The sequence below is a fragment of the Aquarana catesbeiana genome, linkage group LG04, assembly GCF_042186555.1.
Source record: "Aquarana catesbeiana isolate 2022-GZ linkage group LG04, ASM4218655v1, whole genome shotgun sequence".
Lineage (NCBI taxonomy): Eukaryota > Metazoa > Chordata > Amphibia > Anura > Ranidae > Aquarana > Aquarana catesbeiana.
In genome coordinates, this window is record NC_133327.1 from 615,793,988 (window position 1) to 615,866,076 (window position 72,089).

General features: G+C 43.7%; 1 protein-coding gene across 2 annotated transcripts; it reads right to left on the reverse strand.

Moving 5' to 3' along the window:
- Positions 1-1,842: 1,842 nt before the first annotated feature.
- ANKEF1 (ankyrin repeat and EF-hand domain containing 1) lies at positions 1,843-55,974 on the reverse strand. Of its 2 annotated transcripts, none has more exons than XM_073628280.1 (10): positions 55,835-55,974; positions 48,314-48,696; positions 44,154-44,353; positions 27,872-28,021; positions 18,031-18,154; positions 15,878-16,700; positions 12,248-12,474; positions 11,379-11,581; positions 9,326-9,445; positions 1,843-4,595 (listed from the first exon to the last, which is right to left on the reverse strand). In XM_073628280.1, the coding sequence occupies exons 2-10, from the start codon at positions 48,669-48,671 to the stop codon at positions 4,446-4,448; spliced, it is 2,355 nt and encodes a 784-aa protein (XP_073484381.1). In that variant the 5' UTR covers positions 48,672-48,696; positions 55,835-55,974; the 3' UTR covers positions 1,843-4,445. The 2 variants fall into 2 exon arrangements, with proteins under 2 accessions (XP_073484381.1, XP_073484380.1); XM_073628279.1 differs by having other exon boundaries at positions 48,314-48,700.
- Positions 55,975-72,089: the final 16,115 nt, after the last annotated feature.

A 72,089-nucleotide genomic window follows, 5' to 3' on the forward strand; every position in this document is an offset into this window, starting at 1 on the left:
CACTCCTGAGATCTTCACTATACAGCCCTGCCCTCCACCACAAGCAAAACGTACTGTCTACCTCCATGCGCCCCCCATTTATTTTTATGGATGGTCCATTTTCATAGCAGCCTTCAGCCATCTAGTGGACTATGAATTATCCACTGGACTTGATGGGGCTGTTGCATGCTAGGAAGAGGACTCAGCCTGGATATTTTGCTTGCACTGTATGGTTGAACAGTGAAGAACCTGGTGGGGGGGTGACATTAAGTATCTCACAATGTGGAGTTCACTAAGAGATCATGTAAACTTGCACGGGTGCTCAACCTGTGGCCCTCCAGCTGTTGCAGAACCTCAAGACCCATCATGCCTCTGCCTTTGGTAGCCATGCTTTTAACTGTCAGCGACTTGCAATGCCTAATGAGACTTGTAGTTCCGCAAAACAGCTGGAGGGCCACAGGCTGAGCATCCAAGTTAAATATGATGAATTATAGAGCAAAAAAGTCACAAAAACCAATCATCAATTTTATGTTTCATCTGCTCAAACAATGTAGCTCATTAATTGGTATGGGTTACTGCAATTTGTACATTGCTTTCTGCAGTAGTAAATAACTATCACTGTGTATTTAATGTAAACAACAAAATATCTGGATTTGAAATATATTCTGTTTTTAAAGGAAATCAGATCAAAATTCAAACACAATTACTGAAGACAAAAGATAAGATCATATCACTAATATACATTTAAATTATACTTCTGTTTTAAGATAACGTATCTCATATAAGAAATGTACTTTTGACATTTAAGTTTGAGGCATTGATACGATAAAAAAAGACGTTGTATACCTGTAGTGGATTTGTCATATTTACTATGATATAAAAAAATTCCACATTTGTTAAAAAAAACAAAAAAACAATTCATTTAATTAAAAAGTATATATATTTGTTATCAAGACATTTTATATTTATAATTTACTTTACCATTCCACTTCAACCATTATGAGTTTCATAAATGCATGTTCTTTCTTTGTAACTGTGCCAACAGTTTGCACATTCTGTACACATTTAGGGGGTCTATGTATAAAATGTTCATTTGTCACATCCGCCATAAAATGAAAATCAATGTATTTTCTCTAATAGATGTAGTGCCTGCATTGTCATTGCCACCTAGTGACCATAATGCATTTTTTTTCTTCCTGATTGAGTTATTTATTTAAAATTATGCATTATGGTCACTAGAAGGTGCTGACACTATAGGGACTATATATATTAGAGAAAGTATGGCAGTTTTTGTTTTAAATGTGAAGATGTTTGTCACATCCGCACAACAAACGTTTTATATGTAGTTTGTGTCTAAAGACCCATAGGGTGGATTTACTAAAACCGGAGCACTCAGAATCTAGTGCAGCTGTGCATAGTAACCAATCACCTTCTAGGTTTTATTGTCAAAATTTAATTGAACAAGCTGAAGTTAAGCTGGCCATACATTATACAATTTTCTTATTCAATTTCCTTTAGATTTACCTTCAACTATGTAGTGCAGACAAATTGAAGATGTTTAAGCTTGACCTCATAATATATTTTAATAAATTTGATGTCTTTGTGACGAATCACCTATTGCTAACATTGACATCTATAAGATACTATGCATTGCATAAAAGAGAAGTCCCCCCATAGTTTCTGTTCAGAGGCAGGAGAGCTGAGTGTTAATCTGACTCACAAGTAGTACCATCTGCCCAATCTATGTTTCTTAAGGTGACTTGGCGGCTAAAAACAAAATCTGAAAAAAAGCTGTCCCTGCAGAGGAGATCTTACAAGAGTTATCCATCTTTCCCATTGCTGTGTCACCAGTCTCTGCTGTAGTGATGTTAGATTTTCCTCTACATGAGTCCAAAGGCAGAAGAAAGGTAAAAGGGGCCTTTGTAAACACCAAACTCTTCTTCTTTCATCACTTGAAAGTCTTGCATGGGAAACTGTACTACAGGAAACATGGAGGCCACCATTGCTGACCTCTCCATCTACAATTCCTTGACTTCCAACGCCGTAGGGGAGATTTACTAAAGCTGGGGCATCCAAAATCTGGTGGAGCTCTGCAGAGAAACCAATCAGCTTTTAGGTTGTATTGTCAAAGCTTAATTCAACAAGCTGACATTAGAAGCTGATTGGCTACCATGCACCAGATTCTGAGTATTCCAGTTTTAGTAAATCTCCTCCTGTGTGTCACTGACCCAGAGAAAGTATGCAAATCAGGAATTATGACTTAGCTCTGATTTCACTTGCTGCATGCTTGTTCTGGGCCAATTACATATAAATCTGTGAAGTCAGACACCACAGTGTAGCTAACATTTTTAGAAGGAGGTTATGTTTCTCTTTATTTAGGTGTACTCTAACCTTACACTCTTGGAATTAATACTGATTTTAAAAATACATCAGTCATGTTTATAGTCACACATCATTCTGGTATTTTAAACTCTCAAAAAAGTTATTTGAAACTAAATATTAAAACTGAAATCTGGGCGTATATAGGGGTACAACATTTAGTCCAGTAATTGTTTAAGGAGAAATACATCTACTTTAAATACAGCCGGCATACATACCTAAATTAATATAGTTATTAGTTTCATGTAATCCCCTGCACAGCAGCACTTCGATAGGTAGAAGGAGAGCAGCATTGTAAGCCAATCAGGCTCTACTGCACAGGTGTCAAACTGGCGGCTCTCCTGCAATTGCGGAACTACAAATCCCATGAGGCATTGCAAGGCTGACAGTTACAAGCATGACTCCCACAGACAGGGGCATGATGGGACTTATAGTCTCACAACAGCTGGAGGGGCGCCAGTTTGACACCCCTGCTCTACTACAATGCAAAAAGTTGTCCATCCAACCCTGGCTGCATTCTGATAGGGGGAGAGCAGTGACCAGTGTGCTATTGCTTCTTCATTCTCAGCCACATTGTGGGGTAAATGCTAGACCAGGCCATATTGCTTTACTGCAGTGTAGTCTTCAGACAAATCTTAGAGAACACAGGACCTGACTGTGATGTCTAGCAGCAATGTCTGAACCACAGAACTGGCTGAACAGAATCCTAAAATCACTCATCGAAACCTACTTACTCTGTGACTTCAATGGAACCAGTTGTTAAAATGACCCCATCAGTACCTTAATGGCATTAAATAAGAAGTCTCATTTTGATTTTTATTAACATATTCTGTTCCCCAGTGGACATAGTACATGTAGTACTTTGTCCTACCTTCCTATGTGCTACCTAAGACAGTACTCCTTCCCCCCCACTGCTGTTGGAACATGAAGGTAGCAAGGCGATACTGCTTTGAGGGGAGGCACTTTTCTTCATCTCTAAGCACTTTCTTGCTTGCTTAGAACATTTCAGCGCCCTCTATCACCCCATGGCGGTAATCCCGAGTGTGGCTCGGGGTTAAATTTCAGTACCATTAGTGGTAACCCCGAGCCACACTTGGGATTGCATCGCAGGATCCTGGTCCAGTATACTTACCTTGTCACCAGGATCCTGCGATGTCCCCCCACTGTTTTCCCCGCCGAATCCTAGCAAATTCAAAAAGTACACAATACATAACACATACAGTACACTGTAATCTTACAGATTACATTAGTGTATGAAATCATTTCACCTCCCTTTTGTCCCTAGTGCTTTGTCCAGTGCCCTGCATGCAGTTTTATATTATATATACTGTTCTTTCTGCCTGGAAACTTGAGATTGTCCATGGCAACCAAAAAGTGTCCCTTTACGTCAAAAGTGGTTTTAGACCAGCTAGAAAACAGCGATAATAAATTAGAACACTTGCATAACTGAGCAATAGTGAATCGGGAGGAAATTCATTTTATTATTATTATATTATAATTTTTTATAATTATTTATAGTTATTTATTATATTATAATTTATGATGTCGTGTTTCAAACTTTATCATAACTGAGATGTCTACTAGACTCTTGTTTGGACAGATTTAAGTGTGTTATTACTAAGAATTACAGGCCTACAATATAAAAACGCCAAATTTCTATTCAAAACAATGTACCACTTTGTGACGCAAAAATCTGACATAATCATACCGCCAGGGTGGCTATACAGGTTTCAGAATTTCAGTACACATACTTTGAATGCTTTCTTTAGCACTAGTTGCACAAAATGCCAGGGTGCTAAAGAAGGCAAAAGGCCAAAAGAAATGCACCAGGCATGAGAAGCTGGCCAATGTCTATACAATCAGGATCGCTTGTTAAATCATCCCAGGATTTGAGGCAGCCGAGTTGGTGACCACAGTGTGCAAAGGTATGTGCAGAACTGCACTGAAGTCCCTGGAACCTGTTCAGTACCAGATAATGACGTGAGTACTTCCTAAGTGTAACCGATGAAAAGAAATGTATTTATTAAGACACAGTTTGGCGACTTGATGTTTTTGCCAATGCTTCTTGCTTTACTGAAGTCACAAAGCTAAGTAGATACCAATGCCAAGGATTTCTCCACTAGATTCTTACTAAATGGCATCTTGAAGTTTTCAAAATCGACTTCATACGTGAAGCGTTCGCGTAGGCGTTCTCTTTTTCTTATGAGGTCCGCTGTGCTGGACTCTGAGACCCAAACCTTGGAGAAAAAAAAAGAAAAGAAACTGTTTAGAATGAGCGTTTGAAGGATCAGTACAACAAAAATGACAGTCTTAGTCATCAAGGGGATTTGATTGATCTACAACAAGATCTCTGAACATCATTGAGCTCTGTCCACCTTCACAAGGGATTTTCAATTTATTTTCATGATATATTCTTATGCCGCGTACACATGACCAGACTTTACGGCATACTTTGCACGGCGGACTTGTCAACGGACTTTACGACAGACTTTGCGAATGATCTTACTTGCCTACACACGATCAACCAAAGTCTGTCGAATTCGTACGTGATGACGTACGACCGGACTAAAACAAGGAAGTTCATAGCCAGTAGCCAATAGCTGCCCTAGCGTGGGTATTTGTCCGTCGGACTAGCATACAGACGAGCAGACTTTTCGACCGGACTCGAGTCCGTCGGATAGATTTGAAACATGTTTCAAATCTAAGTCCGTCAAACTTTTGAGAAAACAAAGTCCGCTGGAGCCCACACGCGATCGAATAGTCCGACGAAATCTGGTACGCCGGACCAAGTATGCCGTAAAGTCCGATCGTGTGTACGCGGCATTAGGGAGTAAGAAAAGGTTTTTGTTTGGTATCATAATAGTTATGGTTGGGAGTAACTCACTGCCGAAGTTCCTAATCTCATATAGATATAGGAAACCAGCAGGTGATTTGGCCAAACCCATCTATTAAAAATTGACTTACTAAATTTAGATAGACTTGAAGTGAAACAAAATTCAAGATTTGCTATTCTATAGGAAATACAATGGGTATATAAAAGAATCATCCCCTTAAAATAATCACATTTTGTTGCTTTGCAGCCTGAGATGAAGACAGTCGCAGTTTTTGTTTTATCCAGCTGTATTTACTAGTGCAACTTATAACATCCAAGTGAAAGATGTCAGAAAAAAAAAAAAATCAAAAATTCAAAAACAGAATCACTGAGTTGGAAAAGGGATCACCCCCTCGCGTCAGTATTTGTTAAACCCGCTTCGCTTTAATTACAGCCTTTAGTCTTTTGGGATGTCTCTACTAACTTGGCACTAACTCTAGACTTTTCAATATTTGCCCATTCTTCTTTGCAGAACTGCTCAAGTTCAGTTACATTTGATTGTGACTGTTTGTGGACTACAGTCTTTAAGTCATTCCACTGATTTTTATTGGGGTTTTAGTCTGGGCTTTGACTAGGCCGTGCAAGAACATTCACCTTTTTCTCCTCCAACCACTGTGTAGTCATTTTTACGGTAAACCTTCTTCCCATTGACAACTTTCTGGCAGAGGGCAGCAGATTTTCCTCAAGAATTTGATGGTATTTTGCCCCATCCATTATTCCTTCTATTCTGACAAATGCTTCAGTCCCTGCTGCAGAGAAACACCCCCATAACAGTATATTACCACCTCCATGCTTGACTGTAGGAATAGTGTTATTTGGATGGTGAGCTGTATTGGATTTCCACCAGACATATCGTTTGGTGTTGACGACAAATGGCTCAATTTTAGTCTCATCTGACCATAACATCTTTTTCTACATGGCCTCAGAATCTTCAAGGTGCATTTTGGCAAAGCTCAGTTGTGACTGCATGTGGCCTTTCTTGATAAGTGGCTTTTTTCTTGCAACCCTCCCATACAAGCCACATTTGTGGAGAATTTGTGATTATGTTGTCGCATGCACACAATGACCGCTCTTTGTCATAAATTCCTGCAAGTGCTTCAGAGTTGCTGTGGCCTCTTGGTAGCCTCTCTGACCAGTTTCCTCCTGGCTATTTTATCCAATTTGGAGCAACATCCTGATCCAGGGAGGGTCTGTATTGTACCAAATACCTTCAACTTCCTAATAATAGACTTTACTGTGTTTCCAGGCATTGATAAAGCCTTTGAAATGTTTTTGTATCCATCGCCTGACTTGTGCCTGTCCACAACTTTATCCTGAATATATTCTGACAGTGACTTGCCACCCATAGTTGATTGTTTGTTTCAGTTGCACTACCGGGACTGAAATGCTCCAGGAAAGCTCTTTTCATGCTGAGCTAATCAAAATGACCACAGCCAAAGTCTAATGTCAAATGGCTTTGTGTGCCATTGAGAAGATGATTAGCTACACCTGATTGAGTCTACAAGTCATTTTTAGGAGGGGTGATCCTTTTTCCAATTCAGTGGTTCCGATTTTGATTTTGATTTTGATTTTTTTTCTGACATGTTGGTGTTATATCTTTCACTTGGATGTTATAAGTTTCACAAGTAAATGCAGCTGGATTCAGGCTGCAAAGCAACAAAATTTGATTATTTTAAAGGGGGTGATTCTTTTCTATACCCACCGTACATAAAAGGTTAATTTTGCCACAGCAGTACCCTGAAAAATGTATATTTTGTCTTGACTGCCTCTAGAATAAATAGCATTACACTTAGTGACATGTGACTGTGCATAGGTAAATAAAATAAGAAGAAAACCGTGCTTTAGAGCCAGATATTATATAAGACTACAGCTGCACCAGAAAAACACCAACATCTGTGTACAAAACTTCAAATATATATAAAAAGAAGTGCGCTTGTAATAAAAAAATTCAAATGAAATAAATGCAAATGAATACTGTGTAAAATTGAATAAACTATTATGAAATGAATCCACTGATAAATGCAAAAAATTAAAATTGAAAACATACATAAATCCAGTGCTTCATAAATAATCATATAAGTGAAGCAACAGAAAATAAAAGTGAATACAAAATCGTTATGTGAATGAAGTTCGTGTCCATAAAGAAAAAAATGTTCACAAAACTATATCAGGTCCATCAAACTGAGGGTGTCAATCCGCCATTCGTCCAACCGTGACCTACATAAGTGAAGGGAAAAGGGAATATGAACATATGTCTCCTAAAGCAGTCAATCCAAGAAACAATAAAGGTGGACCCCTACCCGAAGTGGTGGACCTCCCTTATTGCGAGGTCTTTGATGCGTGCAGATATGGCCCTCTCGAGGGACAGTAAGGTGGCAGCGTCCAACACAGCTGATGAATCGAGCGTTTCCAACCTGGCGTAGTCCAAATCGTCTGCCTGGAGGGGGTGGGGGGGGACGCCCCCTTGGACCGAAGATTATAATTGGAAAGAAGCAAAAGAGGGCTCCATAGTGTAGTAAATTATAATTGTATTTATTAATAAAACCGGAGAAAGCAAACTCCGTTTAAACGGTATAAAACTAGTTAAAAAGCCGGCATATAAAAGATAACGAACACCCGTGCATAGCAGAGGGCGAATTGCGTGATGGCATACAATGCATAGCCACGCCCTACATGTTTCGTCATAAATAAAGGCCCCTTTGAAGACGTCATTTATGACGAAACATGTAGGGCGTGGCCACGCCCTACATGTTTCGTCTGCTATGCACGGGTGTTCGTTATCTTTTATATGCCGGCTTTTTAACTAGTTTTATACTGTTTAAACGGAGTTTGCTTTCTCCGGTTTTATTAATAAATACAACTTTAATTTACTACATTATGGAGCCCTCTTTCGCTTCTTTCCAATTATAATCTTCGGTCCAAGGGGGCGTCCCCCCCTCCAGGCAGACGATTTGGACTACGCCAGGTTGGAAACGCTCGATTCATCAGCTGTGTTGGACGCCGCCACCTTACTGTCCCTGCAGAGGGCCATATCTGCATGCATACAAGACTTCGCCATTAGGGAGGTCCACCACTTCGGTTAAGGGTCCACCTTTATTGTTTCTTGGATTGACTGCTTTAGGAGACTTATGTCCATATTCTCTTTTCCCTTCACTTATGTGGGTCACGGTTGGACGAATGGCGGATTGACACCCTCACTTTGATGGACCTGATATAGTTTTGTGAACATTTTTTTCTTTATGGACACGAACTTCATTCACATAACGATTTTGTATTCACTTTTATTTTCTGTTGTTTCACTTATATGATTATTTATGAAGCACTGGATTTATGTATGTTTTCAATTTTAATTTTTTGCATTTATCAGTGGATTCATTTCATAATAGTTTATTCAATTTTACACAGTATTCATTTGCATTTATTTCATTTGAATTTTTTGATTACAAGCGCACTTGTTTTTATATATATTTGGAGACTGTGCATAGGTACCGATTTACTGTAGCTTCATAACTGTATATCTGCAGTGTGAGATCATCTAAGGCGCTATTGCCTCTGACTGCTAGTCTCACCAAATCTGGAGTGAGAACTGGTGATGTCATTACTATGCTGATCACTGTTCTCCTTGCTGGAGAAAAAGCTGTACATGAGGACCTGCAGTACAAGGATCTCCCTGCTTTTGTTTTATTCATTTTGTGGATGTGTACTTTCTCTGCATTTCCTGCTGCTTTTTGATGATTACCCCACCAGTCATCAAGGGGCAGCTCTGATATGAGGCTGCAAAGTCCTGCTCCTCTGTCAAGATGCTCACCTCCACACAGTGCAGAACAAAGCATAGTAAGTCTGTACTGAGGAAACATCAGCTGCCTGGAGCCTACAGGCATTACCCTAAGCCCTGCAGAAGTTTTTTTTTTCTTCCTACACTGACTAAACTCTACAGGGTCCTCTCTGTACAGAGCAGGGAAGAATGGCAGCCACTGAAATCCAGTATTAAGACTGTAGCATATTTGGGTGTAGGCAGATTTCCAGTCTTTGTAGAGATTGATCAATGATTATTAGTCCCTGAATGATGGAATAATGCCCTTAGATATCTCTTACCGTTTTAGGCACAAATGTGATGTCAACCTTCTTTGTTTCTCCCATTGATATTTGTTGGTTCAATTGGGCAATTGTACTCTTCTCCCTTTCAGATTGAGACATTTCTATGGGCTTTGATATCTGGAAAACATAAAAAGTAAAAACATATTAAGGAACTGTATGGTGCTTTTAGTTTTTACTTCATCTTTAAATTTTTTCTGTAAAGGTCAACTAACCCTTTAATGTTTGCTTCATGCCATCTAAGTTACTGCCAGTATTCTGTGGAAATGGCAGTTGCTTTTTTACTTGAACTCCCTTGGTTACAACCCTTAAAGTGTTAGTTCACCTTTACAGAATACAGTGAGGGAAAAAAGTATTTGATCCCCTGCTGATTTTGTACGTTTGCCCACTGACAAAGAAATGTTCAGCCTATAAATTTAATGGTAGGTTTATTTTAACAGTGAGGGACACAATAACAACAATAATATCCAGAAAAACGCATTTCAATAAAGTTATAAATTGATTTGCATTTTAATGAGTGAAATAAGTATTGACCCCTTCGCAAAACAGGACTTAGTACTTGGTGGCAAAACCCTTGTTGGCAATCACAGAGGTCAGATGTTTCTTGTAGTTGGCCACCAGGTTTGCACACAACTGGGATTTTGTCCCACTCCTCTTTGCAGATCCTCTCCAAGTCATTACGGTTTCGAGGCTGACGTTTGGTAACTTGAACCTTCAACTCCCTCCACATATTTTCTATTGGATTAAGGTCTGGAGACTGGCTAGGCCACTCCAGGACCTTAATGTACTTCTTCTTGAGCCACTCATTTGTTGCCTTGGCCGCGTGGGTCATTGTCATGCTGGAATACCCATCCACGACCCATTTTTAATGCCCTGGCTGAGGGAAGGAGGTTCTCACCCAAGATTTGACGGTACATGGCCTCGTCCATCGTCCCTTTGATGCAGTGAAGTTGTCCTGTCCCCTTAGCAGAAAAACATTCCAAATGTTTCTACCTCCATGTTTGATGGAGGGGATGATGTTCTTGTGGTCATAGGCAGCATTCCTCCTCCTCCAAACATGGCAGGTTGAGTTGATGCCAGAGAGCTCGATTTTGGTCTCATTTTTTACCACAACACTTTCACCCAGTTCTCCTTTGAATCACTCAGATGTTCATTAGCAAACTTCAGACGGGCCTGTACATGTGCTTTGTTGAGTAGAGGGACCTTCACAGCCTCGTGTAGGTCTACAATCTTGTCCCTGACATCCTTGGATAGCTCTTTGGTCTTGGCCATGGTGGAGAGATTGGAATCTGATTGATTGATTGCTTTTGTGGACAGGTGTCTTTTATACAGGTAACAAGCTGAGATTAGGAGCACTCCCTCTATACAGTTACCTGTATAGAAGACACCTGGGAGCCAGAAATCTTGCTGATTGATAGGGAATCAATTACTTATTTCGCTCATTAAAATGCAAACCAATTTATAACTTTTTTTAAATGCGTTTTTCCGGATATTATAGTTGTTATTCTGTTTCTCACTGTTAAAATAAACCTACCATTAAAATTATAGACTGATCATTTCTTTGTCAGTGGGCAAACATACAAAATCAGCAGGGGATCAAATACTTTTTTTCCTCACTGTAAATGTAAAGGTGAACGAACACTGGACAGCGCTGACCAACCAGAAACCATCTGGTCCGTTCTGGAAGTGCTGATGGAGAAGAGAGAGAAGAGTGGGGATTTCACATCCCCAAACCACTGGATGCTGACAGCTCAGCAATCCGGAGGTAAGTATGGTGGGGACTGGGAAAGATGCCTGGGGGTTAGTTCGCCTTTAAATTTATTCTGTAAAGGTGAACTAATCCATTATTTTTCATGGGTAAGCTGCAATGTGGATTCTGTAGTGAAGTTCAGAGACTTATTGGCGGGCGCTACACCCACTGAAATTGACAGGAGGTATAATGCCTTTCGCAGCCTCGGCCGCTGCCTCTGCAACAAGCCGCAAATATTTTTTTTTACATTTAAAGTTGCCAACAATTGTGCAAAAACTTTTACAACAAAAATAGTTATCATACCTCTTGCTTAACAGGTGGAGGAACTAAAATTGCAGGGGTCTGCGGTTGCGGTTTGGACACCGCTTTTGATTTTCCTTCCATTTTGCCTTTCCCTTTGCTGCTCTTTTTCTCTTTTGGTTTTGGCATACTGTCCAGTTTGGCTTGAATCAAGTCAATCAATCTGTAGTCAGCATAGGCTTTTGCAACATCAAGAACATTCTGTCCTATGAAAGAGATGGGAGAATATTAATGTATTATCACTTTAAAATGCACTCAATGTACATTAATGAACAAATACTTTCTAGGTTATGGACCCACTCCAGATTTACTGCAATGCCTGTTCCCTACTTTGTCCAAAATCTAAAACAAATCCTTGGTTGGAGTTGGGCCTAACATAGTATTAAACCCTCCAAATAAATACAATCTATGTATATATGTTTGCACACAGACGTTCCAAATATCATCAGCAGGCACCACTAACTCCTCTGTACCTGTGCTTCCCTATCACTTCTAGCTGGGTATGTGGACACAGTTATTTTCCTATGTCCAACACCAGAACTACATTGCACATGGTGCATGGTTCACAGTATTCAAATATGCATGCACAAGTAGCAATCAAAGCATTTCTATTGGTCTATTCTCCCCTAATACATAGCTCAGTAGTAGAAGTAGGAGGGTGCGCATGCTCTGGTGGCTCCATAGCGAGCTGGATAGTATAAGGAGCCACCACAAAAACTGATGTGAACATGAGGAAGAACAATAAATATTTCTACACAAAAAGGAAGAAAGCAGCAGAAAAACAGAGCTTTGGTTTATTATATTTCACTTGCAAAAATCACTATTAATTCACCTACAAGTTGTTGCACAGATAGGATATGTGAAATGGTTACCTTTCTTGTTCACTATTTGCACTTTTGCTCCAGATGTAATTAGAAACTGAGCACAGTCTAAGCTGCCGCTTTCTACAGCTCTCATCAGTGGTGTGGATCCATTGAGGGCCACTGCATCTATCTTCGCTCCGTGTTTAATCAGCAGTTCTGCTATGTCTTGCTGGCCTGCATGACACGCATGATGTAATGGAGTCCACATGAAATTATCACTTGCATTGACATCAGCACTGGAAAATAAAAAACGTTATAGGGTCCAAGTAAAAGCCTCATTATCATAAGAAAAATAAGATTGGAAAACATTTATTTCTAAACCTGTTGCTGGTAACTTAGTATAATATATACTGTATGTGGGCAACCAGAGGGAGGAGGCTTAGGTTTCCTAAATCTGTTGCTGGGTTATTTCAGGGCTCATTCACACATTAGTGTTCCGCTGTCCTGCGGTAATGCAGGAACACTAAAACAAACCTTTTGCTGCATGTTGCATTGTGCATCTACCTAACACTAAACATACCCTAAAGCGTATTTAAACCCAAAAATAATTATTTTAACATATCACAGCTTATCAATAAATGTTATGGCTGCAATAACGGTCTATTTTCCATTATATTCACCTGGTGATCCAGCCACTCTCTGGAAAAGCAACCCCTTGGACAGCAGCATTTTTAATCTGGGGAAATGGAAGTGTTTGTCGCACTAGAAAATTTAGATGGACTTGACTAACAAATTAAAGTAGAACTCCAGCTAACACTTTTAAGCAGTTACAACAACAGTTTTTGTTTTCCTTTTGGGGTTAAGGTGTTATACAAATGAAAAAAAACTGCATGCACAGCTGAGTGTACATTTAATTGGAGGTTGCGAACAGGCAGGTAAGTTTGTTTTATTGCAGAAGAGAAATACAGCTCAATCTCTGTATTTGCGGACGATACTAAGCTAAGCAGGGCAATAACTTCTCTGCAGGATGTGGAAACCTTGCAAAAAGATCCAAACAAATTAATGGGGTGGGCAACTACATGGCAAATGAGGTTCAATGTAGAAAAATGTAAAATAATGCAATTGGGTGGCAAAAATATGAAAGAAATCTATACACTGTTGGGAGAACCTCTGGGGGAATCTAGGATGGAAAAGGACCTGGGGGTCCTAGTAGATGATAGGCTCAGCAATGGCATGCAATGCCAAGCTGCTGCTAACAAAGCAAACAGAATATTGGCATGCATTAAAAAGGGGATTAATTCCAGAGATAAAACGATAATTCTCCCGCTCTACAAGACTCTGGTCCGGCCGCACCTGGGGTATGCTGTCCAGTTCTGGGCACCAGTCCTCAGGAAGGATGTACTGGAAATGGAGCGAGTACAAAGAAGGGCAACAAAGCTAATAAAGGGTCTGGAGGATATTAGTTATGAGGAAGGTTGCGAGCACTGAACTTATTCTCTCTGGAGAAGAGACGCTTGAGAGGGGATATGATTTCCATTTACAAATACCGTACTGGTGACCCCACAATAAAACTTTTTTGTGGAAGGGAGTTTAACAAGACACGTGGCCACTCATTAAAATTAGAAGAAAAGAGGTTTAACCTTAAACTACGTAGAGGGTTCTTTACTGTAAGGGCTCTTTCACACGGAGGATCCGTATGTCCGTTTTTCATCCTTCCGTTTTCGGATGAAAAACGGACATACATGTATCCCTATGGAATAGCGGATGTCAGCGGATAAACGTCCGCTGACATCCGACCCGCTCCGATCCGAAAAGTGTAACGGAGGAAAACCCTACTTTTCCATTCGTTTTTGGATCGGATCGGGTGACGACGGACTCTACGGTCCGTCATCATCCGATCCCCCACAGGGGAGAGCGGCGCTCTGACAGGTCTGTCGCTGCACAGTGTGCAGCGACGGACCTGTCATTTTCCTGCTCAGCAGGGATCGGCGGAGCGATCCCCGCTGAGCAAGCGGGTGTTCACGGGTGTGAAAGAGCCCTAAGAGTGGCAAGGATGTGGAATTCCCCTCCACAGGTGATAGTCTCAGAATGGGGCATCGATAGTTTCAAGAAACTATTAGATAAGCACCTGAACGACCGCAACATACAGGGATATACAATGTAATACTGACATATAATCACACACATAGGTTGGACTTGATGGAATTTTTTCGACCTCATCTACTATGTAACTATGTAACATAAACATGCATGCTCTCAATTTTTTTAAATGTAGGTATAGTTCCCCTTTAAGGATTGGTAAACTGCAATATATTAAATTAGGGATGCACCAATGCTTTTTCTCAAGTACTCGCAGATACCAATTGCCGATACCTATTTTTTTGGTGCGGTGTGGTGCGATTTGAGGCCGTACAAAATGAATGGGCTCAAATCGCATTACAAAGAATCACATGTGATTTGAACAGGGATGCTGTGTAATTCCTGTCTGAATCACATGCAATTTCCCACACCCTTCCTGTGTGAACCCAGGCTGAAGTCAAAAGATCTAACAAGCAGAGCCCTCGGATTCCTCTTGTATTGAATTGTATTGTAACTGTACTGTCTGGCCTCATGTTGTAAAGTGCTGCACAAACTGTTGGCACTATATAAATCCTGTATGATGATAATAATAATAATAATAATAATAATGATAATAATAATAATAATATGACAAGCCTGGGTTCACACAGGAGCAGTGTGAAAACCGCCTGAGATTTGGACAGGAATCGCACCACATTCCTGTTCAAATCACATGCGAATGTTTTCAGTGCGATTTGAGCCCATTCATTTTGTATGGGCTCAAATCGCACAGCACCACATGAAAAAGGTATCAATTTTAGGTATCAGAGCATTTGCAAGTACTCTTGCTAATGCTTAGTATTGGCACTGATACCGGTATCGGTGTAATGCTTTTTTAAATGTTTGCTTTTTGGTTTAGAAATGCTTAAATATAAAGAATTTTCGTTTTTAAAGCTACAGTCTCTAATATGGAAGTTTTAAAATAAAAGAAAGATCCATCTCTTATTTTAATCTCACCTTAAAGCCAAGCAACAGTACAATCCAAGGTCCGCATATACTGCCCAGGCCCTCACCTACTAACACCCACTGTTAGTAGGTGTAAAAGTTACCTTACCTCCATCTTCAGAGATTCCTGGGGAATGCAGAGCAGGAGAAATTGCAAGAAAACACTCCAATCCATTACAGCTGCTCTGTATTCTCCGGGATCTTGACAGAAGAAGTATGACTTCATCACCATCTAGGAGTCACAGTCAGAAGATGGGGGGGGGGTAAGTTAAGTAAAAAAATCTAAAGATGGGGGTAACTGAAAGTGATTTTAGCCAGGGTAAGCCTGGACAGTATATAAGCAGACCTTACATTTTACTGCAAGGTCTAAAGGCATACTGTATTAAAAATATAACAATACTGCTATATTATATACTACTATATTAATACTATTAATTCCACTACTGCTGACTGCTATTACTACTCTTACTACTACATGTACTAATACTACTACATCTTTGCTCACACTACCACTGTGAATATCTGACTACTACTAACTAGTATTAGTTCTACTACTATTTCTGAATGTACTATAAGTATTGGTATTGCTACAGCTACTATTGATACGAAAATGAAAAAAATAATGATAAAGTATACCCTTTTTCTAGGAGGAATTTGACAATGTTCATGTTTCCATAAGCACACGCAGAAATCAAGGGTGTTTTAAAAAATACGTCTTTAACATTCACAGGTACGCCTTCTTCAAAAGCCTTTTTCAAAGACTCCAGGTCTCCAGCCCTGATGGCAAAGTTTATATTTGTGTATACCTTTTCTAGCTCATCCACATACCACCCAGTGTCATCTGTCAGGGGGTTTTGGGGTGTGTGGTCACAATCAAATCTATTAAGGTCAGTTATATTATGAAATGTTTCAATCATAAAGTTGGGAGGTCCACCATCTTCCCGACGTGAAATGAGATGACTTGGCATTGTACATATTGGCACAAGAACTGTTTTCTTCCCTTTCTTCCCCCTCTTCCCTTTCTTTCCTTTCTTCTTTTTAGGTCCATAAGAGGAGAGAAGAAAGGCTTTCTGTAGATACTTTGACCCTTTTAAAAACTCCTCAGCATTGATATCTCCTCCACGTCCTTTCTCATGGAGATGAATAACATTGTCCAGTTCTTCTGTGGTCACTGGGGCTCCCTTCTCTAAGAGGACTGCAGCAAATTCCTCCCTGGAAATAATCCCATCCCCCTTATCCAACGCAGCAAAAGATTCTCGAAGGACTGCTTGGTGCTCAAAGGACCAGTCATGTAGTTTTAAGGCCCAAGGTGGGTTGGGATTTTTCACGCCTGGCTTGGAATATTTTTTGAAGAGACGCATTGCTTTGCTCAGTTCCTTCATGGCAGCCTTGAATCCACCTTCTTTGGCCACAGCTTTGGGAGTCAGAGCTTTTATATTTTTCCAGTTGGGATCACAACCTGCCATGTAAAATAAATTGGATAAACTGATTGACCCTTAGTACAAAAACCCAGATCATTGCTATCATAGATGAAAAAGCAGCACCTGATTACAAAAAATGTATTTGATTTTTTTAAATTGTATTATACATCTGTGCTTAAATTATGTGATGATTTTTTTTTTCAATTTTCTGATTACAAAAGATGTTCATACTGTATACCTTTGTATATGGAAATTGGTACAATTGGGAATGGTTCACATAAACTTACATAACTGTGGTAGAAAAAAAATATGAAAATGTAAAGTAGAACTTATACATCAGGGGTCCCCAAACCCCAGGTTGTGGACCGGTGCCGGCCTGTGATATGTTGGGGGCTGGGCTGCGTGGCAGGGGGTAGGTGGCAGGCGAGCAAGGCCACTTGTATTGTCGCCTGGGCTCCGCCTCTTGTTTGGTCAGTGGTGGGGGCCAGCAAGTGAAGCTCCTCCCCTGTCAATCAGTGACTCTCCTCCTTCAGATGCCCCGGGGCACAACAAACACATACAGGAATTGAGAAAACCGACCTTCTAACAGGTGCAAGACGAGGAGAGATGAATGGATGCAGGAGCCTGGTGATCTGAGGTGGAGCTCTGTGCAGTGATCCACTCACTGATAGGGTTTTAACAAGAATCTCTGTAAAGTCAAACCTCTCTGCTAATGATCTGTATTTACAGATCATTAGCAGAGAGGTTTGACTGCAGAGAGACTGCTATGAAAACCCTATCAGTGAGTGGCAACCATATCACCCACCCCCTGGTCCCTGGAAAAATTGGCTGCCACAAAATCGGTCCCTGGCACCAAAAAGGCTGGTGACCGCTGATATACATAACTGCCACCTTAGGGGGCTATTTATAAAACATTTGCAATTTAGTTGTGTTCAAATTTGGAAAAAACAAATGTTCTTTAGGCTATTTACTCTTCTGAACGAATATTGCTTTATTATGGGCAGTAGTAAAATACCATAAAGTACCATGACCATTGTAAAGAGCTGAGAGCATAAAAGATACATAGGTTTTTGTAAGGACAGATACAAATAAACAATTCTAGAGATTATAGGGGGAGTTAGCAAATACACAATTACAATGAATAGCCTAAAGGATATCACTTTTTGCTCAATTTGCACAGAACAAATATACATGTCTAGTCGCTGGACAAATGGCTATGCAACTTTTTTTTTTACCAAAAAGACCCTTGAGTCTGAAAATAATCTACATAAGACCAAAATATTGATACCTTGTGAACTCATACTGAGATCTATAAACACAGAATAGTTGAATTAATTAATATTGTATAATTAAAACATTATCACCCACCTCTTTGTCCAAGAAATTTGCAGCAATCAGCAAACCCCCCGCCAGCAGCATGGTGAAGGGCTGTGTTACCATCCATGGCAATAATCCCCATATCCCCCTGGTAGGCAGACAGCACCATCAAGATCTACAACACAAGGCAGATGATTACAAACTCACACTTTAACCATAATTCCCATTTCTGGCACTTTTTCCAATTAAATGTAATCATTTAATGTAGGTCTAAAAAACATCCAATGTTGTAAACAGGTCCTTAAATTATCAATTGTGCCCAGTCTGTGTCCATCATGGAGAGATTTCTTATCACTTCCTGAAATTCCCCTAATAGGAACACAGATATAGTAAAGACTTGACAGAGATTCTCCACCTCCCCTAATATTCAAATAAAATATGTTTTGGCTGAAGTTGGGTTTTAAGTTTGGGATGAACTGGTTCAGCCATTCTCATATGAAAACAGTAAAAGTTATATTCATTAAAGCAGTATTAAACCCAAAACCAAAAATGTAATATATTGCAGCTTACCAATCATTAGATGTGGTGGCTGCATTAGTTTTATTTTTTAGGCTTTTTTTCCCCTCTCTTTTCACTTGCTGATTTGGCCAGTAACGCATCTCCTGTATTAGAGTGCCTCCACTCTGGATGAAGAACCAACAGAGACACCTTTGAACAGCAGCATTGTCAGTCTGGGGGGAGGTTGTGTTCCATTTTCTAGCAGACCTAAATACACTAACAAACTGAAGCCGAACTCCAGCTCACACTTTTTTGTTACAGCAACAATTGTATTTTTTTTTTTTTTTGGATAAACAAACAATTTTACATAAATAAATAAAAGCTGATAATTGTAAGCAACCCTGTTAGTGTTAGGCCTCATGCACACTGGACATTTTCGGACATTTTTACAGCTGCTGTTTTTGGCTTCAGACATTTTTTCCACAGTCAAACTTTCCAGGGGGGGCCGTGGCCTGGACATTGCGGTGTGAGGATGTGTCTTCTGTGAGCTCCGGGCTTCCCCTGCCTATCCCAACACATTTCTGACATCAACTATCTGCTACACCGGCATGCTAACGGCAAGAAAGTACAGGACCAGATCGTCAACCCGAGCAGCCCGCTCCTGCAACTCCCAGGCGGATATACAGCACTATTTCCAGCATGCACACCGCACCTCTCCGGGCGCCATAGTGGCGGCATCTAGAACATGCCGGATCTGTCTGCGTCTCCTACCTCCTCCTCCATCTCAGACTCTTTACCAGTGACCCCTGCACTCTTCCATCTAGACTTATCAGAGATGGCCAACTCCTCACTAAGGGGGGGCACAAGCCACTTGGACGGGGATATCTGGGCATTCCTGCAGGCCCTACCTACGCGGCAGGACATTGATACCTTGATCCCCGGAGTGGAGGAGACACACCGTCTGGACTTCCAGGCGGTGAGAGCGAACGTCCACTCGTTCTCAGAGAGGGTGGATACAGGTGAGGCATCGATATCCTCCCTGGAACACCGTGTTGCGGACCTGGAACGCTCCCACATTTCTTAGGCAGACACGGCGGTCAACCCCCAACTCCACCTGGAAGATAGAAGCCACAGAAATAACTTGCGGTTGCAGGGACTACCAGAGGCTACAGGCACCGAGGATCTTCCAGCCACAGTAAGTGCCATCTTTCGAAATGTCCTCAAATCCCCTCAGCTCACAGTGGAGTTGGATAGGGTTCATAGGGCCCTGGGCCCCAGATCTAACGACCCCGAGAGGCCCCGGAATGTGGTGTGCCGCCTCCAACCCACAGAAAGAATTGATCCTCCGTGAGATTGAATTCGACAGTGCCCTATCCTTGACCTGGCTAGGGACTGGGGCTGCAACTAAAGATGGGGCTACCTCACTGGCGGTCACCTTTTGGAGAGCCACCTCTTCTTTTAACCTATGTACACCTGCTGACCTACCGGAATTTTTTACCTTCCTCGATGTGGAACACATCCAGATCCCAAATTGGCTCCAGATTATTCCGCGCCCCCCGTAGGCCACCCCGGCCCCCCGGAGTGTCCCTCAAGCACGCCAGCAGAGACCACGGAGGAGATCCGTGCCCCCTCCGGAGAACAGTCTCGGGAAACCTAGATGGCGCCTATTCTACTCCAGCCACTGTGAGGTGTGTGACTACGGGACTAATGGCGGACTTCCTACCTGATTCTTCACCAAGGTCTTAGAGCCTTAATGTTTTCCTGCAAGGACTATACTGTTTTTTACATGACTGTGACGCCATCCAGTCTTCCCCTTACCTCTGCCTAATGTTTTTTATTGCACCATGGTTATACCGGCTCAATCAGGAGTTTATGTTGCTTAATATGTGCTGCCCTAGGGCAGTGGGGACACTGTAGGCATATATTTAAATTTGACTACCTTCATATTTAACACTCCTCTGCCTGTGGTCGATGGGCTAGACTTCTCTCTTAAGTCTGCTGATGAGGGGCTGTAGCTCTTTTACAAAAGGGGTTCTGTACATACTGTGTCATCTATATAAGAACGTGTCCAGCTCTGCTAGCGGGGTGAGTTATCTGTCAGTCATCAATGTTACCCAGAGTTCCCATGTGACATGTTTTCTCTACTGACCGTTGAGGTTTGGATCTCACCATACCTGTGCCCTGTGACTGACATGTAACCCCCCTCTTGGTATGAGATGCAGGTCCCAGTTGCTACGGCCCTACCTTCCTCAGGCCCCCTAACTATCCCACCCTCCCCACGTCTCCCCCCTCCGCCACTATCCCCCCCCCTCCCACCACTATCCTTCCCCATCACCATCCACCACTATCCTTCTCCGTCCCCTCCCTCCCCCTCCTCTCTTCCCCCACCCCTCCTCCCCACCCCCCTTACCACTCCTCCTCCATACCCCTCCCCCCCCCCACACCTTCCCTTCCTCCTCCACTCCCTTTGATGCCTCAAACTTGTGATGGGCCTTCCTAAACGCCTCTAAGACTCTGTTATGTGTCTGATGTACGTGGGGGGGGAGCTGGTCATTCGTGCCTGTGGCTGTATGGAAAATCCGTCCTCCCTCTCGGGGGAGGGGAGACTCTCCTGCATGCGAGCAGACTCTTGGAGAGTTGGTATGCCTTGAACCCTTGTGTGCAATGCGTTACATACTGGGAGTGATCCTACCACCTGTTAAAGTTAAAGTTACTAGAAGTGTTATTTACCGCATTTGCTGCTCTCCGTAATGCTGTTGTATATTGTTTATGCATGTTGACTTAGGGACTTAATGTTACAGAGAAAAGACGGATGCTTCTGCAAGATTTACATCGTCTCAAATCAGATGTAGCTTTTGTACAGGAGATTTTAGGGACGACAAATTGTCCATACTCCATACGGTCCTTCCCAATGGTTTACCATTCCACCAATCCGACGGCAAAGTTGTGGTTTTTCCAGCAGAGTGCCATGGTCCTGCCTAGAGTCCATTACAGACCCTGGAGGTCGCTTCTTGTTTTTATAAGGCATGATAGGCGGTGTTAAGGTAACACTGGCAAATCTCTAATCTCAAAGTCCCTAATGACCACCAAGATGTCTTCATAAGTAAGATGCTAGCTCGCTTAACGGATTTTGCCCAGGGGAAGCTGATTGTGGGTGGAGACCTGAACGTCCCCTTGATCCCATCTAAGGATACCTCCTCAGGTATGTCCTCCGTCTCCCCTGGCTCTCGTAAACGCCTTGCCCATTCTTTGCATAAGAGCCAACTAATTGACATGTGGTGCCTTTTACACCCTACAGAAAGGGATTTCACTATCTATTCCCTGCCCCACAAGGTATACTCACGCATTGACTACTTTTTAATACCTCACGCTCAACTACATGCAGTGCACGCCTCCACCATAGGCTCCACTACATGGTCCGACCATTCCCCGGAGTTCCTATCCTACGCTCTCACTGACTCCATGATATCCATATTCAAGAGCTGGAGGCTAAAAGAAAGCCTCCTGCAGGACAATGAAATGCTTGCAGATGTCACTAGGGAACTAGATTTTTACTTTAGAACCGACGACACGTCAGACTGTGACCTCAGTATTGTTTGGGAAACACACAAAGCGGTAATTTGCGGTGTCCTTATCAAGCATGGGTCAAGGCTTAAGCCACAACGTACTAAACAGTTAACGTCGTTGTTGGAGGACTTGAAGGCCTTAGAAGCCCTTCATAAACATGCACCGCCTCCCTCCCTAGAGAAAGAACTCCTCATCCGTTGTACACAAATTACAGATCTCCTGCAATTTAAAGCCAAAGCGGCGCTGCAGATCTGTCAGAAAATATCGTACGAGTCCAAAAATAAATGCGGCAGGATGCTAGCTAGATCCCTGAGAGAACAGAAATTGGCGACGTATGTACCTTATCTGATACCGCCACGTGGACCCAAAGTTACAATGCCTCACGATGTAGCACGGGAGTTCCAGAAATATTATAACTCCCTATACAACCTGACAACTAGGTCCCCACCACAGGATCACCTACATTCTTACCTGTCTTCCTCCCACATGCCCCGACTATCGAGAGTGGACAGGGAAGCCCCTTGAAGATCCCATAACCATAGAGGAACTCCAGGGAGCCATAGGGGCCACTAAACCAGGGAAGGCCCCTGGACCAGACGGCCTTACTATCCAATATTATAAGGTCTTACTACCTTCTCTTGCCCCATTCATGGTCAAACTGTTTTAAGCCATAGGCTCTACCGCATCATTTGCTGTAGACACTTTACAGGCCCATATATCAGTGATTCCTAAAGAGGGCAAAGATCCAACATCATGTGGGATATATCGGCCGATCTCATTACTCAATCTAGACCTCAAACTCTTCACAAAAATTTTGGCAAATAGGATTCAACACCATCTTCCGCACCTAGTCCATTTAGATCAAGTAGACTTCGTCCCCACCTGAGAAGCTAGAGAAAATACCACCAAGGTCCTAAATATACTACATGTAGCCAACAAATCCTACACCCAATGTATGTTCCTTAGTACCGACGCAGAAAAGGCCTTTGACAGTGTGAACTGGAGCTTGATGCTTTCAGTTTTAAAAAGTCAGAGCTCTTCTGGACAAATGGAACACCGCACTCCACTCGTGGTTTGGCCGATGTAACATTCTTAAAATGAGTATCCTTCCTAAGTTCCTATCTCTCCTACAAGCTCTACCAATCCATATCCAATCTAGCTACTTCAAACAGATCCAAGGGATATTTTTTGCATTCATATGGGCCCATAAATGCCCACGATTGAAACGCAGCCAGCTCAAGCTACCTAAACAATATGGGGAACTGGCAGTGCCAGACATACGCAAATACTACCAGGCTGTACACCTAAGTAGACTCCTTGATTGGAATAGGCATGGCGACTTCAAATTATGGGTGCGGGTAGAAAAAGCTCAAAGTGCCATACCCCTCTGTAAAGCACCTTGGTGCTATGTCTCACTGCCGAGGGAAATGAAAAGCCATCCTCTGATTGGCCAAACCGCAAAACTCTGTTCGTCTTTGCTTACGCACACTCGTCTCTCCTCCCCGACCTCGCCATTATTCCCAATATTGGGAAATCCACTTTTTACCCTGGGATACCAGGATCCAACCTTTCGGGACTTGACGAGGTCAGAACGTTCACAGGCCTCTCACTTCTTGAGTGAGGGGCGCTGGCCGTCGATCTCAGCTCTTGCCAATCTGACTGGTACCTTCTGTTTGGGATTTTGGAAGGCTCTTCAACTCACTCATTTTCTCAGATCCCTCCCGTCCCCGAACAAACTTCAGTAGACCCCTCACAACTTTTGTGGAATACTGCTCGGACTCGGGAGTGATGCCTCACACACTCTCAGCCAACTACAACCTTCGGAACCCCACTCCCTAGGCTGCCTCCACGAGTGGGAGCAGGATCTTGGTAACTCATTCAGCCCACAACAAAGTCAACATATCCTCCGATTTACGTACAAATCCTCTATTTGCACGAGGGTGCAAGAAACTAACTTTAAAATTTGAACTAGATGATATAGAACGCCGTTGTGGTTACAAAATTTTTTTCCTGCAACTTCTGATTATTGCTGCAGATGTCAGGAAGAACGGGGCACCAGTCTCCATATTTTTTGGACTTGTCCCAAACTAGGACACTATTGGAAGGAGGTCAAACACATTGCCCAAAAATTCACGGAGTGCCCGATACCGGGCGACCCAGCCTTTTTCCTCCTCCGTGTCTCTAATACCCCTGGGAGAATCTACAAAAAAATCCCCCCTCCTTCCCCCACTTCCTACTCTTACTTTTTCTTTTACGCTCTCGTCTTTTTCTCTTTTTATATTATATTATTATTATATTATTTCTTCTTCATGGATCCGTATTTTTAAGGCTCCATGTTACCTTTTTCTATACAAAAGTGAAAAAGTGATTTGGGCTGGTTCCGTGGCCTCCCCCTATTAGAACATTGGAGTTTTGGCTATGACTTACCTTAAACATGCCTGGCTCCAAAGGGTCTATCTTCCTTACATCTAGCCTGGCATATACAAGACACCTCGGGTAGCCAGTAGACATAATGGGGTTTATTTAATAAAGGCAAATCCACTTTGCACTACAAGTGCACTTGGAAGTGCAGTCGCTGTAGATCTTAGGGGGACATGCAAGGAAAATAAAAAACAGCTTTTTTGCTTGCAAAGGATTGGATGATAAAATCAGCAGAGCTTCCCCTCTTTTTAGATCTTCCCGTCAGATCTAAAGCGACTGCACTTCCAAGTGCACATGTAGTGCAAAGTGGATTTGCCTTTAGTAAATCAACCCCAATGTCATCCTGGGTTTACAATGTTTCATCTTTTGTAATGAATATCTGTTATGCTTTATAAATATACAAAAACTGTTTATATTGTGTTATATGTCCTTGAACCATGCCCTTTGACTAAATAAAAGATTTGAAAAAAAAAAAAAACACTCTCCAGCATGTTATCCTATGTGTCCATGCACACATAGGCTGTTATCAATTGTTTTTGGCCGGGGCGTTTTTTTGGCTGTAAAAAAAACAAAAAACAAAACTAGTGGGTTCTGAGAGGAGTTTTTCAGCTGTAAAAACGCTCTAAAGAAAAGAAACACCTAAAAACGCAGATAAACACTAAAAAAATGCGGCTCACCAGCGTTTAACGTTTTTAATCCACTGAAAAAAAAAGACTCTGCTAAATGCTGAAAATCGCTATTGCAAAGACGTTGAAAAACTCACTGCAAAGCTACTGGCGTTTTTATAACGTTATTATAGCGTCCAGTGTGTATGAGGCCTTAAAGTAAAACTAAAGGCAAAACTTTTTTTAGTTTTGGATAGAAGGGAGATGGATTAGAACATCTGTCAGTTTTTATTGCTGTCTGTGCCCCCCTTAAGGAGATTATCCTCTCTATTTGTTCTATGCAGGGCCACTGATAAGGCAGTACAGCCAGACCTCCTGTACTGAGCACCTGCTGAACAGGAGGGCCAGCTGTACTGCCTTACTGCAGACTCCGATCCTTTTCTGCCTCCCCATGCAGCACTGCCAGCTTCTCCTTTGCTCTGTCCAGCTGTGCTGCAGCGGGATCAGTTCTAGCATCCATGACCCCATCCTCCTGCTTTCTTGGCCTCCCTGTGCGCCCCTTTTCCCCACAGCATTTCCAGCTTCCCTCCTATTCTCTCCCGCCAGCAACTGCTGCAAAACACAAGGGGCTGTTTTAAGATGGAGAGTGGAAGAGGGGGTCAGTAAATATGTCATATAATGATTTTAGTCTATTTTTAGCGAAAATATAATTTGATATTTTCTGGGGGGAGGGAGCGGGGCCCTGTCAGGTAGGCAGTATGGGGCCCCATGATTTCTAACAGCAGCTCTGGTCCTGTTTACCATTATCATTGAAGGTGAAAGTAAAAGAATACCCCAAGAAACCTCCAGAAAAGTAATATAGGGAAAATCTTCCAATGAGGACACTAGTTCTGGTGACCTGGGGATCCCAAAGAATTCCCTTAATTTCTAGGGATTTCCTTTCACTTTCGGTTTGGCTATGGGACAGGAAGTGAAGGTAAATCTCCACAATGGGACATGGTGGGAAAAAAAAACTGACAGGGGTTATAACCCTCCCTTACTCTATCCAAAATTTAAAAAAAAAAAAAGTTTTGCCTATAGTACTACTTTAAATGGTTTGTTTCAACCCTCTAACGGCTACATCTGCAAGACAGCAGGTTCTGTTGAAAAATAACAGACTTACTGGCTGGATCACCAGGTGAAAACAAAAGAAAGCAAGCCTTAAAAAGAAAACGAGTGCAGCCATGACATCTAAGAATTGGTAAGCTGCATTATGATAAATGTTTGCTTTTGGATTTATTACCACTATTAAGCTGGGATTACACTATTGCGAATTGTATGCGGGATCTCCGCATCCAATTCGCAACAGCAGGAGATTGTGAATGTTTCTCCATGGAGCCGGTGCGAATTTGCACAGAGGTCCTGTGTGTCCTTTGGTCTGTTTCAGGTCCGAATTCAGCCCAAAATTCAGGCTGTAATTGGACCTGAAATGATGAACCAGGACGCACAGGACCCCTGCTGGTAGCCACATCGGTATTAGGTGTGAACCGAGCCTAAACCAATATTGTAATTAATGCATTAATGCCTTAATGTTCTATCATGGTTGAGAAAAGTCTGCTCACTTCTAATGGTTTTACCAGTTTTCACAATTAAGCTCCAGTTTAGTGTAAAACTACCCATATACATGCCAATTATCTGCCAAATTAGGTTGCTTTGGACCTGATTAGAAGACATTTGCTCAAGAGGACGTAAGAGCAGGAATCCTCACCTTTGTGTGATATTTAGTGTATCTGTCTGAACACAGACCAGTCAGGTGATGAGCCTGAGACCGTTACACAACTTTATTTTCCCTGCACAATAAATCTGTCTACACACTGATTGAACTTCAGCCACTTCAGCAGTGATTGGCTGATTTTCGACTAGTGTTTGTCTGGCCCCACGATCGACTTCTGTCCAAGAGGAAAACTGGAAATGTTATCTTCATTAGCTACTGCAGCTTCTCACTGTAGGTGCTGCTGCCAAAATATAATATTCAGGCTGGGGGGATTCCTCCATCCATCTTAAATGTGTTGGTGGAAGAATCTGCTAGTTTTTTTTTTATTTTTATTCAGCTGGCTGACAAAAAAAAAAAAAAAAAAAGTTACAGTGTATGGCCATCCTAAAAAGGAGCTTCAGTCTCCCCCAGAAAAAATAAAGTCAGCAGCTACAAATACTGTAACTGCTGACTCTTAATATTAGGACACTTACCTGTTCAGGGATGCAGCATTGTCCTCACTCGAGCTGATTCTTCAATCGGCTTCAGGTCCAGGGGCTGGTATCTTAAGTAAGGGAAACTTGCAGTAAATCCTTGCGGCTACACCGCTGGTTCTCATTGCGCATGCGCGAGGCACGCTGCACTTTGTGATTGGTCCTGCAGTCTTCTGGGACCTGTGTTGTGTCCAAGAAGGCTGCAGGGGAAGGAGAGGGGGGCAAATGTGAAGTGGGTGCAGGCACCTATCTAAACCAAGTACCCACTCCCCCCCCCACCCCCAAAAACCTCCAATAAATAAAGAGGAGGGGGGGATACAAAGAAGTTGAACTTTCCCTTTTGGGAGAAGTTCCATTTTAAAAATGTTTTTAGCATGAATGCCAAATGCATAAATTTGTGTATGGCCAAAGCTCAATAATGATGTCTTCTCTGAACAAATACTGGATAAGGAATCTCTGCTACTCCCAAAATATTTATCTGCTGTGCACTGAGATGCACACTTGTTCAGTTAGTGCAATTAATTTAATCTTCGTGGAGTAAAAGCAAATATTAAAAAAAAGAAAACACAACCTACCCCTAGGAAGCCACCTTTGGCCGCAAAATGCACAGCATGATACCGCTGATTGTCAATAGCATTTACATCTCCTTCTTTCTCCAAAATGCTGCGAACAACCTCCAGAGCTCCTTCCCTTGCTGCTTCCATTAGAGCTGTTCGACCTGTGTTCTAGAGATATAATAAAGGGTCATTTTTTAATTATTTTAGACAAAATTTAAACCCCCCATCCCCCCCACACACAAAAACAACAAAACAAAACAAAAAAAATGTGTGTGTGTGTATACACACACACACACACACACACACACACACACACACACACACACACACACACTTTTTACTCATACAAGTGTTTTCTGGCTGGTCTGGTGATATCACAGGTCCTTTCTCTTCTGTGGCAGTGACAGTAGGCAATCCTTTACTCTTGCACTGAACAGCATGCAAGTTTTGACATCTGAGTGCAGTAGTATTTTGAGCCCAGTCCAGAGAACCCTCAGGGGAGTGTCAGTGGTGGACTATGACCTGAGTAAACCTTGATGCTAGCAGTTATTCACCCTCAAAGACTGGGTACATCTAGTGGTGGAAAAGAATTACTGCTCGGCAGAGCTGGCCCCACCATGGGTCCCAGTGGGTCCATTGGACCCAGGCAGCACTTTAAGAGGAGCAGCAAATTCAACCACAGCCACCTCTCCTTCAAATTGATGACCAGGATTTTTTTTTTCCAGCAGTTTTGTGTGCCATGATGACAACTGCCCCCTGGCTGCTCCGCCTGCCCCTATACTACCCTAGCCCACCCCTATACTGCCCTAGCCTATCTATATTCCAAGCTAATCTGTGTATATACTACCCCAGCCTGCCCCTATACTACCTTAGCCTTTCCATATACTACCCTAGCCTGTCTATATACTACCCTAGCCTGTCTATATACTACCTTAGCCTGTCCATATACTACCCTAGCTTGTCTATATACTACCCTAGCCTGTCCATATACTACCCTAGCCTGCCCCTATACTGCCCTAGCCCGCCCCTATACTGCCCTAGCCTGCCCCTATACTGCCCTAGCCCGCCCCTATACTGCCCTAGCCCGCCCCTTGGAATTGAACATAATGGTAATGTCATATAATAATATATATAATATAGTTTTTTTAAAATTTTATAATTCCTGATAAAAATTAAATTTAGTTTTAATTATCATGATATAAAATAATGGATGTGGGGGCCTTTTGGTGGGCATGACTTTTATTTTTTTGGGTGGGGCAGCATTCCATTCTTGGACCCAGGCAGTACAATGTCTTGGGTTGGGCCTGCTGCTGGGAATAGCTCTAGTTTTAAAGTGGTTGTAACCCTAAAAAAAAATAAAAAGATCCTGTTCCTTTAAGGCAAGATCTATTGCACGGTGCTTGTGCCATGTCATTTGTCCCCTCCTATATTGTAATACACCTGGTTGATGCTGCCCGTTCCTGTGTCCCCCTGTCTGTGCTGACCATTGTAATAATGGCTGCTGAGCCATAATACTGTGGTCAGGTTACATGCCTCCATCATCCTGCTCTCGGCTGCGAGTCTCTCCTCTCTCTCCCCCTCCCTCCCTGGCTGTCAGCATGAGAGCAGTCCTCTCCGCCCCTCCCACCGCTATTCAGCTGCAATATGTAGCAAAAATACGTGTATCCCCTCTGGATTGTGCAGTTATTAACTATAGTGTGTTTTATTTAAATAAAAAGGCTAAATACCTTTTCCCACACCGTCGCTGTGCGATCATGTGACTTCCCTCTGCTGGCCAGCTGACATCTTAGCCCCCTCCCGCTGCTATGCATAGATCGAGGAAGAAGTTTGGAGGGGGATCATGTGACCGCACAGCGGTGGTGTGGGGAAAGGGTATTTAGCCTTTTCATTTTAAAAAAACACACACACCATAGTTAATGCCAACATAATGCAGAGGGGATACTAGTAAAGTCATAGTGTGACTCTACAAACACTTTAAGGTATCGCAACAAATTTTGCTTATTTATTTTTACCTTAACAGGTCTAATCATTTTGTTATCCTTGAGTTCTGCTTATTGTTGAATATTTTCATTAATTTAATTGTAGTTAAAATAACCACACAGCTGAGCTGCATGAAGCATAGATACGTGAACATGCACTCCAGACATTGGCACTACAAGCCATGAAGAAGCACAATGTATAGGCATGTTACATTGTCACAGTCAGGAAACCCAATCTAAAAAATGACATGCAACAGTTGCTCAAGTGTATGTAGACAGGATGCGGCTGCAAAGTGGCTGCTGGAGAACTGCAGTACTGAAGTGCAACAAAGGATGAAAAAATGCTGATTTTGATACACAGTGGGGTTGATTTACTAAACTGGGAGAGTGCAAAATCTGGTGCAACTGTGCATGGTAGCCAATCGGCATCTAACTTCAGCTTGTTCAATTAAGCTTTGACAAAAAAACTTGGGCGTGGATGCAGAGTTACCCTCTCCAGTTTTAGTAAATCAATCACAGTGTTTTAGAACCTTAAAGGGAATCTGCTCTCAAAAAATGAAGCCCTGCTGGTTTGCTCCCTCCCCCCCAGCCTGTAACTAAGTAAAAGTTTGTTTTCTTTTTATGGGGGGGGGGGGGGGGGGATTTACTAATTTTTAGTAGTAGCCGATCTGCAATCCTCACTTAGGCCAGAATGACATCCATTTTCCACCCCTCTCCTTGCACAGCCTCCAGGAACATTTCACACGTCCCAAAAGTCTGCAGGACCATTCACAATGCGCCATGCAAGCTCGTGCATGCACAGTGGGGTGCTGTCTGGGGTTACTCAGGAAGCCACAGCTGGCTCCTGTATCCAGGAAGGCAGTGCAGGAGACCCACAGCGGTAAGAAAAGCCGGCTGCAAGAGAACAGCGCTGGACCCCCTGGCACTGGTAAGCACCTGTTTTTCAAAAAGTCAGCACCCCGTATCTGTGGCTTTTGATTTAAAGCGGAGTTCCACCCAATTTTGAGAGGTGGTCTTAAACGAAAGACCACCTCTCCACCCCTCGTTTTTGGACACTTAAAAAATGTTTTTTTTACTTTCTAACTTACCTTTTTTGGAGTACTTCCAATCCAGCCGAGCCGTGGGTGAGGAAGTCACATCCTCTTCTGCGGCGAGCGCCCCCCCCCCCCCCCCGTTGTCTTCTGGGACATGTGTGTGTCCCAGAAGACAAGCTGGCCATTCACAAAGCACAGTCAGAAACCGGCAGTGAAACCGCAAGGCTCCACTGCCGGTTTCCCCCTAGTTGGAATGGCGGCCTCGGGGGGCGACATCGTGGGCTCCCTGGACAGGTAAGTGTCCTTATTAAAAGTCAGCAGCTACAGTGTTTGCAGCTGCTGACTTTAACCACTTAAGCCCCTGACCATTTGGCTGGCCAAAGACCCGAGCACTTTTAACTGACAATTGCGTGGCCGCGCAACGTTGCACCCAAACAAAATTGACGTCCTTTTTTTCCCACAAATAGAGCTTTCTTTTGGTGGTATTTGATCGACTCTGATTTTTATTTTTTGCGCTATAATCAAAAAAAGAGCGACAATTTTGCAAAAAACCCAATATTTTTTACTTTTTGCTATAATAAATATCCCCAAAAAATATATAAAATTTTTTTTTTTCCCTCTGTTTAGGCCGATATGTATTCTTCTACATATTTTTAGTAAAAAAAAAAAAAAAAAAAAAATCGCAAAAAGCGTATATTGATTGGTTTGTGCAAAAGTTAGAGCGTCTACAAAATAGGGGATAGTTTTATGGCTATTATTATTTATTTATTTTTTTTACTATTAATGGTGGCGATCTGCGATTTTTATCGGGACTGCGATATTATGGTGGACACGTCGGACAATTCTGACACATTTTTGGGACCATTGGCATTTTTACAGCGATCAATGCTATAAAATTGCATTGATTACTGTAAAAATGTCACTGGCAGTGAAGGGTTTAACCACTAGGGGGCAGTAAAGGGGTTAAGTGTATCCTAGTACATGTTCTAACTGAAGGGAGGAGGGGACGGTGCATGGGAGATGACAGATCGTCTGTTCATACACTGTATGAACAGACGATCTGTCTGTTCTCCCCTCAGAGAACCGGAAACTGTGTGTTTACACACACAGATTCCAGTTCTCGGTGTGCCCCGAGCGACCGCGGGAGCTCGGCGGTGATCGCGACCGCCGGGCACTCGCATCGGCTCCATGGGCGAGCAGGGGGTGCGCGCGTGCCTCCGGTGACGCGAATGAGCCCCCTAGTGGCCGTCTATGGTACTGACGTACCATGATGGTGATTCGCGCAGCCGAGCCATGTTGCCGCAGTACAACTGCGGCGGGTGGTCGGCATGTGGTTAAAAAGAATGAAAATTCGGCTGGAACACCGCTTTAAAGTGGATGTAGACCTGATTCATGAAATTTGACCTATGCACATATATTTGTAGTGTTTTCTTCTCTCTCCCCAAAGCACTAAGTTCCGTGTGTTTCTGCTGTTTTGTTCCTCTGTTATCAGCATGATAACCTAACCTCTGAAAAGTTCTCAGAGATGGGAGATAAAAGCAGCTGAAAATGTGTGTCGAGGGAGGTTGCTATAAATAGCTTGTCTTGTCACAGCACAGCTCTGGAAGTATTTTCGTTGTGGAGAGGGGGTGGGGTGCCTTTCCTCCAATCAGCTGTCTCCCAGTGTAAGCCAAGACTACACTCCCAGCGCTGAATGAATGAGGAAGTGAACATTCTAGAATTCTAAAGAAAATAGCAAGATGAAGACAACAGATATACATGTAAAACTTGTTCACTTCACTGTTTATATGGAAGGGTTTACACCTACTTTAAAAAAAAAAAAAAAAAAAAAAGAATAAAATAAATTGCAGTTACTCTTTTTAATGTAAAGCAGTATGAGTTTACATGTATTTTTTTTAAACACCCCTTGGTAAAAGTGCATTCTGACTTAATTTTAACATGAATGATGCAATCTGATATTCAACATTTAACTGAATTAAAAAAAAAATTATCAGACCTATTTAAAATGCCTGAGGAGGGAAAGTAATGGATCCCTAAAGCTCGCACCTTTATTCATTTTAATTTAAGCTAAACAATAAAGGGCATCACCTAGACTTCAGACATTTTTTCCTAACTATTTATTTAATGTGACAGATCCAACCAGGACAGGGGCTTTTGGAAAGGACTAGTGGCAGGCCTCCTACCCACTGATTATGGCCCATGGAGAAAGCAGATCATTCTCAAATGATGGACAACCACGTAATGGACGCTGAAAGCGAGGCTTGGATTTATTCCCTGAACAAGGACAATACAACCCATGGCAAAAAGTATGGAATCACCACTCTTGGAAAATGTTCATTCAATTGTTTAATTGTGTAGAAAAATAAATAATCACAGACATGCCTCAAAACTATTTTCATTTAACATTCCAACCTTCTGGCTTTAAGAAACACTTAAAAAAAAGAAAAAAAGAAAGGAAAACTGTAGTCAATTGCAACTGTTTTTGCAGATCAAGCAGAGGAAAAAAATATGGAATCACTCAAATCTGAGGAAAATATTATGGAATCACCACGTACTTTGCAGTTCTAAAACAAACATCTGCATTACATTACATCCTGAAAAATGATGTCATCATCAACTAACGTCCTTTCAATTGATGGAATAAGAAAAGTGTCCAAAATCTCAATATAAACTTGTGCATTTATTGAAGATTTAATGACCGTCATCTCCCCCGTACCTTTACCTGACATGCAACCCCATATCATCAATGATTGTGGAAATTTGTATGTTTTCTTCAGGCATTTGTCTTCATACATTTCATTGAAACGCAACCAAACAAAAATTCCAGCATCATCACCCTGCCCAATGCAGATTTGTAATTCATCACTGAATATCACTTTCATTCAGTCATCAACAGTCCATGATTGCTTTTCTTTATCCCACTGTTAGAGCCCTTTCACATTGGGGTGGTTTGCAGGCGCTATTGCGCTAATAATAGCGCCTGCAAACTGACCCGAAAGTGCCGCTACTTTCATTCCAGTGTGAAAGCCCCGAGGGCTTTCACACTGGAGCGATGCGCTGGCAGGACGGTAAAAAAAGTCCTGCCAGCAGCATCTTCGGAACGGTGAAGGAGCGGAGTGTATACCGCTCCTGCCCATTGAAATCAATGGGAGGGCGCGGCTATACCGCCGGCAAAGCGCCTCTGCAGAGGCGCTTTGCGGTGGTATTTAACCCTTTCTCGGCCGCTAGCGGGGGGTAAAACCGTCCCGCTAGCGGCCGCATACCGATGGTAAAACGCCGCTAATAATAGCGCGTTTTACCGCCGACGACGCCCCCGCCCCAGTGTGAAAGGGCTCTAACCGTGTTTTTTTCTGTTTAGGTGGTAATGATGGTTTTCATTAGTACAAATCAAATGGGAAGGTTGTTAAAGAGAAGTGTACTGGTAGACCAAGGAAGACACCAAAGCGTCAAAAAAACTAAAAGCGTAGAAAACTTAAAGCTATATGCCTTGAAAACATAAAATACAGAACAAAACAAATGAGGAAGAAATGGTCAGAAACCGGAGACAATGTCTGTGATCGAACTGTAAGACATCACCTAAAGGAAATGGGATTTACATACAGAAAAGCCAAATGAAAACCATCATTACCACCTAAACAGAAAAAAACACGGTTACACTGGGCTAAAGAAAAGCAATCATGGACTGCGTTTGACTGGATGAAAGTGATATTCAGCGATGAATTACAAATCTGCATTGGGCAGGGTGATGATGCTGGAACTTTTGTTTGGTGCCATTCCAATGAAATGTATGAAGACAAATGCCTGAAGAAAACATACAAATTTCCACAATCATTGATGAAATGGGGTTGCATGTCAGGTAAAGGTACTGGGGAGATGACGGTCATTAAATCTTCAATAAATGCACAAGTTTATTGAGATTTTGGACACTTTTTTTATTCCATCAATTGAAAGGTTGTTTGGTTACGATGACATCATTTTTCAGGATGTAATCTGGTGCAGATGTTTCTTATAGAACTTCAAAGTACATGGTGATTCCATAATATTTTCCTCAGAATTGAGAGATTCCATATATTTTTTCCTCTGCTTGATCTGCAAAAACAAGTGCACCTGACTACAGTTTTCTTTCTTTTTTTTTAAGTGTTTCTTAAAACCAGAAGATTGGAATGTTAAATGAAAATAGTTTTGAGGCATGTCTGTAAATTAGTTTTTTTTTTTTTTTTACACAATTAAACAATTAAATTAACATTTTCCAAGAGTGGTGATTCCATACTTTTTGCCAGGGGTTGTAAAGCTTCCCTTCTGGAGTGGATGGAAAGAGGTAATATTAACCACTTCAGCCCCGGTAGGATTTAGCCCCTTCCTGACCAGGCCATTTTTTGCGATATGGCACTGCGTCGCTTTAACTGACAATTGCGTGGTCGTGCGATGTTGTACCCAAACAAAATTGATGTCCTTTTTTCCCCACAAATAGAGCTTTCTTTTGGTGGTATTTGATCACCTCTGCTGTTTTTATTTTTTGCGCTATAAACAAAAAAAGAAATAAGGAGAATTTTGGTCAGGGAGACTTTGAATGAGGCCAATCACTATATAGAGTAAGCACATTGGATAAAAAGTACAGTATTGCTTGTATGAGTGTATTACATAATATCCAACAAAAAGGGGGGGTTTTAGGACTTCTAATGAGAGATGTATACCAAAAAGCAGTCATTGCAAAAAACATTTCACTGTACCCTGTGAGATCACATACAGCATACTCAATGACAAAAAATGTATACACAAACTCAAATAAACTCAAAACATGCTAAAAACCACATATACATATTGACGACATGGTACTTTGACATATCATGGGATGAAGACAAGTCCTACACAACATAGGCCACTTGAAGGGCTGAATGGTATTTAAACGTCTTGAGTGGAACAATGTAAAAGACATATAAAATCATCTGTATGGACATCATGCATTTATGTAGGCCCAACGCGTTTCATTGGGGTATACCAACTCTTTAGGGGCGAATGCAATGGTGATCTATAAAGAGACATAACCATATGGTATAATATTGTGGCTAAATAATAGAGGTAAGTAATGGGTGTAAGGGGCAGAATGGATATCCTTGTAAATACTCACGTCAACTGCATAGATGTGAACAGAGGATCGGAGCTGCTCGAGATGTCTGGCATTGGAGCTGAGGTAGAGACACGTGGACAAGCCGGGAGCACTGTGGATTCCCCAAAGACAATGTGCAAGTATAGGTGACAGTGAGCTAACACTTCTGTGGATTAAAATCAGTAGTATATATTGATTGTATAATATTATGGATGAGAAGTGTGAAAAACCCATACACCAGGTCAAGTCAAGGGAAAAACTAAGCATTAATGAAAAAAGAGATACTCAAAAAACAACCAAGTACGAGAAAGAAAAAAAGGAGAGAAATACATCCTGGGTGAAATGATGCAGAAACCAAAAGGGAAAGAAAGATATAGTGCTAAAAGTATAGGTGAGACCTATGGTGATTTACCTTGTTGGTTCACACAGAACTGGGAACCCACATCTCAAGTGAATGCTTGCATGTAAGGTGCTGCCAGAAAGACCGACAGACACCAAATGAAGCGAGTTAAATTCTCCCAGCTGATACAACGTGTCCTGCCCAGCGTCACGTGGGCGTGGCAAGAAAGGGAAGGCGTCTTTGCCAGAGCAAAAGGATCTGCCCATACAGGCTCAGATACCTCCCAAATGTCAGCCTGGATGGAAAGAAAAACCTGCTCATGCAGTGCGACATCAAAAGATGTTGCATGCAATGAGCAGTAATGCTAACGGGGAGGAAGGGAACAAGGGGGAGAGGGAGGGGCGCCAAAATCGCATCGCAGCTCCCAGGGGACAGACGGGCAAGCAGCCCAACAATCCCTGCACACACTAAACAGACCCTATAATGTGGACCAGGGTGCTAGGAGCGAGAGATTATGGATTGAAATAATAAGAAATATGTTGGTATGTCATGAGAATCAAGAGAATATAATAAAAACCATGATCAGATTTATTTTCCATGATAGATCTGATCATGGTTTTTATTATGCATTATATTCTCTTGATGCAAAGACGCCTTCCCTTACTTGCCACACCCACGTGACGCTGGGCAGGACACGTTGTATCAGTTGGGAGCATTTAACTAGCTTCATTTGGTTCCTGTGGGCCTTTCTGGCAGCACCTTACATGCAAGCATTCACTTGAGATGTTGGTTCTCAGTTCTACATGAACCAACAAGATAAATCACCATAGGGTTTACCTACCCATACTTTTAGCACTATGTCTTTCTTTCCCTTTTGGGTTCTACATCATTTCAACCAGGATGTGTTTTTTTCTTTCTCATACTCAGTTGTTTTTTGAGCATCCGTTCTTTTATTCATGCTTAGTTTTTCCCTTCACTTGACCAGATGTATGGGTTTTTCACACTTCTCATCCATAATATTATACAATCAATATTTACTACTGATTTTAATCCACAGAAGTGTTAGCTCACTCTGTCAAAAACCATGAATCAGACAGACAGAAATACAGTTAAATCACACTTGTTTAATAGTAATAAAAAAAGGTAAAACAGAGTAAACGTAGTCAAAACATAGCCAGAATTCAGGAATCGGAACGGATAGTCAGACAAGCCAAAACGTCAGGGAGCCAGAGATGAGCGTAGTAGAACAGCAAGCAGGATCTGGAGCCAGAAGGAAAGTCAGCCAAGCAAGTCTTTAACAGGAACACAGGAGAGCGTCTCTAGAGATGTGACCAAGGCAGAGATCATCTGGACTGGACAGCTTAAGTAGGCAGGACTGACGAGCAGGATATCATCAACAGGTGAGTCACTGTGGAGAGATAGGAGCTGGCAATTAGCCGACAGCTGAGCGGCTAGCTTTGAGAAGGGAGGGGTGAGTCCAGCCCTGACACACTGCCACTTATACTTGCACATTGTCTTTGGGGAATAAACAGTGCTCCCGGCTTGTCCACGTGTCTTTACCTCAGCTCCCATGCCAGACATCTCAAGCAGCTCTGATCCTCTGTTCACATCTATGCAGTTGACATGAGTATTTATAGGGATATCCATTCTGTCCCTTACACCCATTACATACCTTTATTATTTAGCTACAATTATATATCATATTATACCCTATGGTTATGTCTCTTTATAGATCACCATTGCATTCGCCCCTGAGGAGTTGACGGAACGCGTCAGTCCTACATAGATGCACAATGTCCATACAGGTGATTTTATATGTCTTTTACATTGTTCCACTCAAGAGTTTAAAATACCATCCAGCCCTTCCAGTGACCCATGTGGTGTGGGACTTGTCTTCGTCCCATGATATGTCAGAGTACCATGGTGTCAATATGTATATGTCGTTTTTAGCATGCCTTGCGTTTATGCATGCATTTTTAGTCATTGAGTATGCTGCATATGATCTCACAAGGTACAGTGAAATGTTCTTTGCAATGACTGCTTTTTGTTATACATCTCTCATTTAAAGTCCTAAAACCCCCCTTTTTGTCAAATATTATGCAATAAACTCATACAAGAAATACTGTGCTTCATATCCTATGTGTTTAGTCTATATAGTGATTGGCCTCATTCAAAGTCCCCCTGACCAAAATTCTCCTTCTTTCTGTCCAAATTTGGGATGCAGGCCAATTACTGATAGTGCCACGGACCACATAATTTTTCTCTTTAAACAAAAAAAGAGCGACGATTTTGAAAAAAAAACAATATTTTTTACTTTCTGCTATAATACATATCCAAAAAAAAAATAAAAATAATAATATATGTATTCATCAGTTTAGGCCAATATGTATTCTGCTACATATTTTTGGTAAAAAAAATTGCAATAAGCGTATATTGATTGGTTTGCGCAAAAGTTATATTGTCTACAAAATCTAGGGACTTTTATTTTTTATTGTTTTTACTGGTAATGGCGGTAATCTGCGATTTTTAGCGGGACTGCCAAATCTGACCCTAAGTGAAACTTTTGGGGAGCAGTGACACCAATACAGTGATCAGTGCTATAAAAATACACTGATCACTGTATAAATGGCACTGGCAGGGAAAGGGTTAACACTAGGGGTGATCAAGGGGTTAACTGTGTTCCCTGGGAGGCGTTTCTAACTGTATGGGAGATGGGCTGCCTGGGAGAGATGGCTGATCCTGATCACTAGGAACAGCTGATCTCTCTCTCTCTCCTGCCCTGTCAGAACGGGGATCTGTTTGTTTACACTGACAGATCCCCGTTCTGGCTCTCTTTCCCGCAATCGCGGGTGACCACGCACGCCTACAGTACCACATGCACAGACCAACGTACGGGTATGTCGGTTTGCGCAGCCGAGCCGCCTCGCCGCAGTATATATGCGGAAGGCGGTTGGCAAGTGGTTAATCTTGTACAGGTTAATGGTCAGAGGGCCACCCTGCAGTCCTCTCCAAAAGCCCTTGTCCAGGTTGAGTCTGTCATAGTTAACTTAGAGATGTTTTTTATTTTATATCATTTTGATTCCAAGTGATTGAAAGCCACAATGTAAAAGAAGTGCTCTGTATTCCGTCTTACTTGAACATTCACAGACACTTTTGTAAACAATAGAACTCTATAACTCTATAATATTGTAGGCTGTCTTCTGCTGTGTGTCTGTATGACTGTAATAGGGACAATAGAATAAAACCTGCTTCTGGTGCTGAGATTGATTTGTTTACTTCTTGAATATGAACACTGTAATGTGATGCGGAATACCTTGGCACTATATAAATGAATCTTCTCAGATATACTTTGCTGTGGTTGAACAGACTGTGTGTCTAAATGCCCCAGAGAGCTATGCTGGCTGGAGCTTTGTGCACATGATAGGCCATCCTTGCCACTGGTAGAAACCAGAGTAACAGTGATCTGCTGATTAAGCTCACAACTAACAACCCTGACCCATAAAACAAACAAACAATCTCCCCGAAATAGTGGAAATTGCCATCCTAAAGTCCTAAAGGCTGGTAAGCAGAGATGATTCAGGCTTTTCTTTTTCCAGTGAAGCCTCCAGCCTGCATATGTTCACTATGTTATAGTTTACTTAATGATCACTTGATTGAGAATCATTGCAATTGGTTCCCTTTTGTCAGTGGGGATCTTTTCTATAAATGACAGCTGTGCTTGAGAGCCACCAGCCACATCAAGTATTGGCTGCTGGCTGTCAAAGGGGGCATATTTATTAACATATCCTCAGCATAGGGCATCAAGCTATTAATAAATATTTTGCGGGTCAGAAGGGGTTTAATGGGTTTAAAAAAAAAAACATGTAAATACTCTGTGTCATTTGGACCCCTGAAAGTAACTACATTAACATGGTTGTTTATGAGGACCTGAGTTGTAAATGACTACGGGGATTGAGAGTAAAGGGTTGGCTGGTGGCTCTCAAAGGGGAAGGGGAGGTTCATAAATGTATCCCCATCATGATGTGTTTGCTGATGAATGTTTTACAGATTGTGGGTGTCTAGGGGTTAAAAACAGATGTAATTGCAGTTCCTACATTTCTGTCCTCACAGATTTCCTACAAAAGATTACTTGGGAGGTTCAAAAAAGCAAGAGAGGGGCAAGCCAAGCTTAACTTTTGCAGGAAGATTTAAGTTTTGCACATAAGGTTAGCTGCTTATACCTCACGATCTATTGCTCATTTCTGAATAGAGTTTCATAGAAAGGCGGTCTCTGTTTATGTTTTTTTTTTTCCAACAGTGTAGCACCCTCTAGTGCAGGGGTAGGCAACCTTTTGAGCACATTGTGCCGAAAAATGTTTTCAAAGAAATTTAGCGTGCCAATTTTATAACAAAAAAATGTAAACTTCACACTGTCAATCACGAAAATTGATTTTTTTTAAGTAAATGCTTTAAACTACTTTAGTAGTGAGAACTTAACATCCTGCACTCTCCCACCTCAGATCAGCCCCTATTCCTGCAACTTCACACCTCAGATCAGCCCCAATTCATGTACCTTCACACCTCAGATCACTGTCGCCCCCTGTAAATCTGTTTCACCACTGTACCCCCTGCACATCTGCCCCACCACTGTACCCCTCTGCACATCTGCACTACCACTGCACTACCCTGCCCATCTGCCCCACCACTGTAACCCCCTGCTCATTTACCCCACCACTGTAACCCCCTGCTCATCTGCCCCTCCACTGTAACCCCCTGCTCATCTGCCCCTCCACTGTAACCCTCTGCTCATCTGCCCCTCCACTGTAACCCCCTGCTCATCTGCCCCTCCACTATAACCCCCTGCACATCTGCCCCACCACTGTAACACCCTGCTCTCCTGTCTCACAACTGTACCACCCTGCTCTTCTGTCCCACCACTGTAACCCTCTGCTTATCTGCCCCACCAATGTTCCCCCGTTCTCATCTGCCCCACCACTTTACCTCCCTGCACATCTTCTCCACTGCCGTACCCCCATGCTATTCTGTCTCACCACTAAACCATCTTCTCATCTGTCCTGACACTGAACTTAGCTGCTCATCTGCCCCACTACTGTAACCCCCTTTCTCATCTGCTCCACCACTGTAACCCCCTTTTTCATCTGCCCCGCCACTGTACCTCCTGCACATCTGTCCCTCCACTGTACCCCCTGCTTTTCTGCCCCACCACTGTAACACCCTGCTCATGTGTTCCACTGATGGGCCTCCTTTCTCCTCCGCAGATCTGCCCCACCTCTGTACTTCCCTGCTCCTCTGCCCCACCGCTGTAACCCCCTGCTCATCTGTCCCACCAATGTACCGCCTTTTTCCTGTGCCCCAACACTGACCCCCCCCCGCTCATCTTTCCCACCACTGTAACCCCCTTCTCATCTGCCCCACTACTGTACCCCCCTTGCTCTTCTGTCCCACCAGTGTACCCCCTTGCTCTTTTGTTCCACCACTGTAACCCCCCTGCTCATCTGCCCCATCAATGTACCCCCTTTTCTCATCTGCCCCACCGCTGTAGCTACCTGCACATCTGCTCCACCACCATATCTCCATGCTCTTCTGCCTCACTACTGAATCACCTTCTCATCTGTCCTAACACTGAACCCATCTGCTTATCTGCCCCACCACTGTAACCCGCTTTCTCATCTGCCCCCACCATTGTACCTACTGCACATCTGTCTCACCTCAATACCCCCCTGCTCTTCTGTCCCACCTTTGTTCCCCCTGCTCTCCTGCCCCACCACTGTAATCCCCTGCTCATCTGTCCCACCAATACACCTCCTTTCACATCTGCCCTACTGCTCTACCCCCCTGCTTTTCTGTCCCACCACTGATTCCCCTTCTCATCTACCCCAACACTAAACCCCCTGCTCATCTGGCCCAACACTGAACCCCCTGCTTATCTGGCCCAACACTGAACCCCCTACTCATCTGGCTCAACACTGAACCCCCCTGCTCATCTGGCTCAACACTGAACCCCCTGCTCATCTGGCTCAACACTGAACCCCCCCTGCTCATCTGGCCCAACACTGAACCCCCCGGCCCATGTGCTTGTATGTGATGTATATGATGTCACATACAAGCATCTGGAATGGACGCGCAGTGATGAGCTCAAGTCAGGGGCATTTTCTGAAAGCAGTGGGCCTGTGTGCAGGATCTTAAGTAGGGCCCCAGCAGCTGAGAAAAAGAGCGGTGCTCTGCGCCACAGGAAAAGTTGGATGTGATTTTCATTGCGCTGAATACTGGCTGTGGCTTAAAGGGACACAGAGTGCAGGGGTTCAGTAGTAAGTGATGCAAAAGGTCAGGAATAATTTTAACAAAGTTCCCAGAAGTTCAACAGTAATTCCACAAACTGGCACCTGATTGTGGTTTTCTCAATCACAGTGAAATCCCTTCTTTCTGAGGTTGGTAGCGGCAACCAAGCGAGTCATCATCCTCCAGATGGTGGACGGGGCTAGCAGGACTGCGATTGGATTTAGCAGTAGCCAATGACAGTCCTCCTCCTCCTGGAAACAGGAACACTCCCCCTAGCAGAACTGCACCCAATCTCTTCCCCATCACAAAAGCTAACGATCACAGCTACAACAAAGTTAGAGAACCAAACAATGTTTCCCATCTTTAATGTGTGGGGGCACAGTGCCTCCTCCTCAGTGCAGGTGCGGCCTGGGGAACCCTGAAATTGGAATGCATTAGTGTCTCACTGACACTTCCTGCACTGCTCTGCTGATGGGGAGGGAGTTGAGTGCCGGAAAAAGAGGCTTCGTGTGCCACTTGTGGCACCAGTGATGGGTGTTGCCTACCCCTGCTCTAGTGTGTGCTAGGTATTAGTGGAGATTTGTTAGTGTAGGTAAATTTTTTTAGCTGAGGGCTAAACCTGGACTGTGAATCTGGGTCAGGCCAGGGTTGGAAGACTCATTCTAGCAGCCTGTCTGGTGTCTCTCCCTGTTTTCTGGGACATTGGAGAATCTTCTAGACATAGTGGGTGGGGGTTAGGAGGAGCTGCTTGAAATATTTATGGGGGCCTCAGCCAATCCCCAGTAAAGGGCAGGCAGGGGGAAGGCCACCTCATAAATAGGGATGATAATGCCAGCAGGGGGAGTTGGGTGGAAGATGGAGTGCTGAGGAGTGGCCCTAAGGGGAGCCCCCTAGTCTGGGGGAGTGACCTCGGGCCTGGGCTCGGGTGCTGGAAGGATCCTGCCATAACACACAGAGGAAGCCCTTCCTGGAGGCATGGAAGCAAGAAGGAGGACAGCAGGAGCAGGTCAGCACCACTAAGAGATCTCCTGAGAGTCAGCCGGATGGGCTGGTGAGTGTCAGTCTGGAGGACTGTGGGGAGAAGTTAGCCTGGAGGGCTAGTAAAGGGGGCAGCTGCAGCCAGGTGGGTTAGCAGTGCCTGAATAGGTGGTGCTGGGATCAGTAGCCACAGGAGGAAGAGTACAAGCTGGACACTGTAATATTTTTGCTACACAACCAAGGGGCCTCGTGTTCCTGCCTGTAATGGGCCATTGCCTTTAATCTGACTGAGTGACTGTCAGATCTTCACACAGTGATCCAGATGGGTTCTGCAAGCAAGTGTGTGCTGGAGGAAAAAGTGGAGCTGTATATAGAGACTGTATATAGGAAAAATGTCCCTAAAGTTTTGCTAAAGTTAAGTGGGCATCGCATAACCTCCTATTCCTATTCAAGTTATTTACCCTTAATAAATAACAAAAACAAAAATCAGATTCTCAGTTTGACTATGTAGATTCACTCTAATATACTAAATACAAACTGAAGTAGGGCTCATTGTATTAAGAGTGTAATTCAAACATCTTACTGGATTGCAAGCATTGGGATTAGCCCCTCTTTCCAGCAATTTCAGACACATTTCTTTACATTCACGAGCTTGCTCACAAGCGACTAGGAGCACTGGAATTCCATTTTTAGAAGTGTTATTAACATCGGCTCCACAATCCAGGAGTATCTGAAGACAGCGGAGGTGTCTCTTAGTGGGGGAAATGCAGTAGAACAAGACTCCTAAACAAAAAGAAAAATAACCATGATTATATTCAATGTATAATTCAGGGTCTAAAACAAAGATGGAACTACCAAACTGTAAAGGGTATGTTGCTATAGAAATGCTACTGATCTATAAAAGAATCTATATAATAAATGATATGCAGACCCATTTCCTATTAATAATTTGCAGTGAGACCAGACCCAGAATTACATTCTATGTCCATACAGTATGAGATGCTCTGCATCTATGAACATCACTTTCATTGATGAGTTACTGGTCTGTGAGATTTCACAGACCAGTAATTAGAAGAACATTGTTGTAAGCAGCTTACTGAAAGAAAAGTGAGGTCCAGCTTTGGTATTTTGGGCTCAAGCTGCTTGTTGATCAGAGTGCAGGATGCAAATGAGCAAAAGAGGGGAGGAAGGTTTCTTATTGTTGGTGAAAGCTAATACTTAAAGTAGAAAACCCTTTAAAGTTTAATTGTACCTTTGCTTGTGCTTTCCGGAATCTGCTCTCATTGGTCCTTCACAGCAATAACCAAAAGTTTACTCAAGGCTCTTAAAGTGGTTGTAAACCTCAGACATGAAATATGAACAAAGCACATCCCACTATAGTGTGTACTTGTCTCAATTAAGAGCACTAAACATCATTTCTGTCTGCTGCTTTGTTCCTCTAATATCAGTATGAATAATTTCTGACAAGTTTTCCTGACACCAAGAGAAAAATGGTGACAGAAGAGGAACCTCCAGCTGATTGACAATCTCAGCTCTGTTCCTGTGCACCATGGGGGGTGTGTCATTTCCTTCAAATCAGCTCTTATGCCGCGTACACACGGTCAGACTTTCCGTCTACAAAAGTCCGACGGACGCCGACGGACTAAAGCTGGCTGACAATCCGATCGTGTGTGGGCTTCCCCGGACTTTCAGCGGACTTTTCCAACCTCAAATCTGACGGACTTTAGATTTGAAACATGCTTCAAATCTTTACGTCGTAACTACGCCGGACCCAGAAATCCGCTCGTCTGTGTGCTAGTCCGACGGACAAAAACCCACACTAGGGCAGCTATTGTCTACTGGCTATCAACTTCCTTATTTTAGTCCGGTGTACGTCATCACGTACGAATTCGTCGGACTTTTGTGTGATCGTATGTAGGCAAGTCCGTTCATAAGAAAGTCTGCCGCAAGTCCGCCAAAAGTCCGCCAGAAGTCCGACAAAAGTCCGTCGGACAGGCTGTAGGACTTTTGTAGACGAAAAGTCCGATCGTGATCGCGGCATTAGAGCTCTTCTCACTGAGTTCTGCAGAGTGTAATGTCAGGTCTCCACCCCCTTTGTTCAGAAAGCTCAGACAAGCTTTAAAAATTCTGGACTTTGAGCAGATGCAGAGAAGAGAAAATAGCAGATAGACAGGTAGAATTTTCGGTAGGAGGATTTGTTTTATTTCTGTGTATCACCTGATGCCAGTCATTTTAATGGTTATATGTAAGGGTTTAGAACATTAAGGCTTTTAAAGTGGTTGTAAACCCACAAAAAAAAAACCTGCAAGACAAAGGCATAATGAGCTAGTATGCATAGCATACTAGCTCATTATGAAATACTCACCTTAGATCGAAGCCCCCGCAGCGGTCCCTGTACACAGCTCCGGCCGACGACATCGCTCCCGGAGTTACTTCCAGGTATCCGGCACTGTGATTGGCCGGAGCCGCGATTACGTCTCTACTGCGCATGCACGTGGGAGCCGCCGGTAATGGCACACTAGCTGAAGCAACGGCACGAACATGCCATTGCTTCAGTGCGCATGTGTCGATGATGTTGGCACATGCTGATACAGGGGATATCTCCTAAACCGTGCAGGTTTAGAAGATATTTGGGGTAGCTACAAGAAAGCCTTATTATAGAGTTACCTGTAGTAAAAAGTGGTCTGTAAGGGTTTACAACAACATTAAGGCCTTTAAGGTCCTGCATGCAAAAACCGACCATCCCTCTGACCTTAGAGATTGGTGAGCAACTTAAAAGGACCTTCACCTGAAACCGAAAGGTTACCCCCACTCTCTTCCCTAGCCTTTAACCACTTGCTTACTGGGCACTTAAATCCCCCTCCTGCCCAGACCAATTTTCAGCTTTCAGCGCTGTCACTCTTTGAATAACAATTGCGCGGTCATGCAACACTGTACTCAAATGACATGGTTATCATTTTTTACACACAAATAGAGCTTTCTTTTGGTGGTATTTATTCACCACTGGGGTTTTTATTTTTACTAAACAAACAAAAAAAGAAATTTTGAAAAAAAAAAAAATCATGTTTCATAGTTTTTTATAAAATTTTGCATACTGGTAATTTTTCTCCTTCATTGATATGCGCTGATAAGGCGGCACTGATTGTCTGCACTGGTGGGCACTGATGGGCATTGATAGGCACAGATAAGGCGGCACTGATGGGGACAGATAAGGTGGCACTGATGGCCACTGATAAGATGGCACTGATGGGCGCCACTGATAGATGGCACTGGTAGATGACACTGATGCAGCACTATTGATGAGGCAATTTTGGTGACATCGATAGGTGGCACTGTGGGCACTGATAGGTGGCACTGTGGGCACTGGTAGACGGCACTGTTGTGCACTGGTAGGTGGCACAGGTGGGCACAGATGAGCTGGCGGCTGCTCTCCTTGATCGGGACCGATGTTCCTCTTACAGCCGCCGGTGATCAGCTTTTTTTTTTTCTCCTCAGCGTGAGGAGAAAAAATAGCCCATTACTGGCTCTGTTTACATATGATCAGCTGTCATTGGCTGACAGCTGATCACGTAGTAAGGGGTCGGGTTCGACCCCTTACTCCGATCTGTGATCCAGGGAGTCTCCTAGACTCGCTGATCACAGTGCGCGCCCTGCAGGGGGCGCGCGGGCCGCTCAAGCACAGGAGGAAGTAGGTCTGCTCTGTAGCCCTCATTCGGCTATAGCGCGGATCTAAAGCAGTTAAATAAATTGCAGCTTTTTTTGGTCAAAATACTTTTTTAACATTACCTGTACCATCTTCTTCAATCCATTCCTAAGTGAGAATAATGTCACCTTGGACCACTACCCCCTTCCCCCCAACTGCCATCTTGGTTCCGGGAGCCGACTGTCACTTCCTGATGACTCACAGCCAGCTTCCCACTGCACAGGCACAAGATTGAAGGGTGTAGGTAGCCTTGTCCTGTAGCCTCCTGGGATGTGTGATGTTATATATACTTCCTCATGACTCACAGCTGGCTCCCCACTGCACACACGTGAGTTCAGGGGGTACAGGTAGCCTTGTCCTATACCCTGCTGGTATGTGTGATGTTATCCCAGGAGGCTTCAGGACAAGGCTACCTGCATCACTCATTAAACTCACGCATGCACAGTGGAGAACTGGCTGTGACTCATTACAAAGTGACATCTGGCTCCCGGAACCAAGATGGTAAGGCCGAAGATCGATAAGCCCTGAGAAGAATCAGCTGCAGGGTGAGTATCTGTTTCTTAAAAATCAGCAGCTAACTGATATTGATGACAGTGTCATTATGCAATTTCTTTTGTTACATTAGAACATGTTTTTTTTATTGTTATTTAAAAAAACTGAATAAAAAGATTGAAACAGAAAAATCAGCAGCTATAGTATTTGTAACTGTTGACTTTAATTTTCAAGTAGTTCCTCTTTAAATATAATGTTCTTAGCAGCTGAATGACAGCTATGCCTCTTAAACCTAAGACTTCTTCGACCTATCTTTGCTGTATTCCTATAGTAACGAGTAAACAACATGAAGACACATGAGATTAGGACAGGTCCTAAATGTGATACTTAAGAAAAAAAAACACACTAAAACTTTCATAAGAAAGTGCAAGAACTTGAATAATCACCTACTCTGCCTTTCTCCATCATAGCGTTAGGTGCTCAAATATGAAACAAAGGGCTGGCTAATAAATTCACATAATGGTCAGTCTGTAGTGGGTCATAGCTACCTTTTCCTTCTTTATTAACAATTGTCATGTCAGCCCGAGCTTCAGCAAGAACTTGCAGTACCAGGTCATGTCCTAATTCTGTTGCTTTCATGGCAGGGGTGCATCCCTTTAAGTCTTGTATATCAGGGTGAGCTCCAATGTTAAGCAGAAAACTGCACATGTCCACATTATTAGCCACAGCGGCCAGGTGTAGAGCCCCTTCTCCATTGCGTGGCTCAGTGAGATTTATGAGGTTCGGGACTCCGAGTTGGGTAAGTTTTTGGATCTGCTCTTTGTCTTGATCTCGAACACACTGGAGTACTTTGTAGATCTGTAATGTTTCCAGTCTTCCATCAGCTACAGTTGTCTCTGGCTCCATTTAATACAGGCGTTCCAGTTCTTTTCTAGCTGCAAAAACAGCACATAGCATTAAGCAATCATTTTAGATTTATGTCTCAGAAGCTGGCACTTACTCAAGTACCATTAACAAAATAAGTACACTAAAGTTATGCTTCAATCAAAGATAAAAATGCGGCATTTAAAGGTGAACTTCAGGCAAACAGCTACAATACATGTACATGATCTGCTAAACTCCTTTCCATCGCCCACCTAACCACCTGTCCCCTGGACCCTATTCCCTCTCAAATGCTACGGTCGCTCTCTAACTCCATCCTACACTCTCTAACCCACATCTTCAATCTCTCCCTCACCTCTGGTATCTTCCCCAATGCTCTAAAACGTGCACTGGTCACCCCCATACTTAAAAAGCCGTCCTTGGACCCTACCAATCTTAACAACCTACGCCCTATCTCCTTGCTCCCCTCTTCCTTTAAACTCCTTGAACGCCTGGTTTACAACCGAGTGACCACCTCATTAAAAACAACCTTCTTGATCCCCTTCAATCTGGATTTCACCCTCAACACTCCACAGAAACTGCACTTTTAAAACTCACAAAGGACCTACTAACTGCAAAAACCAACGGACACTATTCTGTACTCCTACTTCTGGATCTTTCAGCTGCCTTTGACACGTTTGAACCACCCCCTCCTCCTCAAAACACTTTAATCCCTCGGTCTCCATGACTGTGCTCTTCAGTGGCTCTCATCCTACCTATCCCAACTCACCTTCAGTGTCACTTACAATTCTACTTCCTCCACTCCTCTTCCCTTCTCTGTTGGGGTCCCCCAAGGTTCTGTTCTTGGACCTCTTTTATTTTCAATCTACACCTCTTCCCAGGGTCAGCTGATAGCCTCTCACGGCTTTCAATATCATTTCTACGCTGACGACACACAAATCTATCTCTCCACCCCTCAACTCACTCCATCAGTCTCCTCACGCATCACTAACTTACTAACCGACATATCTGTATGGATGTCACACCACTTCCTCAAACTCTACTTGTCCAAAACTGAGCTTATAATATTTCCTCCCCCACGTGCCTCTTCCCCTGACTTATCTGTCAAGAGCAATGGCAAAACCATCCACCCGTCCCCACATGTCAGGGTCCTAGGTGTTATCCTGGATTCTGAACTCTCCTTTCGGCCCCATATCCAATCACTTTCCAAAGCTTGCCGCCTCAACCTCCGCAACATCTCTAAACTACGTCCCTTTCTAACCAATGAAACCACAAAGCTCCTGATTCACTCCCTGGTTATCTCTCGCCTCGACTACTGCAACTCCCTCCTCATTGGCTTACCTTTAAATAGACTATCCCCCCTTCAGTCCATCATGAATGCTTCTGCCAGACCCATCCACCTTACAAACCGCTCAGTGTCTGCTACCCCTCTCTGCCAATCCCTCCATTGGCTGCCACTCGCCCAACAAATTCAATTCAAAATACTAACAATAAGTTACAAAGCCATCCACAACTCTGCCCCCAGCTACATCACTAGCCTAGTCTCAAAATACCAACCTAATCGCCATCTCCATTCCTCCCAAGACCTCCTGCTCTCTAGCTCCCTCATCACCTCCTCCCATATCCGCCTCCGGGACTTCTCCCGAGCCTTGCCCATCCTCTGGAATTCCCTACCCCAATCTGTCAGACTGTCACCAAACGTATCCACTTTTAGGAGATCCCTGAAAACTTTCCTCTTCAGAGAAGCCTATCCTGCCTCCATCTAATAACTGCACTATTTTCTCCATTAGCTCATCCCCCACAGCTATTACCCTTTTGTATAACTTGACCCTCCCTCCTAGATTGTAAGCTCTGACGAGCAGGACCCTCTGATTCCTCCTGTATTGAATTGTATTGTACTTGTACTGTCTGCCCTAATGTTGTAAAGCGCTGCGTAAACTGTCGGCGCTATATAAATCCTGTATAATAATAATAATAATAATTAGCTGACATTGTCATTTTATTTCATGATTCAAACACCCTTACCAGACAGAGCAGCCCAGGTAATGACCTCATCTTTTTAAAACTCAGTTATCTTACTTTTACCTACAGGTAAGCTTATAATAAAGCTTTCTTGTAGGTAAAATGAATATCTCCTGAACCTGCCGTCACTGACGCATGCACACTGTGCTTTGAATTGATATCACGGCTCGGCCATTCAGACCTGGAAGGAAGACCGGGTGAACATGGAAGTCCTGTCAGTGGTCACAGCACGCCGCTGGAGGGCTTTGTTTTAGAGGTAAGTCTTTCATAATGTGCTAGTATGCAATGCATACTAGCACATTATGTCCTTTAAAGAGAGGTATGGAATTTTTTTTCATAGGTGGATGCAACAAAGAGGAAAAATAAATGATCATTATGTACCAAAAACGTGTCTTTACGCATTTAAATGCATCTATGTCCAAGGATTTTACTGACTGTTATGCAGGAACTTTTCTCTTAGAAAACACATCTGTAATAATATCAGTAAGATTTGTATGGCCGTGTGAATGAAGTGTAGGGGGACCTGCAATTATCCAGTGCAGAAAAAAACACAGCTCAGTGCACACAGTATGAGCTCCTTACCCAGTGCAGGGACAAGGTCACCTAGAGCCCACCGCAAACATGCCAAACTGTGACCCCTCCCCCCAATATGTATGAGCATTATGTGTCAGCAAAAATCCCCCCCTAAAAACAATTGGTCACTAAGCTGCATGATTACTGCCTAAGCACCCCCCCCCCCCAAAAAAAGAATATTTCTCCTCCTAGCACAAATCCCCCTCCCCCCTCTGCCATAGCACCTCTTCTAGCACCCCCCCCATCCCCTTCTTAGCACAAATCCCCTCCCCTCTACTATATCACATCTTCTAGCACAACCCCCCCCCCAATCCCTTTCTTAGCACAAATCCACTCCCCCCTCTGCCATATCATCTCTTCTAGCAAAACCCTCCCCCCAAATCCCCTTCTTAGCACAAATCCTCACCCCCTCTACTATATCACCTCTTCCAGCACAAACCCCCCTGAACCCCCTTCTTAGCACAAATCCCCCCCCCCACTATATCACTTCTTCTAGCACAACCCCCCCCCCCATCTCCCTTCCTAGCACAAATCCCCCCCCCTCTACTATATCACCTCTTCTAGCACAAACCCCCCCGAATCCCCTTCTTAGCACAAACCCCCTCTGCCATATCATCTCTTGTAGCACAACCCCCCCCCCCCCCACTATATCACCTCTTCTAGCACAACCGCCCCCCCCCCCCCCCAAAATCCCCTTCTTAGCACAAATACTCACCCCCCTCTACTATATCACCTCTTCCAGCACAAACCCCCCTGAACCCCCTTCTTAGCACAAATCCCCCCCACTATATCACTTCTTCTAGCACAACCCCCCCCATCTCCCTTCCTAGCACAAATCCCCCCCCCCCCTCTACTATATCACCTCTTCTAGCACAAACCCCCCCGAATCCCCTTCTTAGCACGAATCCCCTCCCCCCTCTGCCATATCATCTCTTCTAGCACCCCCCAATCCCCTTCTTAGCACAAATCCCCTCTTCCCCCTACTAGATCACCTCTTCTAGCCCCCCCCAATCCCCTTCTTAGCACAAATCCCCTCCCCCTCTACTATATCACCTCTTCCAGCACAAACCCCCCTGAATCCTCTTCTTAGCACAAACCCCCTCTGCCATATCATCTCTTGTAGCACAACCGCCCCCCCCCCCCCAAAATCCCCTTCTTAGCACAAATACTCACCCCCCTCTACTATATCACCTCTTCCAGCACAAACCCCCCTGAACCCCCTTCTTAGCACAAATCCCCCCCACTATATCACTTCTTCTAGCACAACCCCCCCCATCTCCCTTCCTAGCACAAATCCCCCCCCTCTACTATATCACCTCTTCTAGCACAAACCCCCCCGAATCCCCTTCTTAGCACGAATCCCCTCCCCCCTCTGCCATATCATCTCTTCTAGCACCCCCCAATCCCCTTCTTAGCACAAATCCCCTCTTCCCCCTACTAGATCACCTCTTCTAGCCCCCCCCAATCCCCTTCTTAGCACAAATCCCCTCCCCCTCTACTATATCACCTCTTCTAGCACAAACCCACCAATTCCCTTTCTAAGCACAAATCCCCACCCCCCCCTCTACTATATCACGTCTTTTAGCACAAACCCCCCCCCCGGATCCCCTTCTTAGCACAAATCCCCCCCCCCACTATATCACCTCTTCTAGCACAACCCCCCCCCCCCCAAATGGCCTACTAAGCACAAATCCCCCCCCCTCTACTATATCACCTCTTCTAGCACAACACCCCCCCCCCGAATCCCCTTCTTAGCACAAATCTCCCCCCCTGTACTATATCACCTCTTCTAGCACAAACACGCCCCCCCCCCATCCCCTTTTTAGCACAAATCCCCTTCTCTCCTCTGCCATATCATCTCTCCTAGCACAACCCCCCTCCCCAAATCCCCTTCTTAGCACAAATCCCCTCCCCCTCTACTATATCACCTCTTCTAGCACAACCCCCCCCCAATCCCCTTCTTAGCACAAATCCCCTCCCCCTCTACTATATCACCTCTTCTAGCACAACCCCCCCCCCCCCCCATCCCCTTCTTAGCACAAATCCCCACCCCCCTCTACTCGATCACCTATTCTAGCACAAACCCCCCCAAATCCCCTTCTTAGCACAAATCCACTCCCCCCTCTACTATGTCACTTCTTCTAGCACAACACCCCCCCCCCCGGAATCCCCTTCTTAGCACAAATCCCCTCCCCCCTCTACTATGTCACCTCTTCTAGCACAACCCCCCCCCCCCCCCGAATCCCCTTCGTAGCACAAATCCCCCCCCTCTGCCATATCATCTCTTCTAGCAAAACCCTCCCCCCCAAATCCCTTTCTTAGCACAAATCCCCTCCCCCCTCTGCCATATCATCTCTTCTAGCAAAACCCTCCCCCCCAAATCCCCTTCTTAGCACAAATCCCCTCCCCCCTACTATATCACCTCTTCTAGCACAAACCCCCCCAATCCCCTTCTTAACATAAACCCCCCCCCCCTCTACTATATCGCCTCTTCTAGCACAAACCCCCCTGAATCCTCTTCTTAGCACAAATCCCCTCCCCCTTTGCCATATCACCTCTTCCAGCACAACCCCCCTCCCAAGCTCCTTCTTAGCACAAACCCCCTCCCCCCTCTGCCATATCAATTCTCTGGAGGGCCGTAGTTTGAGGATCCCTGTTCTAGCACAACCCCCCCCCCCACTATATCAGCTCTTCTAGCACAACCCCCCCCCCCCAATCCCCTTCTTAGCACAAATCCCCTCCCCCCCACTATATCACTTCTTCTAGCACAACCCCCCCCCCCCGAATCCCCTTCTTAGTACAAATACCCTCTTCCCTCTACTAGATCACCTCTTCTAGCACAACCCCCCCCCCCCCCGAACCCCCCTCTTAGCACAAATCCCCACCCCCCTCTACTCTATTAACTCTTCTAGCACAAACCCCCCCCAAATCCCCTTCTTAGCACAAATCCCCACCCCCCTCTACTATAACACGTCATTTAGCACAACCCCCCCCCCCCCCGATCCCCTTCTTAGCACAAATCCCCCCCCTCCCCACTATATCACCTCTTCTAGCACAACCCCCCACTAAATGGCCTACTTAGCCCAAATCCCCCCCCCTCTACTATATCACCTCTTCTAGCACAAACACCCCCCCCCCCCCCAAATCCCCTTCTTAGCACAAATCCCCTTCCCCCCTCTGCCATATCATCTCTTCTAGCACAACCCCCCCCCCCAATCCCCTTCTTAGCACAAATCCCCCCCCCTCTACTAGATCACCTCTTCTAGCACAAACACCCCCCCAAATCCCCTTCTTAGCACAAAACCCCTCCCCCCCGCCGCCATATCATCTCTTCTAGCACAACCCCCCAAATCCCCTTCTTAGCACAAATCCCCTCCCCCTCTACTATATCACCTCTTCTAGCACAACCCCCCCCCCCTCAAATCCCCATTCTTAGCACAAATCCCCTCCCCCCTCTGCCATATCATCTCTTCCAGCACAAACCGCCCCCCCCCAATCCCCTTCTTAGCACAAATCCCCTCCCCCCTCTGCCATATAATCTCTAGCACAAACCCCCCCAAATCCCCTTCTTAGCACAAATCCCCCCCCCCTACTATATCACCTCTTCTAGCACAACCCCCCCCCCAATACCCTTCTTAGCACAAATCCCCCTCTACTACATCACCTCTTCTAGCACAAACCCCCCAAATCCCTCTTCCTAGCACAAATCCTCTTCTCCCGCCCCCCTCACAACACAAATCCCCCTGAATTACCACTCCTAGAACCTCCCCCCTCTATTTTCCCCTCCAAAAACATATATTTTCCCCTGCTGCCCCCCCCCCCCCAAACACCTAAAACAAATCCCCTCCCCCCCTCAATCTCCTTGCGGTGCCCCTCCCACCTTACATGATAACACAGTGCCCAGGGCACCCGACCCTCCTGCCCACCCCTTGTCCCGGCCCTGCCCATACTCCAACAAGGAAGAGGAACAATTTACCTCCAATTCCTGATCAGTGAAATGACAGTACTTCTTTATGAATCCGTCACAACAACGCCGTACAATATTATGGGCCGGCTCACACTAGAACGCAGCGCTGGGAAGCGTATTTCTCGCACAGTATGGGAACGCTCTGCCCTTACTAGATGTGTGAGGGGGACATTCATTGTTACTGTCCCCCTAAACTCATCTAGTGGACAAGCAGTGTCTTTGCGGCCACCAAATCGCATGGTAACGTGCGTTTTATAAGAGTAGTTACGTTTGGCGTGTTACCGTGCGTTTGCCAACCTATTGAAATGAACGGGTTGCCAAAACCGGAACGTGCAAAAATGTGCGCAAACGCTCACGTTCTAGGGCGAGACGCCCTAAAAGTGTCACAAATAAGAACTACTGACAACGTCACGTCGGGTTTCCATAGATCTATAAGGTGCAAGGCTGGGACTACTATTTGAATCATTGACAATATATACAGAGATAGGGAAATATGTACACAATACTGAAGATAATAATAATAAGGGGTGCAGGGATCCCACGTGACACATAGGACAGATCCCAGCCCCCACACACACAGATGGTCCCCCCCAGTCACATATAGAAGACACAATGCCGGGTTTACCTGTCCGCTCTCCCGCGCACCGTCCTCTTCATTTCCCGGGAGCGGACTGTAGAAGGACGCGGTGTTCCGTCTCCATGGAGACCAGACGGCGGGACTGACTTCAGCACGAAGCTCGGTGTGCGCAGGCGTGTCTGGCCGTGTCCGGCGCAGGCGCAGTGCCTTCTTGTTTAGTTCAAAAATGATAATCCATTAGAACAATGGACATCACTAATCTGTTTTAGCAACGCCGGTATTTTAATGGCCATGAAGTGGAAGAGCTCTGCACTAATCCCCATATATATTGTATGCTGTGCAGTGTTGTCTTCTATCTCCATAGATATCACAGACCTATATAGTATTTATGAGGGGACTATGGACTTCTAGTAACCAGTTTAGTGACTCTGGTGTAAAAATAAAAAGTTCTATTGAAGTCTGTGTTCCCTTTTTTTTGCCCTCAGCCTCCTCCAAATCTCAGGGCTTGTTTACACTTACATTTGGGGAGGAGAGGGGTAAAACCCACGGTTGAACCGCATTTATACCTTCCTCAACTACTCCCCTTTGTGCTACAAGGGCAGCCACCGGGGGTGTAACACATGCCACAGCCAGTCCATCACATTGCTTTGCTTCACAGCCGCAGCAGGAATCTTAACCCCTCATCGTGAATGATACCGCCTGACCCATTCAAACGAATGAGGCCGCGCTGCAACCCCCCCTCCCCCCACAACTATGCACAATGTGGCGTGGGTTGTATGGTATTTAGGGGGTTAAAACAGGTGGTGGCAAGGCGATATACCACCTCCTCATTGCCTGTCAAATATTCTTTAACAGGTAATTTTTCTCCTTCACTGATGAGGCTGCACTGATAGGCATTGATGAGGCAGCACTGATGGGCAATGATAGGCTGCACTGCAGACATCCTAATGCTGGCCATACACTATACAGAAAATCGGCCGAACCCATTTTCGAAAAACGAACGTTCGACCGTGACCGCAAATGATTGTGCCATCATGTAATGACCGATAAATTGTTCAGTGGACATGAATAAATAATTTTTTGTTCGTTTTTTTACATATACCTAGTGCAGACAGTTCGGACGGGAAACACATTAACCTTGCAATTTATCGTACGTTCGGCAGAAATTTTCCAAACTTCCCGTTCGTTTTTTTTCCACAAAAACGTCACAAACGATTATCGATTTGTGCCCATTAACTTGCCGAAAAACGAACGAAGTGTCTATATGAACGATTTTTCGGCCGATTTTTCGTATAGTGTATGGCCAGCATTACTTGCAATAACTCATTTCAGGGAGGTGGCACGTGGCGCCCCCCCCCCCCTCGGTGGACTCACCAATTTTACGGCACCTTTTCTCCTTCAATTGAAGTTTTCACCTGCTGCAGCTCACACACACACCTATCCAGCACCATGCTATGTGTGTGTCTGTGCACATCAGGGGTTGGGGTTGCTAGCATGGGCACAGCAGGGAATGAGGGGTCGGTACTTTTACAAGGGGTCTCCAGCATCCTGGGGGTCCTGTGCTGTCCACTCTGAATCCTCCTGTGAGATATGGAGTGACACTGCAGGATTGGTACAGACAGGTACAAACAGTGCTGGGACTCCCTGCTGGATTCTATGGTATACGGGATTCTACGGTATACGGAATTCTACGGTATACAGGATTCTACGGTATATGGGATTCTACGGTATACAGGATTCTACGGTATACGGGATTCTACGGTATACGGGATTCTACGGTATACAGGATTCTACGGTATACGGGATTCTACGGTATACGGATTCTACGGTATACGGGATTCTACGGTATACGGGATTCTACGGTATATGGGATTCTACGGTATACGGGATTCTACGGTATACGGGATTCTACGGTATACAGGATTCTACGGTATATGGGATTCTACGGTATATGGGATTCTACGGTATACGGGATTCTACGGTATACGGGATTCTACGGTATACGGGATTCTACGGTATACAGGATTCTACGGTATATGGGATTCTACGGTATACGGGATTCTACGGTATACGGGATTCTACGGTACAGCCACAGCTGGAGAGGTTTTGCTTACATTCATTATAAAGATTTTTGTCCCATTCACACAAGCACACTCATTTGATGCATGTCTGCCTGCATCATATTGTTTAGTTATTTTAAGATGTAGTCAAAATTAATGAAAGACAAGTTATTCAAACGTATATGATGAGGTGGTGTGTGTTGCGCTGCAATATAAACGCAGACATTCTGCTATTTTACACAACACACACCAACACTCTGAAAAATCACCTAAAAGTCCTTCTTCCTTAACCCTTTCATGACTAAGCCTATTTTTGAAATTTGGTGTTTACAAGTTAAAATCCGTATTTTTTGCTAGAAAATTACTTAGAACCCCCAAACATTATATATATTTTTTTAGAAGAGAGTCTAGAGAATAAAATGGCGATTGTTGCAATATTTTTTATCACACGGTATTTGTGCAGCGGTGTTTTAAACGCAAATTTTTGGAAAAGTGACACTTTCATGAATTTAAAAAAATCCAAACAGTAAAGTTACCCCAATTTTTTTGCATAATGTGAAAGATGATGTTACGCCGAGTAAATAGATACCAAACATGTCACCCTTTATAATTGCACGCACTCGTGGAATGGCGACGAACTACGGTACCTATGAATTTCCATAGGCGACGCTTTAAAAAATTTTTACGGTTACCAGGTTTGAGCTATAGAGGAGGTCTAGGGCTAGAATTATTGCTCTCGCTCTGACGATCGCGGCGATACCTCACATGTGTGGTTTGAACACCGTTTACATATGCGGCGCGACTTCCGTATGCGTTTTCTTCGCTGCGCGAGCTCGCGGGGACGGGGGCGCTTTAAAAAAAATTTTTTTTTTAAATTTATTTATTTTATTTATTTTTGTACTTTTATAAATTGTGTTTAAAAATTATTATTTTTTTTTTACTTTTATTGCTGTCACAAGCAATGTAAACATCCCTTGTGACAGTAATAGGTGGTGACAGGTACTCTTTATGGAGGGATGGGGGGTCTAAAAGACCCCCCATCCCTCCTTTACACTTCAAAGTATTCAGATCGCCGAAAACGGCGATTCTGAATACTGTATACTTTTTAAAATTCGGCGCCATTGGCAGCCGAGTAAACGGGAAGTGACGTCATGACGTCGCTTCCGCGTTTACAATTAGAAGGCTGGAATGAAGCCGCTCACAGCTTCGTTCCAGCCCGCCCCCAGCCGCCGAAGATTCCCGATTGGACACCAACAGCGACGGGAGGCGGCGGGAGGGGGGGGATGTCCCCTCCCGCTCCTCCGGTATAACAGCCGAGCGGCTTTTAGCCGCATCGGTTGTTATACTCGGGTAGCCGATCGCCCGCTGAAAACAACGGTACAGCTGCGGGCATCATCCCGGTATAACCCCGGAAAGCCGAGTACGCATATGTGCGTACGGTCGGCGGGAAGGGGATATTATTGTAATAAGAAATTACGTACACAGCTTACTAAATACAGTAAGAGATGAATGCATTCAAATTTGCTGGAAAATGTTTAGACACCATGATTGTTTTCTAATATCTTTCCAATAGTGCTCTTGCTGATGTCTGCACAAAACACAATTACTTTGCAGTGGGAAAGTAACAATATACAGCAACTGTGGTGGCTCACCATCTGGTAATGTCACTCTGTGCTGATAGAACAAGTGTACCTGGGATAACACAATGATAGAGTTCAGGACCCTAGATGCCCTCTCCCATCATTTGGGGGGGTGTTGCTTTACTTCTGCCGGCCGTTCTTCTCCACATGGAAAGCCGGTGTCACGCCACATTCGGCTACCCATCACATTCTGCTACCCGCTGGAGTGCGCATGCGCGACGCCGCCATATGCGTTCCAACACTTTTGTAAGACCACTTTGCCACAGGGCCCCTCGCGGGCTCGCTACGTTCACCACGCTTTGGGCACGGCCTCTCTTCGCTCGGCATAATTATAATCTAACTCTATGTCCACTTGGATGGTGGAGCTTGAACCTGGACTCAGGGGAGGGGTGTGGCCACAAAATTTTGCGCAAGCGCAGACCGCCACAGTGTTGGTACGCATATGGCGGCGTTGCGCATGCGCAGTTCAGCGGGTAGCCAAATGTGATGGGTCGCCATATGTGACGCTACACCGGGCTGCAGGGGGCGGGGCCAGTGTAGTTGATGGATGGAACCCTCGGCCAATCAAAGTGTACAGTTCTGTCCTTACACTCCCTCCACCTGAGGCTGTCACTGAATGGATGGAAGTTCGGGAATATGCTCTTTCATGTGAATGCTGTAGAAAAGCCTGAGCCAGGGCGCTGTGTGTTTTTTACACTTTATATATAACCAAGTGTAGCGCTAAAAAATGAGAAAGAAAATATTGCTATACCACATATAATAGCAAAATGAATTGTGAAAAGATAGTGTTTTGTATACTTTGTGAACATTCATACATATAGAACACTTATGTTATAAAGCCTTAGGGTCACCAAAAGTGATAACAGGATGTAAAAATGGCAATAAAGTCCAAAACTGAATGTGCAGATACGGTGAACATAAATTTCGCAATGGTGATAAATTCCAAAACATATACTCGTGAGAGATTTCTGTATGTAATCCAACATGTGCTGACAGACCCTTGTGCGAAACCGCCACCTAGGATGACTGGAGGCTTACCAGAAAGTTGGGACCCACCTAGCATACGCTATATGGGTCAAACAGGCTTGGATTGCTCACTGGCAATGAAGGTAGGGAACCAAGGGCTGGTGAATGGTGAAGTTGTAACGTTGCTATCCCAAAGAGGTCTTCTTCATATGGAAGCTCGGACACCAACGGACATTACCCACATGTAATGAAGAAGGGGCTCATAGCGTAATTCCGTAAACCATAAAAAATTTATTAAAAGGAAAAACACTTACATTTCAGAATAAAAAGCGCTTGCAAGTAAAATGGCGGCAGTGGAGTCCTCCCGACGAAGTCTTGTATGACGAAACGCGTCGGGAGGACTCCACTCCACTCCACTCCACTGCCGCCATTTTACTTGCAAGCGCTTTTTATTCTGAAATGTAAGTGTTTTTCCTTTTAATAAATTTTTTATGGTTTACGGAATTACGCTATGAGCCCCTTCTTCATTACATGTGGGTAATGTCCGTTGGTGTCCGAGCTTCCATATGAAGAAGACCTCTTTGGGATAGCAACGTTACAACTTCACCATTCACCAGCCCTTGGTTCCCTACCTTCATTGCCAGTGAGCAATCCAAGCCTGTTTGACCCATATAGCGTATGCTAGGTGGGTCCCAACTTTCTGGTAAGCCTCCAGTCATCCTAGGTGGCGGTTTCGCACAAGGGTCTGTCAGCACATGTTGGATCACATACAGAAATCTCTCACGAGTATATGTTTTGGAATTTATCACCATTGCGAAATTTATGTTCACCGTATCTGCACATTCAGTTTTGGACTTTATTGCCATTTTTACATCCTGTTATCACTTTTGGTGACCCTAAGGCTTTATAACATAAGTGTTCTATATGTATGAATGTTCACAAAGTATACAAAACACTATCTTTTCACAATTCATTTTGCTATTATATGTGGTATAGCAATATTTTCTTTCTCATTTTTTAGCGCTACACTTGGTTATATATGATTTATTACAAATTTTCTATTTGTTGTGTTAGCTGCTTACATCTATGACTTTTTTGGAGTAAGCGCATGGTTTATAGGTTTTTTATGCACAGTGTTTTTTACACTGTCTGGCACTTATCCAAGCTTGCGCCCCCTCTCCTGCATGATAACACTTCGCCCAGCCCTGGCCATTCCCATGCGTTCCCGCAGGACTTCTTGTCTGAGCTGACAGCCGGGATATTGCAGGGCACTTGCGGGAGTCCGGGAGCCACAGCCGAAATGCGGGAGACTCCCGCAACTCGCAGGAGACTTGAGATGTCTGGAACTGATAGGCATTGATGAGGCAGCACTGATGGGCACTAATAGGTTGCACTGATGGGCACTGCAGAGGCGGCACTGGTGGGCACTGATGAGGCTGCACTGTTAGGTGGCACTGATAGGCTGAATGCCCTGATTATCAGTGTACATGTCCCTTTTAGAGAAGCTGGTTATTGTCTCTCTTCTCCTCTCCTCATGCTGTCAGCATGAGGAAAGGGATGCCGGTAACCCACTTCTATTTACATCCGTGATCAGCTGTGAATGGACAAAGCTGATTACATGGTAAAGAGCTGCTGAATGTCTCTTTACCTCATTCTGTGATCAGCAGTGTCCTCCAGACACTGTGATCACAGAGCGCGCCACCCACACCATGCAGCAGACGTGATCACGGGAGGCCATCATGTGACGGCCTCCCAGAACTAGCCGTCCACCCTGTAGCCATCATTCGGCTATAGCGTGGCTGGCAAGTAAGTAAAAAAACAATCCAAACATGGATCACACAAGTAAACGAGGCCTAAACTTTTTTTTTTTTTGTTCTTGCTGCTGTGATCGGATTTTCTATTAGAGGGTGCCTACGTTCGTTTTCCATGGTGTCACTGTATGTAGGAATATAGTCACCCTCTCTTACCCCTCCCAAGGTGGACTATGGACTATGTAATGTATATAGAGCAGTGCACATGACTGCAACTTACGTGCACTGCTCGATCCAAACAAACAAAAGTCTGAGGAAGAGGAGAGGTTTGGGAGGTCACAGAGACAGAAAAATACAAAATAAGGCCTCCTTTACATAGGGCATATAAATCCATGGCCTGTGTGATGGCTGTGTTTCCAAATCAAATGAATAAGCTATTGTGCGCTGACTAGAACCCAAACATCATTTAGCGGGGCGCATAAGAGGGCCAGGACAATGGTAGGGAATACCAGGTGAAGTGAATGCAGCTCCTCTCAGATTAGGTCTTGGGATCCTAATGGACATACACACTATATTGTCAAAAGTATTGGGACACCTGCCTTTACACACATATTAACTTTAATGGCATCCCAATATTAGTCCGTAGGTTCACTATTGAGTTAGCCCACCCTTTGCAGCTATAACAGCTTCAACTCTTCTGGGAACGCTGTCCATAAGGTTTAGGAGTGTGTCTATGGGAATGTTTGACAATTATTCCAGAAGCGCATTTGTGAGGTCAGAAACTGATGTTGGATGAGAAGGCCTGGCTTGCAGTCTCTGCTCTAATTCATCCCAAAGGTGTTCTATTAGGTTCAGGTCAGGACTCTGCAGGTCAGTCAAGTTCCTCCACCCTGAACTCACTCATCCATGTCTTTATGAACCTTGCTTTGTGCACTGGTCCAAATTATTTGGTGGAGGGGGGATTATGGTGTGAGGTTGCTTTTCAGGGGTTGGGCTTGGCCCCTTAGTTCCAGCGAAGGGAACTCTTAAGGTGTCAGCATACTAAGACATGGACAATTTCATGCTCCCAACTTTGTGGGAACAGTTTCGGGATGGCCCCTTCCTGTTTTAACATGACAGCACAGCAGTGCACAAAGCATGGTCCATAAAGACATGGATGAGTGAGTTTGGGGTGGAGGAACTTGACTGGCCTGCACAGAGTCCTGGCAAAACCTGACAGAACATACTTGGGATGAATTAGAGCAGAGACTTCATGCTAGGCCTTCTTGTCCAACATCAGTGCCTGACCTCACAAATACGCTTCTGGAAGAATGATCAAACATTCCCATAGGCACACTCCTAAACCTTGTGGACAGCCTTTCCAGAAGAGTTGAAGCTGTTATAGCTGCAAAGGTTGGGCCATTTCAATATTGAACCCTACTGTGTGTAAAGGAAGGCGTCTCAATACTTTTGACAATATAGTGTATAAAACATAGCTCCCAACTGTCCCTGATTTTGAGGGACTGTCCCTGATTTGGAGCAATGTCCCTCTGTCCCTCATTCCTCCTCATTTGTCCCTCATTTTGGTCTGATCTATATAGTTGTATATAAAAATGCACTTTTTACCTATCAAAAAGTGTTTTTCAGCACTAAACCTTTCATCTGATTTCTAAATTGCTGCATTTGTAAATTCCAAAAGCCAATTTAAAGGAATAGTAGTGGTAAAAAAAAGTACTTGTGGGTTTAACCAATCTTGTTTTTTGTACAATTCTCCTTTAACGGGGCATGGCAAGGGGTGTGTCCTATGCCTGCATACTTTTGCTGATAGGTGTCCCTTATTCCCATCTCAAAAAGTTGGGAGGTATGTATAAAAAACAAACACAAAAGGGCGCCTCCATCTAGGTGTAGCGATTTATTAAAAAGAATAAAAAAGACAGTAAAAATGCACTCACTAGTTAAAAGTGGATCAAGACTTGTGGGGGCGTGGTTCCGGGGCCTGGTACAGATTGTCAGCACACTAGCAATCTGTAAGCTGCAGCATGGGTAAACCAAACAAGCCCGGATCACAGGCACACCAGCAGCGCTCCTCAGAAGCCCCTTCAAGCAGGAATATCCCTGACATTTTTAAAGCAAAGCCTCAGAGACGGAGATCCAAGATGACGCCACCTCAGGAGCAGGAGGAGGAAGGGGACTTTGATGAGGAGTCATTGGCCACATCAGAAGAGACGGTAAGGGATTGCTCACCCTCAAGACACCCTCTCATTTATGCAGATGTGTCTGAATTTTCTGGAGACATAAAGGGCTCTTTCTCTGCAGCACTAACAAACTTCAAAGTAGACATTCTAATGCTCACAGAGCAATTGTCAGCAAGTGACAGAGCAGGAAAATATAGGGAGAAGCCATTAAAAGACTGGAGCAAGCTACAATAACCCACTCACAGCATCTAATAGCTGTTAACAGGCAAATGGAGGACCTAGACAATAGGGGAAGGAGGAACAACATAAGGATAAGAGGTGTCCCAGAAATGGTAAATGCAGAACAAATCAGACCAGCCCTCAGCTCCATATTTAACGGGCTTCTTGAAAGACCAAATGAATCCCCTATTGAATTTGACAGAGCCCTGAGGCCAAGGACCCCTGATAACGCTCCGCCGAGAGATATTATCTGCTGCCTCACAAATGTCTCTTTAAAATAAGAAATACTACAAAAGGCCAGGAAAAATGAACATGTTTTGTTCAATGAAGAACCTATACAACTATTTCAAGATTTATCTCCAATCACTTTAAAAAATAGAAGAGCAGTCAGACCAATTCTGGACGCTATGAGAACAAAAGGCATCAATTATAGATGGACTCACCCCTTTGCAATCCAAGCCACTTTTAATGGCAAACAGTACCTACTACCCACACCTGAAGATTTACCTTTTTTCTGTGAAAGCCTACAAATAGATCTCATATACCTACCCGAATGGTATCAAGAATTCCAGCTACCTCCACCAATTGCTTGTAATTCTAATCCCACCAGGGCAACTTGCAGCAAGTCCCCATTTCAGAAAGCAAAAAAGCAAAAGCAATATGAAGGCCAACTGCTAACCACTCCTCATAAATCATGCATAATGAGAGATAACTACTAAGACGGCTGTCTAACTTTGTCCAGTAATAAAAGATCTTCTCAGACTATTATTGGAGTATTTTCATATATATTATAACACAGGATTAATGTACTAATTCACATAGCCTCTAAAACCTCAATGTAAAATGCAAAGAATACAGCATATCGACATAACTTGGTCACACCACTAGATGGTTCTATTGCATCACAAATGACTTTTTCTGAAAAACAGATAAATTACCACAACTCACCACTCAGAGGGAGCTGACATTCACACTTCAAAACAATATCAATAACTTACTTTACTGATGGATTGCAAAATATCTCATGTCACATCACCCAGTAACATAAAGACAAGAGGCAGAAGATTACCCAAATAACCTAGGAACAGAACTGTTTGCACATTGACTGATTTTTTACATATTTCCCATTTTTTCATATGTCTCAAGCAGCTCCTTAATTCGAGCAAAAGATGCCAGTCAAGATACCACAATGTCAACACCTTCTTCAGTTTCACAAATCTTCAGTTTGAAAGAAGCACCTAAGGTACTCCGTTGGTAAATATCCTAAGATTTGACTGTTCGTAAACAATCGTTGAGTCGATTTCATTTTTTAGGTTAATTCACTGAGCAAACCAAAGCAAGAAGATTATTCAAATAACTTCTAATAGATTATTTTTCACACGGTATGACTACCATTGTACTGAATTAACAACTTGCGTTTAGCTGTGTGTGTGTGTCAAAGAAGGGGACATATTAAAACACTCTATTGACATCTCCGGCTGGAGATACCCTCATAACATTTCTACGATTACCCCAAAATAACACAGTTCACTATCCAAACCCAATTATAATGAAAACACTGAGCTTATATTAACGTAAAGCACCTCTTGTTTGAATCCGTCATACCACTATTGCACCACAAATGTATTTTTTCTGAAATCAAATCGAATGCCACAACTTACTTACAGCACAGACACATACTTCTCCTGAGCAAGAATAATGCCGCGTACACACAATCGGAATTTTCGGCAGAAAAACCTTGGATGGTTTTTCGGACGGAATTCCCCTCAAGCTTGTCTTGCATACACACGGTCACACAAAAGTTCTCGGAGCTTTCGACCGTCAAGAACGCGGTGACGTACAACACGTATGACGGGACTAGAAAAAGGAAGTTCCATACGAAGCGTGCCACCCTTTGGGCTCCTTCTGCTAATCTTGTGTTTATCTCGTGTTAGTAGAAGTTTGGTGAGAGACAATTCACACTTTTCAGCCTCGTGCTTTTCCGATCGTTACTGCTCTTCAGTTTGTGCTTGTGGGTTCGTATCTGTTCTTCAGTTCGTGTAGTCAGTTCGCATCTGGGTTTGGGTTTCAGTGCGTATTATTATTATAGTACGTATTTGTTTATCAGTGCATTCTTGTCTGCTCATTTCTGATTTTCAGCTCGCTCTTCTCAGGCCTTTCTGTTTTTCAGTGCTTTCTGTTAAGTTCGTTCTGACCAGCCGACCGTTTGAAGCCATATTGCGGGTACATACTCGTTGTAGAGTTCGTGCTATGCGGGGGGCTTGGTTTTGGTGTTCTTGCTTTGACCCAAGCCCAGTCCAACAGGGTGGGGAGGAGTTCATGGACCAAGAATTGGTTGCTCCAGTGTGACCAATTCTGTCATATGCCTTTGTTGAGGGAGATCCAGGAGAATAATCCTGATGATTTCAGGAATCTTCTCCGGATGATGGACCCCGTTTTTCACCATCTGTTGGCTTTGCTGTCCCCTTATATTACGAAGCAGGACACCTGCATGCGGCAAGCCATCACTCCTGAACAGAGGCTAGTTGCCACGTTGTGGTACTTGGCGACAGGGAGAAATCTGCAGGACCTCAAGTTCTCAACAGGCATCTCCCCCCAGGCTCTGGGGATCATTATTCCAGAGACCTGTTTTGCCATCATTCAGGTCCTGCAGAAGGACTATATTAAGGTAAGTTTTCTCCTTTAACATCACATTCAATGCATTTAATGTTTGCTAATGTATTGTATTTCTTTCATCATTCCCTAATTACCATGATTGTAATATGCTGTGAATGTCCCCTTTGTCCTCATGCATGCTGGACATTTTTAATGCTCCTTTTTTGTCCTTAATGCATATTTCCCTTCACTAACCTCCCCAGCATGCTATCCTGGGCCCATATACACCTAGCCTAGTCACTTAACAATGTATTTTGTCAGCTCCATAGTACTGCTTTAGTACCCCCAGAGGATGCCTTATTAGGACGAAACGTCGGGACGGGCTCTGCTGATGTCACTGCGTTGCGTTGATTTTATCCATGCGTTTAATTTCTTCTGAAATGTGAGTGACCATTTTAGCATTTTTAATAAATGTTTTACATCTAAACGGAATCACACTATGTGGCCCAATTTTTTCTCCTTTTGCTATAGGTCACACTGAGACGAACTGCTCACGAATTCCAGTTGCTATTCATATGGTGGATACTCACTGATGTCATAATCGTCACGGATCCACATCCGATTGGGTCTAGATTGGAAGTCGTGGTTGCTGTACCTCCTTGGGTGTGTTACACCAAAAGCTTGGTTGACTCATCAGGCATACGCCTTGTTGGGTTCAACCTGTCTGGTAAGCCTCTTTCCTTACGGTAGTGGATTATCTACAGACAACCAGTTCACACTCATTTATAGTCACCATTTTGATGTCATACATGGACTATATGCACTTTATATACACTATAACTGGTGATATACACTTCAACAATATTGTGGTTTAATAATTTTACTGTATTTGCACTTATATATACCCCAATTTCCCATTGGGATAACTTCACTGTTTTATTCATTGCAATAGCGCTGCACTATACTATCTTATTTGGTTTACTTTTTCACAGACTATCTGATGTGCTGGCAGCTACTATTTTTTGTTTAAGACAGCGCGGTTTCTTTCACATTTTTTTTTATATACACATAGTACTGCTTTACCCTAAACACCCCCTAAAATGTGTACACATGTTATTTGTGTCCTTAAATTCAGGCAGAGTGCCAGAGGCTTTTTTTGGGTCCCAAACTCATCTAGAACCACCCCCCCTAAATTTTTTTTACAATGGGCCATCAGAGGGGGTGAGGAATCTGATAAGTGTACCTTATCTTTTTGTCTTTAAATACTCCTTAAAATAAATGTTATACTGATGTTGGCCAAGAATGTTTGTGTCTAATCTGCTTGCAATGTTATGTGCAAAAGTACTAATTTTTTTTTTCTGGTTTGACTCCACAGTTTCCTTCAACGCCACAGGAATGGCAGACTGTGGCCTCCCAGTTTGCCGAGCGTTGGGACTTTCCCAACTGCGGAGGGGCAATCGATGCAAAAAAACACATCCACATTGTCCCACCACCCCACTCGGGGTCATACTATTTTAACTATAGTATAGTGTTGATGGCAGTGGTGTTGGCGACATATGAGTTTCTCTATGTGGCCGTGGGGAAAAATGGCCGGATGTCATATGGTGAAGTCTTTGCCTAGACCGAGTTCTACGGACGTCTCCAGAGTGGTGGCTTGGGATTGCCACCTGAGGAAGAGAACGTGGAAGGACTCCCATTTGTGTTTGTTGCAGATAAAGCATTTGGTCTGGGTGAACATCTGATGAGGCCATTCCCCCAGAGGACCCTCACCCCGGAGAAGAGGGTTTTTAATTACCGGCTGGCCAGAGCCAGAAGAGTGGTTGGAGAATACGTTTGGTATAATGACCAGCCAGTTCAGCCTATTCCTTACGGAAATCAATATGGCGGAGTATAAACTGAATCACATAGTGCTAGCGTGCTGCATTCTCCATAATTGTTTAAGGAGAACTGCTCCAAACTATGCGGCCTCAGTTGGGCCTGAGGCCGCAATTCAGGACATAAATACAATGATGGCCCTGGAAGCTGGACGTCCTGGCTTGCCCCCCCCCCAAAGCGCCCGTGATGTGCGTCAAAAGTATCTGGACTATTTTACGGGTAGGGGGGCCATTGCTATGCCAGCAAATTTTTGATTCTTTTATAAAATTAAAAATTATTTTGATCTGAAATCATCTTGAATTTGATTTACTGATTGTGTTTCTTTTAGCTGTCTCCTAGTGCACTTGTAGTGACAAGTGGATTTTGCTTTATTAAATAACACCCATTGTCACTGTAAACACCAACTTAATACAAAAACTGGTATTGAGCATTGAAAGAAGTAGCCACACATTGTTGAATATAAAATCTTTTACTCCTTACTTACAACTTTGGAACTTACAAAAAGTGAAGGCAATATCAGACATTAGTATGTCAAAACTGTGTTGATATTGCCTTCATTAGATGGGGTGATGTCACCCCTGTAAAAGCCAAATTTTGAAGATGCACAAAAATTGGGATTCAAAATGGGGATTTCCCTCCTGATCCCATGCCTAATGTCAACATGTGCTAGCTCCCATCATGGGTGATCAATGGATGTGTTTTGGGGGTGCAACCCCTTTCTCCCACATACTTGAGTTGCGAGGAAGAGATTGCACCCACAAAACCCGTAGATTGATATCCCATGATGGCAGATAGCACATGTTGACACACAGTGTGCATCTTCAAAATTTGGCTTTTAAAATGTAATAAAAATTTAGGAAATTTCTCCCCAAAAATATAAAATGGTGTCATTTTGTTGATATTTAGATTCTTGTGCACTTTCACTTGTGAAATGCGAATCTTCTTCCACAACATGCACATCACCTAAAATCAAAATACACTCCATGTATTATAAATATGCAGGCATACATCTATTACCTGAAGCTGTGGTCTCAGACACTCACCTGTTGTGGTCACTATTTCAACCGCCTCTCCTTCCTCCACATCCTCTGGTTGTGTGCTGAGTTCCCCTTCTTTCAGAGGTGGGGGGTCCCTGGTATCCTCAGATGTCCCAAGTCTTTTCTCCCCTATGAGAATTAAAAAAAAGGTATACTTAGCACACAGATGTTTGAAGGCATAAATAGGAATATGAAAATGTGGTACAATTGTCTGTTTTGGCAGAGTTCCAAGCTGAAGACATTTTTTTCCCTTTCTAAAGCTGGAATACTTACTTTTTTTAGACAATATTCACACATGGAGACACCCCTAGTATCCACTGGAGCACCTGTGTGGGACACCCTAAAAAGTTTGTTCTGGTGTGTCCCCTCCTTACATTACACCAAATCAAGTTTGCATTTCATTCTAGTTACAAACACATCTAGACAACAATGTACTAAACTTATTTTAATACAAATAGGCATGACCAAATGTAGTTAACCTGCATCTGCAAAAAACATTGTATTATTAGTGGGTGAACGAACGATGTTTACTACGACTGATTACTGTGCCCACGAGCCTGAAAATTGCCATTTTAAACTGTACAACAGTAAAGAAAACCACATGGAGCAGCATGCAAGTAATAATAATAATAGGAACGCAGGACAACTACTTACTTTTTAGAAGCACTTTCTTGATCCTTCTGTACGGATCCTGCTCCCTCAATTTCAGGTCTGACCAGCGTTTCCTCAATTGCTCCTTGTATCGTCGTACCCCAAAATTCCTGTGCAGACTTCTCACAACTTTAGACATGATCTTGGCCTTTCTCACATTTGGGTTTAGGTAAGGTCCATACTTCCCATCATAGTCGGCCCTCTTCAAGATGTCCACCATCTCCACCATCTCTAAAAAGGCCATATTTGAGGCCTTAAATCTCCTTTGGGATCGGAACGTTTCTGGCTCCGGGCTTTCCTCGTCGTTACTGGAATTACGCACCTGCTGTGTCTCCGCCATGTCCTCTCCCACTGCACCGAAAGAGAAGGGGCGGGGAATATTCTAGAAAGAACGTTAGGGGCGGGCGACGTTACACGCATGCGCAGTGTATATAAAGCGTAACGCGCGTGCGTTGGACGTACGATCTGTGAGTGGAGGAAGCGCTGATCGTTAGAACAAAGGTAACATTTTAACTTGGGGCATCAGTGGCCTATACTGCTTCTAGATTGAGGCCTATATTGGGACAAGATTATGAGAGATTAGCCTGACATTAGGGTTTTTCTCTTGTTTATTGTCTTGCAGAAATAATTAATCCATTCAAAAAGCCAGAGTTTATGAGCAAGTTTATAGATAGGTACAGGGAGCTGCCCAGTTTGTGGCAGGTCAAACATAATTTATACCATAACAGACCAGGTAGGAAGGCAGCGCTGGAGAAACTTTTGGAATTTGTGAAGACGGAGGTCCCCAACGTAGACAGCGATTTTTTGGACAGGAAAATTGGTAGCTTGAGGAGCACATACAAGAAAGAGTGTAATAAGGTCCTGGCATCCCAGAGGTCAGGAGCAGCAGCAGAGGACGTGTATGTACCCAGTCCGTGGTACTATGACAAAATGCGTTTTCTGGAAGACCAGACTGAAGTGAGGTCATCACTTTCCACACTTCCTTCCACCCCAGCTGAGGATTCCGAGGACCAACCTTGGCCTTCCAGCTAGGAAGAAGTGGAGGAGCCCAGCTTGAGGCAGGTATAGTATTTTTCTACATATTTATTGTCCTAAAATTAATGATGTTAACTAGATGTTATTATTGATAAGAAATTCATGGTTGAACAAAAATTGTTTTACATATCAATAGACAGTAGTGGCCAAAAATGATTAAGACAAGAATGAAAAATGCTGGGGTCAGAATGATAGTCTTTTCTATTTATTAACATTGAATTTGCAACAGTCATGAGCTGAAAATTGTGTGTGATTGATGAAGCAAAAACTAAAAAAATGTCCATTTTTAATACACAGGAA

Excerpts from the sequence above, each read along its gene's own strand:
- ANKEF1 (XM_073628280.1), bottom strand. The coding sequence starts at position 48,671 with ATGGAGCCAGAGACAACTGTAGCTGATGGAAGACTGGAAACATTACAG. Across the intron at positions 28,022-44,153 it reads ATCCCAATGCTTGCAATCCA|AACACAGGTCGAACAGCTCT; the intron begins GTAAGATGTTTG and ends TTATATCTCTAG. Across the intron at positions 12,475-15,877 it reads AAATTCCTCCTAGAAAAAGG|TGCTGATGTCAATGCAAGTG; the intron begins GTATACTTTATC and ends TTTATTTTCCAG.